We start from the raw sequence: 72,089 nt of genomic DNA, 5'->3' as shown, positions 1-72,089 counted from the left end.
ACTAAGTCGCTCAACCTTTATTTGCTTGTTTCCCTTCCTGCCTCCTTGCCTCGAACAGACTATGCCAAACTCCCCTGCCTGCCGCGCGGGAAAAGACCCGCCCTCGCCTTTTTTAGTCCGGGTTTGTATCGATGGATCGCGCGAAGCAGCAAAAACCCAAGCCGTGTCTTGTACTCCTCCGTCGACGCTCGCTTTCATGAATTCTGTACTTCCTGTCGCCGACATGTGGGACATATAGCAACCGGGTCGACGTGTCAAGCACCAAATAACAGTGCAGAACAGCAGGGGGACGCACCCCAGTCGTACCGCCCCAGTAGTAGTAGTAATGAGCAATGAGACGTCAAATCACAATGCCGCACCTTCCCAGACGGACGAAGCAACCATTATTTCACACTTCGGTTCGCCATCATCTCAAACCACGTAGTATTGCTTCTGCCTCAAGAGGGACACGCGCATCGCCTTGGTACATCATGACACGTGGGACCGCATGACAGGCCATGCTCCCCCGCCGATCGCTCGGTAAAATCACCTCATTTTTACTACTATACTTCCTCCGTATCGGTTTACATGGCATGCACGTCGTTCTAGGTTGAGAATTTAACTGGCTATATATGTGATGAACAGTATATGTTTAGAAACTACATCCGCTTAATAATCCAATGATATACTTTTTGTGACATAGTAACTCAGATTTAGTTAGTCAAATGGATGACCTAGAACTACGTGCACGCCCTATAAACCGAGACGTCTAAAAAAACGAGACGGAGAGGGTAGTTCAGTACGTATCTTTTTAGATCAATATAGTCGGGATTCACCAAGGAGCAAAACCAAGTGGTAGGCTGCACCTGTCGTGTTGGCGTAGCGACTCAAGCAGGGTCAGTCCGCACACGAAATGGCGACACACTTAACAGGACCCCTTTGGCCGACATGTGGCTCATCCACCGTCTTGTTCCACGTGCGATGCACCAAATTACAGTTCGGAGCAGCGGTTGGAATTGGAGGCACCCCGGTCGTAGCGCCGCAGTAGTAGAAAATGAGCGATGAGGGGTCAAATCACAAAGCCCCACCTTTCCCGCATTAAGCTGGACGGACGAAGCAACCATCATTTCACTCTAGGGCGCAAGAGCATAAAGAAAAGAGAAAACCAATGATGCGTGCGGCAGCTACCTAGGGCACCCTAGGGTAGGGGTCTCCACTACAGATCATTTTTTTGAAAGCGCCTCCACTACAAATCGGCTTCTCCCTCGTCCTCTTGAAGAAAACCGATGATGCGTGCGGCGGTAGGGTTTGTAGGAGTACTACTAGGGCGTGCGGGGCCACGTCGTAGTAAACGGGAGAGGGATTGAGTTCGAGTCGACGCCTTAAATATGTGTGGGCCGCTTGGTTTTAGGGGAACGAGGCAGCATTTTGGGTTCGGGGACCAGTGGAGATATAGTACGTACAAAAAATTGTGGACGTAGGTTCGACCGAAAGGCAATGATGCATGGGCCCTGCATTTTGATATACCCGGGGCCGCGTGAAATTTGCTACTCTACTCAAAACTAGTAAGGTACACATGCATTGAACGCATGAGATTTCGAAACCAAATTATGAATAAATACACACTATAGCATGTAAAGCTTTGAGTCATATATGCATGATGTAGATGTTCGTTTAGTTCTTATAGTTCATCTCATTCAAAATCAATTAGTTTTATAAAAATGTTAAGATTCATGGGGTTGTGCATTGTAAAGCATAAAGTAAAAAACAAATAATGGCAATTCATTTAGAAAAAAATCAATTATGATACGGAAGATTCTAGAACAAAGGAGAAGTGCTTGTGTTTTGAGGTTTGTGCATTATGCTTAAGTTCAACCATGGAGTCTTCTAAATTGTACATGTGGCAGATCTGGTGGAATGTTGATGATATCCAACGGCCAGTAGTGCTCGGATTTGCCATCTCTGCACTGTCGGATTAGCTTCATCCAGCGACCATCTTTCAAGTTATTCGCACACTATATAGTTCTTGTGCCATAGTTGCATGTCTTGGAAAAAAGCTACTAGTGGGTTGTACTAGCTATTTAGGAATAGAAGATGTATACATGGAAGTTGTAGGGAAAGAGATGACATGGAGTATCTCAATTCCTATGAGTAGGGATTGGAAAAGAGATGTCATTTGGTTGACATCATAGGAACTTTTCTATTGAATCTAGAGATGACATGTATCTCAATTCCTATGAGGAGGGATTAGAAAAGAGATGTAATTTGGTTCATATCATAGGAACTTTTCTATTGAATATACGCTAATGTTTATTTTCCTTTGAAATTATGGGAGTATAGGAATCCATTCATATGAACCAAGTGGCTCTAAAGCTATAGAAATGATATCATGTTTATTTCCTTTGAAATGTGGAGTATATGAATCTATTCCTATGAACCAATTGGCTCTAAAGGAAAAAATCCTATAAAAATCATATCATATAGAGTTCCTATGATATTCCTCCACACCAAAGGATGGTTGAAATTGCTGCAGGTGATACGATGGTCTTTCTTTGTAGACTCCTCCCCCATCTTTATAGTTACCTCTCGAAGATGAATGAAATGATATATACAGGGTATTCTACATGTGCAATTTGGTACACGAAAACTCGGTAAAAGTTTGCGAGGTTCGAATTTTCAATAAAGCTATATGCACTGCATTTTGGAACGGAGGGAGCATACGGCAGTTGCTAACACTCACGTGGAAGATTTGTGTGTAGGAGGAGTGGCTGTTCTGTTAAATGACATGGCAAAACTGACACTGTCGGATGCCGATCTAACGGTTCTTACGGCGTTCGTCAGGAAAAGGCTTGTGGCGAACGTTTGTCGGATAATGATTTACGGACACATGCATTGCATTGATACGTGCCCCCCTCTCTCTCACGCACACGCACCCTCCCGAGTCCTCTCGCACCCACCGTCTATCTGCAGGTAGACGTCACACACATATGTGCTCTTCACACCCTACCCTCAGAACTTCTAAAAAACAAAAGACGTCGCGCACATTTTATTTTAGCTCACACGTCACACACTTATACTATTACTCTTGTGGCGAACGTTCTTTGGGCATAGTATATTGTACTCTCACGAAGAGAAGCGGTGCACGCACGCACTAGTTCTCTCACACCCACTCGCGGGTACACGTAGGAGCGCATTTTTTTGAAGCTGGTACAACAAAATCACTCCACTATATATATAAGCAGGAGCCTTAGCGCTTGCTTTACTAGGGTTCCTCTCGTTCACTCTCTCATGCTCTCCAGATCTAAGCAAGACATAGGTGGCCACACTCTCTCTCAGCTCACGGCTGGTCACAAATCCGGCCGGACAACCTCGACCGGGGCAGGGGTGTAGGTGCATCGTTCACGCTGTCGTCGGCGGCGAGGGAGGAGACCAACGGCTGCCCGCGCGTCCCGATCGGCGGCCGTGCCGTTCTCTCCGAGAGAGCGCCGGCTCCGGAGGGCCTCCGACCCCTTCTTCCTCCCTGCGGTATTGTGGCCAAGATGCGGCCTCCCGACGCCGTCTTTGCCACATGCCGACGACCCTCAGGTATATATTCCTTCGAAACCTGCCTTGCTCTACTGCCCCAGCTCCCCACTTGGCTTCGTGTGGATCTTTTTCTACTTCCGTCCGCTGTTCCAAAGCCACCTAGACTTTTACTATTATTAGAGGTAAAGCTAGTTCATACAGTCGACTCTAAGAGTTGGTTCAAACAGGGAAGAAAGTGGGAAAGCTGTAGCATGAATCTAGGACTTGGTTCTAAGAGGAAACGGGGGAAAGTAGTAGATACTGGCTACCCAACCGGTCTCTTGGTTGAAAAGACGAAGAAAGCATGGTGGATGGCGAAGGGTGGGGGGAAGTGGACCTATCTCTTGGTTGAAAAAGGAAAGAAAGTGACGGGTGTTGGGGGACAACGCAAATGAGAATGAGCAGGTCTAGATTTCCTGTGCTCACATAGGAAAATGTCGCCGAGGAGATAAAAAATGGGACAAATGCAGACATGCTGCCTGAGTGTTTGCCGCTCTCGGCAACCACATCTGCCTCACCACTTTATGCCTCTGCTGTCCCTACGCCCATATCGCTACCGTTAATGTAAAATCACATGAAGCATTAAGCAATGCCACCTAATGTCACTATAAGTAATGGTCTAGTGCCGTCGATAAATTGAAGCAATGCCACCACCATTTTATGAAGTGCTTCCGTCTTGCTTTATTTCCCATGAATTGTGTTTTTGCAGTTACACTTAAATCTCACACCGCTAACATTGCTTCATCCCAGTGGAACTGCACAAATTTGATTGCACATTTACTGACCATGTGCTACTCTCATGACAGTAATACTAATGCTATTGTTCTGCATGTTAATCTAGTGGCAGTGTTGATGTGATGTGATGCTACTTACTTAAGGACACTTTCATACTGTCAATCTAGTGCCAATTATAACACAATAGATGCTGCTGTTAATCATACGCCACTGCAAATATCTGTCACTGTTTAAATAACCGTATTTCGTATTTGCGCAAACAGGGATGTCTGTCTCCATATCGTTTCGGGATGTCTGTCTCCGTATCGTTTCTATCCGCGCAATCAAAAGCACACACCTCAGTTTTAGTAGAACTGCGCAAAATGAGATGGCTATCCCTCGTTGCCGTCGTCTAACCACCCGTCTTCCAGGTATTCCTACATTGGTAGTTACTAGGTAGAATGACCAACGCAATATAAAAGAAGTTGATTCGTACGTTTTACTTCCTGATTGCAGTGTAGGGACGAGCGAAAACAACTGCATCCTAGTCCGGAATGCACTTTCTACCAGTTCATCCATGGACCGAGGACTAGCTGGCACGGCTGCACGGCGGTTTTTTGGACAGGTGCGCGGACAAGAGGCATTGTGGTCTGCTTATTTCTGCAAATAGCGGTGCTTAAATTTAGTGGAATGCACAAGAATTTCAGCTGGTCAGTACACTACATGGTTCAGTTCAGCATTCCAGCTGAGAACACAATTATAATTGGTTATTCTGGAATGAGAGAACCTAACCCTGGATGGTGGCAACAAGAAAAAACCAGAGTGAACTCCAGGAAATTTAAGCCTGCCGGGAGGCCCTTTGCTCAGAGAAGCCTTGCTTGTTTTTTCCTGATTTGTAAACCTTCTCACAACTTTGTCTTTTGCTGTGAACTAGTATATGTTTGTTATGTTCTATGAATCATTGAGATGTATAAAATTGCTTAACTTATGCTTTTCAAGTTTTTTATGAAGCCGAGTTTAATGTGAGTGTTCCACATGAACGCTGGACTAGCGTGTGAACGTTTGGAATTTACATTGTGGCCTCAGTTAACTGCATGAACCACTGTAACAAGATACATAGTTGCTTATATGTCAGACAGCAGATTGTTGATTGTTAGCTGGTCGATAGCCTAGTGTTGAAGCGAGCTGAGCCAATGTGCCGTGTTTTGCACAACTGCTTACAAGTGGGGTAGCACCAACAGTGTTTACAAGTACTTATGTATACGTCGGCGCACAGTTCTCAAACGAGTACTCTATTTCATCAAAACACACACTGCTCGTATGATAAAACTAGTGAGGACGCATCTGTTTCGGCAACAATTACGATGATTCACGGGCACACAAAAGTAGCAGCAGTTCCCATAGACGGATTCAAACAGAGTACTAGCCCCAGAGGGCTCGATAACAGGCAAGGTTCGGATAATTAGACAGAATCCAAACTACTATTAAACACTAGCTGGGGCAAGTATTTCATGCCTCGATCTAATTTGGGCTGGACACAAGACGGACCTTGCCATGAACATCATCGAGGACGTCCGGCAGCAGCTCAATCCTGTGAACCTTCATGAAGACAACCTTGTGGCCTTGCCACTCATAAACTTGTTTGTGGAGGCATGCCACGTCATCTTCCTGCGTAAGCTTGACAAGAACAGTATGCCTCACAAACGAAGGAGTAGCTTTGAACTTCTTGTGCTTCAGTACACCCTGGACAACACGCCTGACAACAGTGAGGCTGGAATACAACTCTTCATTGGTATAAGCGCAAATGGCTTCCAGGATCCAACAGCCTAAAAACTCTGTTTTCCCAGTGCGTATATTCAGGTCATCCGCCTCATAGCGAGTGACATGTACAACCACACAATCCTTGTCTGCATCAGGGCTCTAATTGAAACAGAAACAAATTCTGAATTACTTTCCAGTATAAGAAACACAAGTTATTTAAACCACTATGTATAGCATGGCATCGAAGCTAATAAAATTTTGCATTATTCATCACCACATACTTAGATGAAAAACCACAATCGAGATCGGCAAAGAAGAAAATCACCTTGGGCAGCTCAGCGGGGGGGGGGGGACACATCCTCGAAGGGGGAAAACTGCTCCTGCAGTGCCACGGGGGCTGTAACCTCAAACGGGGCGTTGACCATCTCAGTAGTGGCCGTGAGCGTATCTGGGGTCGGCTCGGTGGCTGCCTCCATCTTCTTGGAGCTCTCTGTCTCGTGGGGATCAGCCTCCCGCGTCTGCTCCAATATCGGCAGATCTTTGCCTGGTTCTCCTTGGTCCATCATGAAACTGACGAATACTAGGAGACCACTGAAAGGAAAACACAATCGCAATGACAATGAAACAAAAAAGAGAGTGAGGATCGGTTACTGCTTTGCAAAAGTTCTTTTTTTTCTCTGAACGAAAATATACCAACATCACGGATCCGCTTACCTTCCCTTCGTTGGGAGAGAAGAACAGTGGCAGATGCGAGTGTTGCCTTTCTTGAAGACGGTGAGGGAGAAGGGGATTCAGCGAAGAGTGAAATGATGGTTGCTTCGTCCGTCAAACTTAGACTGCGGGGAGGTGGGGTTTTGTGATACGACGGCTCGTTATTGCCGCGCTACGACCGGGGTGACTCTCCGCCTGCATACTGCCTTCTAATTTGGTGGATGGCATTTGGGCCCGCGCGCTGCATGGCCCGCATGTCGGTGAACAAAAGTATAACGGCATTCAGTAGAGGGAGACGTTTCGATGACCTAGGAGGAGCCAGAAGCGGTATTGTATCCACTGTACTAGTAGTAATTGTTTTTCTGGGTAGCTGTAGAGTGTCTCCACTGTACTAGTAGTAATTGTTTCTCTGGGCCCAAGACAAAACAGCCCATCCACCCTAGTAAATAGTAAAATCAATTCAAAAGTCCATATATTTACTGAATGAGAGGCGCTACCCACACCCAGCACACCGCCCCCCAAAAAACCTGGGTGTTCTTCTTCCTCCTCACTCCCACCCACCTCACGTCAGCTCGCTCCACTCGTACCCCCAAATTCCTCACCTCACTCCTACAGAAAACCCCAGCTCCCCTTCTTCCTCACTACTACAGAAAAACCCCAGCTCCCCTTCTTCTTCACTCGCACTACAACTAGGCTCGTCATTCGTTACTCTGCTCAAATCCGTGAGCGCGACGCGACGCCCTCGAGGAAAATGGAGTCGGCTGACCCCAGCGCCAAGAAGATGAGGCTCCCGCCAGCGGCGACGCCTGTTGTAGATCCCGCACCCGGCAGCGCGGGGAGAAGCGGCGACCCCGCCCCCACCGGATCCCAGGAACCCGTAGAATCTCGGGTGGACCGCATCAGCGATCTCCCGGACGCCGTCCTTGGGGAGATCATCTCGCTTCTCCCCACCAAGGATTGCTGCCGCACCCAAGTCCTCTCAATTCGGTGGCGCCCTCTATGGCGCGCCGTGCCCCTTAATCTCGACTGTCGTCAGCTATCTCTCTTCAATGATTTTGAAATCCCCAGAGCCATCATCTCCTCCCACCAGGGCTCCGTTCAAAGCCTCTGCATCCCGTCATGCTACCTGAGCAAGCATACCATGCCCTGCACGGTGGACGCCTGGCTGAAATCCCCTGAATTCACAGAACTACAGCTGCTTGAGTTCTACTATTCCCCTGGAAATCACCTACCAGATACCGAACGCCATCTACCTGTGCCCTCAGCACCGATGTCCATCTCGCGGTTTTCCTCCTCTCTCCACACCGCCACCTTTGCGCTGTGCGACCTACCAGACAATCTGGTACTAAACCTTCGACTCCCATTTCTCAAGAAACTTTCACTTGTGCGGGTTCGTATATCGGAGGCCTCATTGCACAGCATCATCCACTCCAGTTGCCCTGCCCTGGAGTGCTTGGTGCTTGTTTTCACAGTTAGAATCGGTTGTCTCCAAATAAAGTCGCCTAACCTTGTAAGAATTGGAATTTGTTTTGACGGAAGGCAGCTCATCATCCAAGATGCCCCTTCACTTCAAAGGTTGATCCTTGATTCTAGTTATTCACCGTTGCAAATAACCGTCCTCTCTGCGCCTAAACTGGAGACCTTGGGTGTAATACATGATCTCTGTGCTCATTTCAATATGGTGTTTGGCTCCACAGTTCTTCAGGTACTTTACATTATCATCTACACTTGTAACCATAAGCTGCATTTTAAATTTCTGCGCATAAGTTATATGTCATCTTGGAGTACACATTTTGTACTAATATTATGTTCTATGCTCAATGAAGAGTTTCTCCATGGATGGCCTATCAATGGTGCTGGATTCTGTCAAGATCTTATATATCCAAATGAATAGTTTTGATCTGAACAAGATTATTGGCTTGCTGCAATGCTTTCCATGTCTGGAGAAGTTGTATATAAAGGTGATAATTTCACGCACATTGGAAGCCCGCATATAGTGTACTAGAATTAACCGTTCAGCTGTTGCTCTTTCGACACTCTTTTTTAGACCTTAACTGTTTTCAATCTTCATGTCTATTTAGGCAACAGGACGGGGTAAGAAAGTTATAACCAATCGGTGGATTCGTAAGCATCGGGATTTTCTCACTTCTCATGAGATTCGATTGAAGACAATAACGCTAGAACGATATGTAGCCAACCGTGCAAACACTAGATTTGTCACATTCTTCCTGCTGAATGCGAGGTTACTATTGTCCATCAGGCTTAAGTTTATCAGCAGCATGGTTTTGACGGATGGGTATGTGGAAGAGCAAAAAAAGGAGTTTCAGGTGGGCAAAAGAGCTTCTGAACGTGTCGGGCTTCTATTTACAACATATTGTGGTCATAATCCAGTAAATTTTACGACCCAGGATGTTCATTCTATGGACCTGACCGATCCATTTGACTGTGACTGCCAAAAACAGTGCTGGAGTTAGATGTTGTTGCCCTTTTCAACCTGGGTTTTTTTGTAAACCTGATGAACAATTAACCCTCGTGCTTTTGTACAGTTTGTAAGCTGGAGTTAGATGTTCTTGCCCTTTTCAACTCGGCTGTGACTGTCATATTTTCTTTGAAGCAAGGCAAATGGCTTGCCAGTCGTTTAATTTAGAGTGAAATATTGTAACAACTAACAAATCCCAACCAAGGGAAATAACATCACTCTCGCCGGCTGCTTGAGCTCACTGTGCATTACAGAAGCCAAGTGATTAGCCCCCACCAGCACCCACAAACTTATTTCCAACTAGCACATCAAATGGGCTGTAAATTTTCATAGGAAGGGCTGCATGACCGTGACAGATTTGGATTCTGACATTTGGGACCCGCGAGGAAATAGCCTATCCAAGGTGGTGTCGACTTACTAGCCAGTCAACAAACGATTCTGCCTACCAGCCGTTGGATTGACATCCAACATCTGTCGTGTATCTTCTATCTCTTGTCTTCTTCTTCCTCCAGCCACCCAAACCAAACCACCCCGTCGGCTCCGCCTGCTCCCGCCTCCCATGGCTGGCTGCGCCTCCGCCGCCCTACCGTACGTACCCTCCAACGTTGGCCAGTCCCTCCCTCTATTCCCCCACACGTCCTGTTATTCTCCGGCGACGTCAGCCCCAACACGCACCCGCACCCGAACCAGTCAACCCTCGTACTCCCCTCCGCCTGCGACTGGACCGGCGCATCTTCCACGGCTCCTGTTCGTTCCGTCCGAGGCCTCGCCGTCGTCCTCCGCCTTGCGGCCTTGGTTCGCTCGCCGTGCGCGGTGCGCCGCCCTCTTGCGTTGTCAACGTCGTCAACAACCGAGAGGAACAAGGAGATGACTGTACGTGGAGAGGATGACAGTAGGGACCCACCAGCGTCATGGCAGTACGCAAGCAAGTGCCTCTATATTACAAGCCCAAAAATATGGTTCCTCCTAATGGTTGGACATCTGGGGCTCACGCCATTGTCAACGTAGTCAATAAACGAGAGAATTACACTACGAGCGGCTGACACCAGGGACCCAGCAGGTCGCGCAGTTTTTTTTGAGGAACAAGCAGTTGTTATTTATACTAGTTTTAGCGACGGATCAGGGTAACAACGGGGCTGTGCGGGGGCTGTGGCCCGTCTAGCCAGGGTTTTATTTATGTTTACCACATCATGAGCCCAGTTGTGTTTTTTTCTTGCTGAAAATGGCTAGCCCAGTTCTATTTTTTTAAAGAAATACCCAAACGAGGCCTACTTGCTTTATCAGCCCTGCTGGGCTGCAAATCTTTCAAGACGAGGAGAGTTTCATTCGGTTTGCCCAGAAATGGGCTGTACATTTTTAAAACACATCAAACCGGGAATTAGTTTCAATTTTTTTCATTACAAGATTTTAAATTCCATTGATTTTTATGCGTGGACAATTATTTGGATTTTATATTTATATAAATTATTTTTCAAAATAGTTTGAATGTGAATCGATATTTCGGGATTAAAAACAGTTGACCGCACCGAAATATGCAAAAAATTCGTATACTTTTTAACCGTGGCCACAATATGGGGTGTAATGCTAACAAAAAGAAGATGGGCTCCAAAAAAATTCTTAAGAATTAGCAAATGGGTTGTACATTATTAGAAATAATGCACACGAGAGCAGTGACTGTTGGATGTCCATCCAACGGCTGTCGTGCTTCTTCAATCTCTGCTTTTCCTGCTCCAGCCGCTCAAACAAGCGCCGGCGGGACTGCCTGCTCCCTCCTCCCGCGGCCGGCTATGCTGCCGCGCAGGCCTCACCGCCCCACCGTACTCCCATCGCTGGCCTAGCCATCCCTCTACTCACCCACACCTGCTGTTATTCTCCGGGGACGGCAGACGAACCAGTAAACCCTCGTACTCCTCCGCGTGGGAAACAACTGCCGAGTCTTCCCTGGCTCCGTGTCGTTCCCTTCCTAGGCCTCGCCGTCGTCCACCACCCTGGTGCTCTCGGCGTGGCCTGGTCAACATGGTCAATGAACGACATCCATCGGATGTGGACTGTACGTGGAGAGGCTGACAGCTGGGTCCACGGCCGCACGCAAGGAAATGCCTCCTTATTACGCGCAAAATAATGATTCCTCCACCTGACAGCTAGGACCCACGGGAAGGGCTTCTGTATTTCGCGAAAAAAACGTTCCCCCCCGCTGACAGGTCGGACCCACCAGCTATATCTTCGCACGCAAGGAAGTGCCTCCTTATGACGCACAAAAAATGAATACCCCCTGCTAGCTGGGACCCACCATAGTGGGTGGCTGACTTGTGGGCCTACTAAGTTGACGGGGACAGAGGGCTTTGTCAACTTAGTCAATATGAACGATTCTAGCTCCAGTGACCGTACGATGTCCATCCAACGGCCATAGTGCTTCTTCAACCTCTGGTCTTCTTGCTCCAGCCGCCCAAAGCAGCGCCGGTCGTGCCGCCTGCTCCTGCCTCCCGTGGCCGGCTGTGCTGCCGCGGAGGCCTCACCGCCCCCATACTACTCCCACCGCTGGCCAGGCCATCCCTCCACTCACCCACACCCCCTGTTATTCTGCGGCGACGGCAGCCTCACACCGCAGCCGAACCAGTGAACCCTCGTACTCCTCTCCGCGTGGGCATCCACTGCCGCGTCTTCCCCGGCTCCGCGTCGTCCCCTTCCTAGGCCTCGCCGTCGTCCACCGCCTTGGTGCTCTCGGCGCGGCGTGGTCAATGTGGTCAACGACCGACTTCCATCGGAAGAGTACTGTACGTGGAGAGGCTGACAGCTGGGTCCACGGCCACAGCCCAGTTTTTTTGTGATTTGCCAAGTAAGTCGCTTTGTCAGGCCTGTTGGGCTGCAAATCTTTCAAGACGAGGAGAGCTTCATTCGGCTGGCCGAGAAAATGGCCTATCAGTAATGAGAAATGGGTTGTACATTTTTAAAACACATCAAACCGGCAATTAGTTTCAAATTTCTTTTTTTCATTTCGAGATTTTAAATTGCATTGATTTTTATGCGTGGACAATTTGTTGGATTTTATATTGATATACATTTATTTTTAAAATCAGTTTGAATGTGACTCGAAATTTCGGGATTAAAAACAGTTCGGACCGCACCGAAATATGCAAAATTTCGTATAATTTTTTAACCGTGGCCACAATATGGGCTGTAATGCTAACAAAAAGAATATGGGCTCCAAAAAAACCTTAAGAATTAGCAAATGGGCTGTAAATTATTAGAAATAATGGCAGATGGGTTGTATGATGTTTTCCACAGATTTGAGGCTTTCCTAAAAAAAGGTTGACGCACAAGCAGTGACTGTTGGATGTCCATCCAACGGCCGTCGTGCTTCTTCAATCTCTGCTCTTCCTGCTCCAGCCGCTCAAACAAGCGCCGGCGGGACTGCCTGCTCCCTCCTCCCCGCGGCCGGCTGTGCTGCCGCGCAGGCCTCACCGCCCCACCGTACTCCCATCGCTGGCCTAGCCATCCCTCTACTCACCCACACCTGCTGTTATTCTCCGGCGACGGCAGACGAACCAGTAAACCCTCGTACAGTCGTACTCCCCTCCGCGTGGGAAACAACTGCCGAGTCTTCCCTGCCTCCGTGTCGTTCCCTTCCTAGGCCTCGCCGTCGTCCACCGCCCTGGTGCTCTCGGCGCGGCCTGGTCAACGTGGTCAACGACCGACATGCATCTGAAGTGGACTGTACGTGGAGAGGCTGACAGCTGGGTCCACGGCCGCACGCAAGGAAATGCCTCCTTATTACGCGCAAAATAATGATTCCTCCACCTGACATCTGGGACCCACCGAAAGGGCCTCTGTATTTCGCGAAAATAACGTTACCGCCACTAATAGCTCGGACCCACCAGCTATATCTTCGCACGCAAGGAAGTGTCACCTTATTACGCACAAAAAATGAATACTCCCCCTGTTAGCTGGGACCCAGTATAGTGGCAGGCTGACTTGTGGGCCTACTAAGTTGACGGGGACGGAGGGCTTTGTCAACTTAGTCAATATGCACGATTCTAGCTCCAGTGACCGTACGATGTCCATCCAACGGCCGTAGTGCTTCTTCAACCTCTGGTCTTCTTGCTCCAGCCGACCAAACCAGCGCCGGTCGTGCCTCGTGCTCCTGCCTCCCGTGGCCGGCTGTGCTGCCGCGGAGGCCTCACCGCCCCTACTACTCCCACCGCTGGCCAGGCCATCCCTCCACTCACCCACACCCCCTGTTATTCTGCGGCGACGGCAGCCTCACACCGCAGCCGAACCAGTGAACCCTCGTACTCCTCTCCGCGCGGGCTTCCACTGCCGCGTCTTCCCCGGCTCCGCGTCGTCCCCTTCCTAGGCCTCGCCGTCGTCCACCGCCCTGGTGCTCTCGGCGCGGCGTGGTCAACGTGGTCAAGGAACGGCTTCCATCGGACGTGGACTGTACGTGGAGAGGCTGACAGCTGGGTCCACGGCCGCAGCAAGGAAGTGCCTCCTTATTACGCGCAAAATAATTATTCCTCCACCTGACAGCGGGGACCCACCGGACGGGCCACCGTATTTCGTGAAAAAATGTTTCCCCCTGACTGCTGGGACCCACCAGCTACATCTTCGCACGCAAGGAAGTGCGTCCGGGCAAAAAAAACGATTCGCCCCCTGACTGCTGTGACCCACCAGCTACATCTTCGCAGGCAAGGAAGTGCCTGACAGTCGGGACCCACCTGGTCGAAGCGTACGTAGCGTTGTCATTCTGGTCGCGAACGTGTACGTACATACTGGTCGATGTAGAGGCGCGCACGTGTCGTAGTAGAGGCGCGCACGTAGCATGTACACGTACGTACAGCGGCCAGTGTGCAAGAAAGAAAATACGGCCACGTACGTACATACGGGCAGGGTCTCGAACGCCTACTCGCGCATACGTACGGCCAGGGCTCGTGTACATGGCTGGGTCGGAACGGAGAAACTGCGTCGTCGTCGTGTTCATGGGGAGGCAACGAATGCGTCGTGTTCATCGGAGGCAACGGAACGCGTGGGAGCCAACCGGCTTGGACGGAACAGCCGATGGAAACGAGGCCTGGCGTACCGCAGAACGGAGGAAACGGCCTTGTGTTCGACCGGCCACGTTCGAAACGGGATCCTGTTCATCGGGAGGGGTCTGGCGTACCGCAAAACGGAGGAAACGGACCTCCTACGGTCGAAACGGGGGTCCTGTTGATCGGGAGGGGTGTGGCGTACCGCAAAACGGAGGAAACGGACTTGTGTTGGAGCGCTACGGTCGAAACGGGGGTCCTGTTCATCGGGAGGGGTGTGGCGTACCGCAAAACGGGACTCCACGGGATACTGTTCATCTCCACCGTCGACCCCCTCCAGCCTCCACGGGCTACTGTTCATCCACCGTCGACCTCCTCCAGCCTCCACATGTGACTGTTCATCCACGGGCTCCTGTTCATCCAGCCTCCACCGCGCGCTACTCCACCGGCTACTGTTCAACCACCCCTCTCCACGGGCTCCTGTTCAACCACCCCTCCACGGGCTACTGTTCATCCAGCCCTCCACCGTCTACTGTTCATCCTGCCCTCCACGGGGTGGTCCTGTTCATCCAGCCCTCCACGGGGTCCTGTTCATCCAGCCCCAACCGGCTCGATCGATCGGGGTCCTGTTCATCCACAGGCAACACCACGGGGTCCTGTTCATCCACCCCCACCGGGAACTGTTCATCCAAACCCCCCAGCAATGCTCATTGTTCATCCAGAGGCAACACCACATGGTCCTGTTCATCCACCCCCACCGGGAACTGTTCATCCAAACCCCCTCAGCAACGCTCACTATTCATCCAGAGGCAGCATCGATCGGCTTCAGTTAGCAGCAGTAGCGAAGGAATCGCTCGATCGGGTTCAGTTAACAGCCATCGATCGATCGCTCGGGTTCAGTAACGCGTAGCCTGCAGTGCAATCGCTCGGGTTCAGTTAGAGCCCAACGCCTCGCTCGGGTTCAGTTAGAGCCCAATGCCTCGCACCCACTCGCGTGCGTGTACGAGGGAACACCCCGATATTTTCCTCGCCCTCGCTTCTACCATGGTTTTTTCCGTCATGGACGGCCCAAAGAATGTCATGCAGCTGCGTCTCCGGCCCGCCCAGGACGAAAAGCCCATTTTATATCATGATATTTTGTCATAGAAGTAGGACCCCACCACATCTATGATGATACCGGGTTTTGTCACAATTATCGTCATAGAAGTGTCATAAGTATGACAGAAATTTTTTTGTTCGGCCCAAAATGTCACGGGTGTGTCTTTTTTTTGTAGTGTGATAAAAACTATATTGACGATAGTGAGAGAACCCAAAAGTCCTATCTTGATGTAGTGTTCGAGTTACTGGCCACTACTGCTGGCACAAGCTCTTCGAACTCGCTGGCTGAATCTGTTCGTCTTCTTGAGTCTCAACTTCAAGTTGAAAGACATCGATCAGATGTGCTGGACAGGAAGCTGAAGGACTGAGGAAGTCCCTGCATAATTCAGTTGCATACTTTCTGGTGCAACAGCAAGCGCTGGAGGATTTAAGCGCCAAACAAGAGAAAGTTAATAAGCTTGCTAAGCATCTTGCCAGCATTATGGGTACCCAGGATATTGTTTCTTGAGCTCTTCTGAAGTGGTTTCAGTTCTGGACTTGTTTTGCTGCGGCGTTTATTTACACGGGTCGCCAACTTTGACAACTAGTGTATATGATATGCTGCTTTGTTCCCTATATTTGCACTGGTGACAAACTTTGATGCCCAGTGGATGTAATATGTGTAATCGCCGTGATAGCCTAGCGTAAGTTGCTTGCTTATTTATTTCCTTGTTGTCTTGTTTATTTGTTTGCTTGTAGTCAGTGCAGTTCTTTTTCCGCAGTTTGCTAGTGGCCGCAATAACCTATTTTTTAAAACTAGGCCACAATAACCATGGGCTACATATTTACTGCAGTTACCATGGGCCTCCTACGGGCCGTAGAAACAATGGGCCTTCTAAGGGCCATAGAAACAATGGGCCTTCTACGGGCCGTAGCATCAATGGGCCTTCTACGAGCCGTATGATCGATCAGCCAAACATGGGCCAATAACAGACCGCATTATGGGTGGTAAACGGGCTAGATTTGGAATCGTCCGTTCATGGGACGACCATAACAGGCCGTCGTTAATCGGCCATATTTGATGACGCTATGAACCGGCCCAACGGATTAACGGGCCGCAAACGGGCCGATTGTAACCACGGGCTGAATTTGGCCCACAAGCAGAAAAGGCCAGTAACAGCCGTAAGTAACCGAATGCTGGAAATGAGCCCAAGAATAAAAGGGCCCTGAGAAGGCCGAAAGATAACACGGATTGGAAACGGCCCAATGGAATAATGGGTCGTTAATGGGTATAAAGCGGTACGTTGTTCATTGCGGGCCAGATTCACCACGGGTCGTTTATGGGCCAAGAGTTACAAATGGCCTCGTATGGGCCGAAAGACATCATGGGCCATACATGGGCCGGAAGTTACAACAGGCTGGAATCATATTGAACAGCCCAGATGAAGCTACTAGGCTTAATTCTGATAGGCCGTAACGGGCCGTGAGTTAGCGGGTCGTAAATGGGCTATATACGAACAGGCCGTTAACAGGCTTTCCGTGGGCCAGCCCGTTACCTTTCGACCAAGTCAAACGGGCTGGCCTTTTCACCGGAATGGGCCTCTATTGAGCCATGCCACATGTCGACGTATCATAGGCGCCTCCTGTCCAATGAATGGATGACATCTGTCCCAATGGTGAGCCAACACGTGTTTCCTCCGGCCAATGAGAATTTTACACGTGGAAAATCCTCATTGGTCCCGGCTGTTAACGGGTTATCGTATCCAAAACCGGACCCGATAGCTTAACAGTGTCCCATTATGGTGGATGCCACGTGTCGATTACCCTTGACAAAAGCACTTCCATGACGCGCCATTTATTGTCATGGAAGTGGACACTTCCGTGATGATAATTTTGGTAATGTCATGGAACACTTCTACGACAGCACAGGTATGACTGTCTTGATTCTGTCATAAAATTTTCATGGATGTACATGCATGACAGAAAACGTGACCTACTATGACAAACACGTATCATCACGGAAGTGTATTTTTTTGTAGTGAAAGGTATACCTTCAAGCACTCACCTCCCCGGCAACGGCGCCAGAAAAGAGCTTGATGTCTACTATGCAACTTTATTCTTGTAGAGTTGTGTTGGGCCTCCAAGCGCAGAGTTTTGTAGGACAGTAGCAATTTTCCCTCCAGTGGATGACCTAAGGTTTATCAATCCGTGGGAGGCGTAGGATGAAGATGGTCTCTCTCAAACAACCCTGCAGGCAAATAATAAAAAAGTCTCTTGTGTACCCAACACACCAAATACAATGGTAAATTGTATAGGTGCACTAGTTCAGCAAAGAGATGGTGATACAAGTGTAGTATGATAGTAGATATTGATTTTTGTAATAGTAACAATAAAAAACAGCAAGGTGGCGAGTAACAAAGGTGAGCACAAATGGTATTGCAATGCTTGAAAATGAGGCCTAGGGTTCATACTTTTGCTAGTGCCATCCCTCAACAATGCTAATATAATTGGATCATATAACCATCCCTCAACGTGCGACGAAGAATCACTCCAAAGTTCTTATCTAGCGGAGAACATAAGAAGAAATTGTTTGTAGGGTACGAAACCACCTCAAAGTTATCCTTTCCGATCGATCTATATAGCTATTCCTATAAGTGTCACAAATAGCCCAAGAGTCCGTACTAAAATAACACTATATGATACACATCAACCAACTCCAATGTCACCTAGATACTACAATGTCACCACGAGTATCCGTGAGTTGATTATAAGATATGCATCAAACAATTTCAGATTCATAATAATCACCAAAGAACTTCAAAGAGTGCCCCAAGATTCTACCGGAGAAATAAGGACGAAAACATGCATCAACCCCTATGCATAGATTACCCCAACGTCACCTCGGGAATCCACGAGTTGAGTGCTAAGACATACATAAGTGCTCTCAAATCCAACAAAGTATTAAATCGGATAATAACGAACTCTCAAAGGGAAAACTCAATTCATCACAACAAGATAGAGAGGGTAAAACACCATATGATCCAACTATATTAACAAAGCTCGCGACACATCAAGATCGTGCCAAATCAAGAACACGAGAGAGAGAGAGAGATCAAACACATAACTACTAGTACAAACCCTCAGCCCCGAGGGTGGACTACTCCCTCCTCATCATGGTGGCCGCCGGGATGATGAAGATGGTCTCTGGTGATGATTTCCCCCTCCGGCAGGGTGCCGGAACAGGGTCTAGATTGTTTTTTCATGGCTACAAAGGCTTGCGGCAGCGGAACTTCTGATCTAGGGTTATTTCTGGGGGTTTCTGTATTTATAGGATTTTTTGGCGTCGGTCTCACGTCCAGATGGGCCACGAGGTGCCCACTACCCACCAGCCCACGAACAAGGCCCCTGGCGCGCCCTTGTGGGTAGTGGCCACCTCCTTCACCTTCTGGTCCTCCCACGAATTTTCTAGTGTCTTTTTTGTTCCAAAAAAAATCGTCAAAAAGTTTCATTGCATTTGGAGAACTTTTATTTCTGCACAAAAAACACCACCACGGTAGTTCTGCTGAAAACAACGTCAATACGGGTTAGTTCCATTCAAATCATACCAAAACCATATAGAATTGTTGTAAACATGGCATGAATACTTCATAAATTATAGATACGTTGGAGACGTATCAGGGGGTGTCCTTAGTAGCGTGGTCAGAAATTAGTGAGGGCGTGTACGACAACTTTATATACACTTGGAAAAGTGGCACGACAATGTTTTGTAAATAGTTTCAGCCGTCTTGTGGTAGCGCGGCCTATGTCCTATGGGAGGGTCATCAAAAGTGGTGTTCGACGCACGGGGCACTTAGAGTGCGGCCGCTTCCGGTGTCCCATGACTCTCGACTAGTCTGAGTCTTACAAGGTCCCTCGGCTTCAAGCTCTCGACCTTCATTTGCCCTCCTGAAGGGGCTTGGGAGGGGAGAGTGACCCTTCACTTGAGTGTATTCAAGTGAGAGTGAGTGTGTTACATGCATGCATGGGTGTCTTTATATAGCCTAGGGGCCCTTAACAAATGACGCTGCCCTTGAAGTAAGGAGGTGGGAGGGTAGAAATACGTAATTTTCTGTCATTTAGCCCATGTGCTCCTTATTGGGCTATGAGGTGGGTTGTGGCCCATTAGGGCTCTTGCTTGGGCTTAGGCCTCTTTACTCTTCTTGCCTTCTCCGTTGACTTGTTCTTTTATCAGGTCTTCCTTCTTTGACTTGTTAACCATGAGGCCTCGCTTGGACTTTCGTTGACTAGGGTGGCTTGGACTATCATTAATTGCCTTGAATTGTGTTGACCGCCTGTGTGGCACTCCACATGTGATAAGGGGTGGCACCAGAAGTAGGATTAAAATCCACTACTACAATGTGTACAATGCAAATAAATGAAATATCTTCCATATACCTTGCTTTTGCTTCTGGGTTGTATTTGACTGACCAACTTAACCGAACTAAACTAACATCATGTTGTAGCATGTCATTTCATGGGTTAACATTGAACTTTCAGATGATTCGTTTAGAGCTTCTATTTGATCATCCGTTTAGCTTTCAAGCTACATTAGTTAAAGACTGTTTCATATAGTTTGCTTAATTTCTTTGTTGTAGTGGCTTTGGGTCAAGGGTGCAACAGGTCATATAGGGGGAAGAACAAAAGCCAAAATAAGGCTAGAAGAGGAGGGGGTGGGACTCCAAATTGTGACAACCTTGTTGTAGATACCAAATGATGCGGGGCAAGCCATGCAGGGTAGCCCGATCTTCAAAATTGGCGGCGGATTCACGGGTGAACACGAAAAATAAGAGGGAGCCAAGGGGCATCACAATAGGAATAACACACAAGACTAAGATTCACCACCAATCACTCACTCATGACCCAAACTCAATACATGAGGTGCATGCAGCTTAGATACAACAAGCAAATAAAGCTAAAATGCAACACAAGGTAGTTTATCCCCAAATCCCAAAGAGAGACGAAGGTCTTGAGAGATAGTTCTCCCCAATCCGAAGAGAAAAGGCTTGATTATTCTCCAAGATGGAGGCCTTGATCCACTCAGGGTGGGTAGGTGAGCAAAGCCATCTTAAGTTCGTAGTCTATACTTTGTTACCTAAATTTGAGAAGGGTGCAATGAAGGAAATATGCCCTAGAGGCAATAATAAAGTTGTTATTTATATTTCCTTATATCATGATAACTATCTATTATTCATGCTAGAATTGTATTAACCGGAAACTTGATACATGTGTGGATACATAGACAAAACACAGTGTCCCTAGTAAGCCTCTACTAGACTAGCTCGTTAATCAAAGATGGTTAAGTTTCCAAACCATAGACATGTGTTGTCATTTGATGAACGAGATCACATCATTAGGAGAATGATGTGATGGACAAGACCCATCCATTAGCTTAGCATAATGATCGTTAAGTTTTATTACTATTGCTTTCTTCATGACTTATACATATTCCTTTGACTATGAGATTATGCAACTCCCGAATAACGGAGGAATACCTTGTGTGCTATCAAACGTCACAACATAAATGGGTGATTATAAAGATGCTCTACAGGTATCTCCGAAGGTATTTTGTTGGGTTGGCATAGATCGAGATTAGGATTTGTTAATCCGAGTATCGGAGAGGTATCTCTGGGCCCTCTCGGTAATGCACATCATAATAAGCCTTGCAAGCAATGTGACTAATGAGTTAGTTGCGGGATGATGCATTGCGAAAAGAGTAAAGAGACTTGCCGGTAACGAGATTGAACTATGTATGTGGATACCGACGATCGAATCTCGGGCAAGTAACATACCGATGACAAAGGGAATAACGTATGTTGTCATAACGGTTCAATCGATAAAGATCTTCGTAGAATATGTGGGAGCCAATATGAGCATCCAGGCTCCGCTATTGGTTATTGACCGAAGAGGTGTCTCGGTCATGTCTACATAGTTCTCGAACCCGTAGGGTCCGCACGCTTAACGTTCGATGACGATTGTATTATGAGTTATGTGTTTTGGTGACTGAAGTTTGTTCGGAGTCCTGGATGAGATCACGGACATGACGAGGAGTCTCGAAATGGTCGAGAGGTAAATATTGATATATTGGAAGGTAGTATTCGGACACCGAAAGGGTTCCGGAGTGTATCAGGTACATACCGGAGTACCGGAGGGGTTACCGGAACCCCCCGGGGAAAGATATGGGCCATAGGAGGGAGGCTAACCAGCCCACAAGGGGCTGGCATGCCCCCCACAAAGGAGGAGGCCGAATTGGATTAGGGAAGGGGGCGGCGCCCCCCTTTCCTTCTCCTACTCCCTCTCCTTTCCCCCTTTCCCCCTCCGGAAGAAGGATAAAAGGGGGGCGAATTCTACTAGGACTGGAGTCCTAGTAGGACTCCCCTTTCCCTGGCGCGCCCCTTGGTGGCTGGCCTCCTCCTCCCCTCCTTTATATACGGGGGCAGGGGGCACCCCAAAGCACATCAATTGTTCTCTTAGCCGTGTGCGGTGCCCCCATCCACAGTTTACTCCACCGGTCATAGCGTCGTAGTGCTTAGGCGAAGCCCTACGCGGATCACATCACCATCACCGTCACCACGGTGTCGTGCTGACGGAACTCTCCCTCGACTCTCGGCTGGATCAAGAGCTCGAGGGACGTCATCGAGCTGAACGTGTGCTAAACTCGGAGGTGCCATACATTCGGTACTAGATCGGTTGGATCGTGAAGACGTTCGACTACATCAACCGCGTTAGTCTAACACTTCCGCTCTCGGTCTACGAGGGTACGTGGACACACTCTGCCCCTCTCGTTGCTATGTATCTCATAGATAGATCTTGCGTGAGCGTAGGATTTTTTTTGAAATTGCATGCTACGTTCCCCAACAGTGGCATCTGAGCCAGGTCTATGCGTAGATGATATGCACGAGTAGAACACAATGAGTTGTGGGCGATAATAGTCATACTGCTTACCACCAACGTCTTATTTTGATTCAGCGGTATTGTTGGATGAAGCGGCCCGGACCAACATTACATGACCACGTTCATGAGACCGATTCTACCGACGTGCTTTTGCACACAGGTGGCTGGAGGGTGTCTGTTTCTCCAACTTTAGTTGAATCGAATTTGACTACGGCTGGTCCTTGTGAAGGTTAAAAACAGCACACTTGACAAAAAATCGTTGTGGTTTTGATACGTAGGTAAGAACGGTTCCTTCTAGAAGCCCGTAGCAGCCACGTAAAACTTGCAACAATAAAGTAGAGGACGTCTAACTTGTTTTTGCAGGGCATGTTGTGATATGATATGGTCAAGACATGATGTGATATAAGTTATTGTATGAGATGATCATGTTTTGTAAAAGTTATCGGCAACTGGCAGGAGCCTTATGGTTGTCGCTTTATTGTATGAAATGCAATCGCCATGTAATTGCTTTACTTCATCACTATGCGGTAGCGATAGTTGTAGAAGCAATAGTTGGCGAGACGACAACGACGCTACGATGGAGATCAAGGTGTCAAGCCGGTGACGGTGGAGATCATGACGGTGCTTTGGAGATGGAGATCAAAGGCACAAGATGATGATGGCCATATCATGTCACATATTTTAATTGCATGTGATGTTTATCTTTTATGCATCTTATTTTGCTTAGTACGGCGGTAGCATTATAAGATGATCCCTCACTAAATTTCAAGGTATAAGTGTTCTCCCTGAGTATGCACCGTTGCTACAGTTCGTCGTGCCGAGACACCACATGATGATCGGGTGTGATAAGCTCTATGTTCACATACAACAGGTGCAAGCCAGTTTTGCACGTGCAGAATACTCGGGTTAAACTTGACGAGCCTAGCATATGCAGATATGGCCTCGGAACATTGAGACCGAAAGGTCGAACGTGAATCATATAGTAGATATGATCAACATAGAGATGTTCACCATTGAAAACTACCCCATCTCATGTGATGATCGGACATGGTTTAGTTGATATGCATCACGTGATCATTTAGATGACTAGAGGGATGTCTATCTAAGTGGGAGTTCTTAAGTAATATGATTAATTGAACTTAAATTTATCATGAACTTAGCCCCGATAGTTTTTGCATATCTATGTTGTTGTAGATCAATAGCTTGCGATGTAGCTCCCCGTTTATTTTTTATATGTTCCTAGAGAAAAATAAGTTGAAAGATGATAGTAGCAATGATGCGGACTGGGTCCATGATCTGATCATGATCCTCATTGCTGCATAGAAGAATTATGTCCTTGATGCACCGCTAGGTGACGGACCTATTGCAAGAGCGGATGCAGACGTTATGAACGTTTGGCAAGCTTGGTATGATGACTACGTGATAGTTTAGTGCGCCATGCTTTACGGCTTAGAACCGGGGCTTCAAAAATGTTTTGAACGCCATGGAGCATATGAGATGTTCCAAGAGTTGAAATTGGTATTTCAGACTCATGCCCGTGTCAAGAGGTATGAAACCTCTGACAAGTACTTTGCCTACAAGATGGAGGAGAATAGCTCAACCAGTGAGCATGTGCTTAGAATGTCTGAGTACTACAATCGCTCGAATCAAGTGGGAGTTAATCTTCCAGATACGATAGTGATTGACAAAGTTCTCTAGTCACTATCACCAAGTTACTGGAACAGTGATGAACTATAATATGCAAGGGATGACGAAAACGATTCCCGAGCTCTTCGCGATGCTAAAACCGACGAAGGTAGAAATCAAGAAAGAGCATCAAGTGTTGATGGTTAACATGACCACTAGTTTCAAGTAAAACGACAAGGGAAAGAAAGGGAACTTCAAGAAGAATGGCAAGCAAGTTGCCACTCCCATGAAGAAGCCCAAAGCTAGACCTAAGCCTGAAACTGAGTGTTTCTACCGCAAAGGGAATGGTCACTGGAAGCGGAACTACCCCAAATACTTAGCGGATAAGAAGGATGGCAAAGTGAACAAAGGTATATTTGATATACAGATTATTGATGTGTACCTTACTAGTGTTCATAGTAGCCCCTGGGTATTTGATACCGGTTTAGATGCTAAGATTAGTAACTCGAAACAGGAGTTGCAGAATGAACAGAGACTAGTTAAGGGTGAGGTGACGATGTGTGTTGGAAGTGATTCCAAGGTTGATATGATCACCATCACACACTCCCTCTGCCTCCGGGATTAGTGTTGAACCTAAAATAAATGTTATTTGGTGTTTGCGTTGAGCATGAATATGATTAGATCATGATTATTGCAATACGGTTATTCATTTAAGTTAGAGAATAATTGTTGTTCTGTTTACATGAATAAAACCTTCTGTGGTCATACACCCAAGGTGAATGGTTTATTGAATCTCGATCGTAGTGATACACATATTCATAATATTGATGCCAAAAGATGCAAAGTTAATAATGATAGTGCAACATACTTGTGGCACTGCCATTTAGGTCATATTGGTGTAAAACGCATGAAGAAACTCCATGCAGATGGATTTTTGAAATCACTTGATTATGAATCATTTGATACTTGCGAACCATGCCTCATGGGCAAGATGACTAAGACTCCGTTCTCCGGAACAATGGAGCGAGCCACTGACTTATTGGAAATAATACATACTGATGTATGTGGTCCGATGAGTGTTAAGGCTCGCGGCAGGTATCATTATTTGCTGACCTTCACAAATGATTTGAGCAGATATGGGTATATCTACTTGATGAAACACAAGTCTGAAACATTTGAAAAGTTTAAAGAATTTCAGAGTGAAGTGGAGAATCATCGTAACAAGAAAATAATGTTTCTACGATCTGATCGCGGAGGCGAATATTTGAGTTACGAGTTTGGCCTTCATTTAAAACAATATGGAATTGTTTCACAACTCATGCCACCTGGAACACCACAGCGTAATGGTGTGTCCGAACGTCGTAACCGTACTTTATTAGATATGGTGCAATCTATGATGTCTCTTACCGATTTACCACCATCGTTTTGGGGTTATGCATTAGAGACAGCTGCATTCACTTTAAATAGGGCACCATCTAAATATGTTGAGACGACACCGTATGAACTGTGGTTTGGCAAGAAACCTAAGCTGTCGTTTCTTAAAGTTTGGGGTTGCGATGCTTATGTGAAAAAGCTTCAGCCTGATAAGCTCGAACCCAAATCGGAGAAATGCGTCTTCATAGGATACCCAAAGGAAACTGTTGGGCACACCTTCTATCACAGATCCGAAGGTAAGATATTCGTTGCTAAGAATGGATCCTTTCTAGAGAAGGAGTTTCTCTCGAAAGAAGTGAGTGGGAGGAAAGTAGAACTTGATGAGGTAATTGTACCTTCTCTCGAATTGGAAAGTAGCTCATCACAGAAAACCGTTCCCGTGATGCCTGCACCAACTAGCGAGGAAGCTAATGATAATGATCATGAAACTTCGGATCAAGTTACTACCGAACCTCGTAGGTCAACCAGAGCACGTTCCGCACCAGAGTGGTACGGTAATCCTATTCTGGAAGTCATGTTACTAGACCATGACGAACCTACGAACTATGAGGAAGCGATGATGAACCCAGATTCTGATAAATGGCTTGAGGCCATGAAATCTGAGATAGGATGCATGTATGGGAACAAAGTATGGACTTTGATTGACTTGCCTGATGATCGGCGAGCCATTGAGAATAAATGGATCTTCAAGAGGAAGACGGACGCTGATAGTAGTGTTACTATCTATAAAGCTCGAATTGTCGCAAAAGGTTTTTTCGACAAGTTCAAGGTGTTGACTACGATGAGATTTTCTCACTCGTATCGATGCTTAAAGTCTGTCCGAATCATGTTAGCAATTGCCGCATTTATGAAATCTGGCAAATGGATGTCAAAACTAGATTCCTTAATGGTTTTATTAAAGTAGATTTGTATATGATGCAACCAGAAGGTGTTATCGATCCTAAAGGTGCTAACAAAGTGTGCAAACTCCAGCGATCCATTTATGGACTGGTGCAAGCATCTCAGAGTTGGAATATACGCTTTGATGAGTTGATCAAAGCATATAGTTTTATACAAACTTGTGGTGAAGCCTGTATTTATAAGAAAGTGAGTGGGAGCACTACAACCTTTCTGATAAGTATATGTGAATGACATATTGTTGATCGGAAATGATGTAGAATTTTCTGGAAAGCATAAAGGAGTGTTTGAAAGGAGTTTTTCAAAGAAAGACCTCGGTGAAGCTACTTACATATTGGGCATCAAGATCTATAAAGATAGATTAACACGCTTGATAAGACTTTCGATGAGTACATACCTTGATAAGATTTTGAAGGAGTTCAAATGGATCAGTCAAAGAAGGAGTTCTTGCCTGAGTTGTAAGGTATGAAGTTGAGTAAGACTCAAAACCCGACCACAGCAGAAGATAGATAGAGAATAAAAGTCATTCCCTATGCCTCAGCCATAGGTTCTATAAAGTATGCCATGTTGTATACCAGATCTATTGTGTACCTTGCCATGAGTTTGGCAAAGAGGTAAAATAGTGATCCAGGAGTAGATCACTAGACATCGGTCAAAGTTATCCTTAGAGGACTAAGGAAATATTTCTCGGTTATGGAGGTGATAAAGAGTTCATCGTAAAGAGTTACGTCGATGCAAGCTTTAACACCGATCTGGATGACTCCGAGTCTCAATCTGGATACATATTGAAAGTGGGAGCAATTAGCTAGAGTAGCTCCATCCAGAGCACTATAGACATAGAAATTTGCAAAAATACATACGGATATGTGGCAGACCCGTTGACTAAACTTCTCTCACAAGCAAAACATGATCACACCTTAGTACCCTTTGGATGTTAATCACATAGCGATGTGAACTAGATTATTGACTCTACTAAACCTTTTGGGTGCTGGTCACATGACGATGTGAACTATTGGTGTTAAATCACATGACGATGTGAACTAGATTATTGACTCTAGTGCAAGTGGGAGACTGAAGGAAACATGCCCTAGAGGCAATAATAAAGTTGTTATTTATATTTCCTTATATCATGATAAATATCCATTATTCGTGCTAGAATTGTATTAACCGGAAACTTGATACATGTGTGGATACATAGACAAAACACAGTGTCACTAGTAAGCCTCTACTAGACTAGCTCGTTAATCAAAGATGGTTAAGTTTCCTAACCATAGACATGTGTTGTCATTTGATGAATGGGATCACATCATTAGGAGAATGATGTGATGGACAAGACCCATCAGTTAGCTTAGCATAATGATCGTTAAGTTTTATTGCTATTGCTTTCTTCATGACTTATACATATTCCTTTGACTATGAGATTATGCAACTCCCGAATACCGGAGGAAGACCTTGTGTGCTATCAAACGTTACAACGTAAATGGGTGATTATAAGGATGCTCTACAGGTATCTCCGAAGGTGTTTTGTTGGGTCGGCATAGATCGAGATTAGGATTTGTCACTCCGAGTATCGGAGAGGTATCTCTGGGCCCTCTCGGTAATGCACATCATAATAAGCCTTGCAAGCAATGTGACTAATGAGTTAGTTGCGGGATGATGCATTGCGGAATGAGTGAACAGACTTGCCGGTAACGAGATTGAACTAGGTATGTGGATACCGACGATCGAATCTCGGGCAAGTAACATACCGATGACAAAGGGAATAACGTATGTTGTCATAACGGTTCGACCGATAAAGATCTTTGTAGAATATGTGGGAGCCAATATGAGCATCCAGGTTCCGCTATTGGTTATTGACCGAAGAGGTGTCTCAGTCATGTCTACATAGTTCTCGAACCCATAGGGTCCGCACGCTTAACATTCGATGACGATTTGTATTATGAGTTATGTGTTTTGGTGATCGAAGTTTGTTCGGAGTCCTGGATGAGATCACGGACATGACGAGGAGTCTCGAAATGGTCGAGGGGTAAATATTGATATATCGGAAGGTGGTATTCGGACACCAGAAGGGTTCCGGAGTGTATCGGGTACATACTGGAGTACCGTAGGGGTTACCGGAACCCCTCAGGGAAAGATATGGGCCATATGAGGGATGCTAACCAGCCCACAAGGAGCTGGCATGCCCCCCACAAAGGAGGAGGCCGAACTGGATTAGGGAAGGGGGCGGCGCCCCCTTTCCTTTTCCTACTCCCTCTCCTTTCCCCCTTTCCCCCTCCGGAAGAAGGAAAAAGGGGGGGCGAATCCTACTAGGACTGGAGTCCTAGTAGGACTCCCCTCTCCCTGGCGCGCCCCTTGGTGGTCGGCCTCCTCCTCCCCTCCTTTATATACGGGGGCAGGGCCACCCCAAAGCACATCAATTGTTCTCTGAGCCGTGTGCGGTGCCCCCTCCACAGTTTACTCCTCTGGTCATAGCGTGGTAGTGCTTAGGCGAAGCCCTACGCGGATCACATCACCATCATCGTCACCACGCCGTCGTGCTGACGGAGCTCTCCCTCGACCCTCTGTTGGATCAAGAGCTCGAGGGACGTCATCGAGCTGAACGTGTGCTGAACTCGGAGGTGCCGTACATTCGGTACTAGATCGGTTGGATCGTGAAGACTTTCGACTACATCAACCGCGTTAATCTAACACTTTCGCTTTCGGTCTACGAGGGTACGTGGACACACTCTCCCCATCTCGTTGCTATGTATCTCCTAGATAGATCTTGCGTGAGCGTAGGAATTTTTTTGAAATTGCATGCTACGTTCCCCAACATGCAATATATATTCTAGGGGCAAAGGGGTATAGAGGGGAGGAAAGCTAAACAGATTGTGCCCGAACTCGTGCTCGTTGGCATGCCTCGGAGGATTCAAGCACTCGGAGACTCTAAGGTGACTCCGAGCGAAGACAAAGAGATGCGGAGTTTGGCTCAGAGGGCCCTTGGAGGCTAAGAACGGGCGCCAAACCTATCTAGTGCCTCTGCAGGTTGCCTTGGAGGTGACTTAGAGGCTCCGAGGGGCACCAGAAGCACCATCGTACCGCAAGGCTCCAAGCTTCGTCGTCTCCTTTGGCTTGCCTTGCCCGTGTCACTCCGACTTCACTTCTCGTCCCTTCTTTGAGTCCTTCACGATCCTTGGATTCCTTGCCTTCATACCTAAGCATACACAATGTTTCCACTTGAGGCAGTAGCCATGCTTCCTTAAAGTGCATAGGAAGCTCAAAAGACAAGCGAAGTCACCTTGGTTTGGATTGCCTACGCACATGCTCGTGTCATCGGTCCACTTAGATTTGACAGTGAGTTCCTGGTGACGTCCATGATATACTCCACATGAGCTGTCTAGTGCCACGAAAATATAAACCCTTTGGTTGTCAGTTTGTGATAGAACTCGAGCCATGGATATGATTTGTGGCTAGTCAAACGAGGGCATGTTCCATGATTATGCGCTTGTCCACAAGCTCATGCCCTTTAGGCTTGCATTTATAGTTGTCGCAACGTCCCGCACGTGCCCAATGCCCAAAATTCTAGGATTGAAAGATTTCCGAGTTTACTCCATAAGCCTATGTCGGTGCTAATGACAATATAGATGACTTGCATATATGCAATGATATTTCTCACATTAAGCCAGTTTGCACGGGTGAAAGCATCACACAATTTTGCTTGTAGTTTCTAGCAAATGCCCTCGTGAATCAAATAGCAACTGTCAACTAATTTGGTAAAAAGTGAACACATGGTTAACTATTAATGACACATGCATGCAAGGTCGAGGTTGCTATTGCTATAATCATACTCTGAAAAAGTGGGAAGACCACCACAAGGATGGACCAACCAAATTGTTGACGTATCATTTGCACCTGCAATGGCGGCGAGCAATGCTTCATGATCATGACACTTAGAGTTCGTGAACGTGTACATGTCGGGAGGGCTTAAACCATTCTCTCCAATAGACTACACTGCTAGTGATGGTGAAGATGGACTTGGCGATGATGGTGTCAATGCATGCCAAGAAGACTAAATAACCAATCACCTTGCATGAGTTTGATTGAAGATGTAAAGTCACTTGTTATAGGCAAGGAAATAAGGATTTTTTTCCATAGAATTAGTTTGTCCCAAATATAGTAAGCAATGACCTCACATAATATGTTCAAGCCCACACTTAGACGATGTTCAGTACCAAGTTGCAGTGTTTTGACAAGTGCAGTTTGGCCGAAGATGTAAAGTCATAATGTTTACCTGTGCAAGGAGATAAAGAAATCCTTCTTACTCCTTTCCAAAATATAGTAAGCCATGAATTCATGGAACATGCTTCGAGTCAACGCAATCGGAGCACTGACTTAGACGTGTTTCGATGAGGTGGACCTAGTAAACACGTGAAAATGCGAAAGAACAGGGAAGTTACATGATGAAAGCCCTCGTTTCATCATAATACAAAAATCATCTTAAAACGCGTCAACGAAACCTTCCTTCCTTCGGCATTGGGGCGTCTGCCCATGCTCATGCGCAGAACGTAAAAAACCCAAGCACTGGAACAGATCGCCACCGCCGAAGGAACGAACACGCGCGCCGTACCACCCCCATTCCCATTCCCCAGAGAGAGAGAGAGAGAGAGAGCAGGAAAAGGTGGGCGGGGCAAGCAGGCAGGCAGGCGCGTGCTGTCGTCCCTCCCAGGCTCCCACCGCATCATCACCAACCCCCCTCCCCTCCCCTCTGCAGCTCTCTACTCCACCTCCCCTCAAAAAATCCAACTCCTCCCCGCAAACCCCACAGCCCAGATCTGCCCGGCCTAGGGCACCGGCGCGGCCCCAAAACCCCCGTCCCCCCCACCCGGGCGCGGCGCGGCGCGATGCGGGTGCCGTGCTGCTCGCTCTGCCACGTCCGCTACGACGAGGACGAGCGCGCGCCGCTGCTCCTCCACTGCGGCCACGGCTTCTGCCGCGCCTGCCTCGCGCGCATGCTCGCCGCCGCGCCGGGCGCCGTCCTCCCCTGCCCGCGCTGCCGCCACCCCACCGCCGTCGGCAACTCCGTCTCCGCGCTCCGCAAGAACTTCCCCATCCTCTCCCTCCTCTCCGACTCCCCCTCCTCCCCCTCCTTCCTGCACTCCGACTCCGGCTCCTCCGACGAAGACGACGAGGACGACTTCTTCGCCCGCCCCAAGCGCGCCCCTGCCGCCGCCCCCGCGCCCGCCGCCGGGCCGCCACCCTGCACCTCCGTCGACCTCGCTTCGCACCCGGACCTCAAGCTAGCCCGCCGCATCGGGAGCGGCCCGCCTGGCCCCGCCGGCCAGGAGGTGTGTGCCGGCACGCTGTCCCGTGCTGGCCGCCCCGGTGGTGCCAAGAGATGTAAGCACCCGGTGGCGGTCAAGAGGGTGCCCCTGTCAGCGGCGGACGAGCTTGAGGGCGTTCATCAGGAGGAAGTAGAGCGGTTGAGACGAGCCTCCACTTGGTGCCGGAATGTCTGCACCTTCCATGGCGCCGTCAAGGTCGACGGCCACCTCTGCTTCGTCATGGATCGGTACCCAGGGTCTGTGCAGGAAGAGATGCGGCAGAATGGTGGACGCCTCACGCTTGAGCAGATCCTCAGGTGTGGCATTGCATCTAATCATGGAAACTAACTAGTTGTTCACTAGCTATTGCTGTTGCTTGTCGAGCTTATTCATCACTGAGCGCAATAAATTACCTTCAACCATAGATGAGTTGCAACTTAACGTGTGTTGGTTTATCTGTTATCCGCACGTGCTCATTTGCATGTTTTTTGCGCCAAGCAGTCTAGCTAAGAATGAACTTTAACGGTCGTATATTGTCGTATGCTAGTTTGAGCCGCGACGTGGAAAGCGTTTATTTGATCAGTGGTGCTACTCAATTCATTATCAGCGAGTTCCTCGGTATGAATACGTGTCGAGCTATGTCTGGTTAATGCTGCCAGCTTCTTTGTCCCCTTTAGACTGTATATGTTGTCGTGTTGTAGGCGTAGCAGGCTCGGAGCTCTCATGAACTTAAAAGTTAATTTAGTTAATGCCTGTAAGACCAAGGTGCTCTCTGCTTCCATTAAAATCCAATTGGTGGATTTTTCTAGCCAAGATGCTCACAGAACTGCATGGCTTTGGCGATGTGTTTGATGGTCAATTCCCATCAAGCTGCTGAGCCGTGAAGCTGCAGTTATCTGTATTATCCATGAGCCGAGTGACCAGCATGCTTGGGTATGCTAAGAGCATGGACTTTTCCAGCGTGCATGCTCATAAGTAAATTCCTAGATAGTGCATGTTGGTGACTACGCCCTGCTGATTTTTTTTTCATATCATATCTTGCACATCAGACGTTTTTCCATAAAACTGGCACAGTCTTTAAAATGGAAGGGCATGGAGCAAAATTCTCACCTGTGGTTGTTTTCTACTGTAATAATACACCCTCCGATCCATATTAGTTGTTGCTGAAATGGATGTATCTCGACGTATTTCAGTGCTAGATACATCCGTTTCAGCGACAACTAATTTGCATCGGAGGGAGTATTATTAATATCAGCACTGACCACTGTTTTTGAGTCAAAACGACTAGTCGCGACTAGTTGATGAGTCATAAAAAAAGTCGACTCTGCAGATTCGAATGACTAGTCGCGACTAGTCGCAACTGCAGGGTTGACTATTCAAGAGTCGCTACCCCAGAACGACTTGTCGACTCGAAAACCTTGGCACTGACTGCGGTTTCCAAGCATCTGTTATATATCTCTGTGCAATTGGCTAACGGAAGACATTTTATATTTTGGCTGATATTTGAATTTTATTGCATGCTAATTAAGGCCATTTCGGACAATAGGTTCAAGTAGCTTGCTTTGTTTGATGCATTTGCATTTACCAGCTGTCCATTCTCCAATGATTTTCTATGCAGTTGACTATTTATCTATCTGTGGTTAGATTATCCTAATGCGAACTGCATAGTTAATCGCTTTAATGCTAAGCGCATGGAAACGCTCATACCATAAGGAAAAGTTACTTCTCGTAAAGGATAATAATTATTTGGCTCTTTTTTAGTGTGCTCGGTTTGTTACTAAAATCTGTGGAGTTTCTGAAGACTTCTTTTCTGGGCCTGGCTTTGTAGGTACGGAGCAGATATTGCTCGTGGGGTAGCAGAGCTACATGCAGCGGGTATTGTTTGTATGAGTATAAAGCCGTCCAATATTCTTTTAGATGCAAACGGCCACGCAGTCGTCTCCGACTACGGTCTTTCGGCAATTTTGAAGAACCTCACTAGTCGGAAAGTGCCTGATGACTCCAACATGTCTGGCATGGATGCTACGGTGCTTAGTCCCAATTATACAGCCCCAGAGGCATGGGGACCATTGAAGAAGTCACTGAATCTGTTTTGGGATAGTGCAAATGGAATATCACCAGAGTCAGATGCATGGAGTTTTGGATGTACACTTGTGGAAATGTGCACTGGAGCTGTTCCGTAAGTAGTCTGATTATTACTTTTGTGTTTCTTAATGCTTTGCGAATGGTGTGGTTAGATGCTAATTGAAATGCAGATGGACTGGGCTAAGTGCAGAGGACATTTATAAGTCTGTTGTAAAAGAAAAGAAGCCACCTCCACAGTATTCAAGAGTAGTAGGTGTAGGACTTCCTGGAGAGTTGTGGAAGATGATTGGTGATTGTTTGCAATTCCGTGCCTCGAGAAGACCATCTTTTCAGGACATGCTAAAAACTTTTCTTCGCCATCTACTAGAGATACCAAGGAGCCCTCCTGCAAGTCCCGAGAAGTAATTTCTTTATCTAAGTTTGTACTTCTTTGTAGCATTATAATTGGAAACCACTAACGTGTTCTGTTTCCTATTGTTGTGGACATTGACATGATCTCTAATACACACACATTTTCTAAGTACTCCCTCCGTCCGGAATTAACTGTTGCTGAAATGAGTGTATCTACACACTGAAACACGTCTAGATACACTCATTTCAGCGACAGTTAATTCTGGACGGAGGTTGTATAAGCTAGCACAAGTGGTGAACAATGTAGTACCTTTGATAATGATGTCATATATACTAGTAGCAACCCATGTAATCAATACAAATGCTTTTATATATAGTAATGCGAGTTTTGAAATCTTGACTGCAAGCGTTCTAGAAGGGCATATAGTGCAACTTACCAACATAAGGTAGACATATTGGACGAGGATGAAAGAAGTGTTTGCTTTGGCTGCTGTCTCTCCAGTGTGTTTGTGCATCTATAGGGAGATCTGCTTATGTTAGTTCCAGGCTAATGTTTATTCCCAATTAAATATAGAAGAAGTAAAGGTTTATGGAAACTTAACTGAAAGTGTGTTAGGAAACGTCGGAAGATGAATATTATCTTCAGTGGAATATGTTATATTTTCCCAAGTAATTTTCTTGGGAGTTCTTAGCTTTCTGATATAATTGATTCTAATGCATTACTTGCTTAAGCAGTGACTTCACAAATGTAAGCTTGCCGAACGGTGTGGAACCATCACGAACCTCCATGCTGGACCTCGTTCATGATAATCCGAATGCTTTACATCATCTTGTGTGCGAAGGCAATGCTACTGGTGTTAGGTTAGCTCTTGGCAACTTCTTATGGCTACTTATAGAGCTATAGCTGCACTGTATTAACACTCGATTTTTTTTCGCGTCTGGCAGGGATCTACTTGCAGAGGCCGCCTCAATGGAAAATTCTAGTTTAATTCATTCCCTCTTAGAAGCACAAAATACAGATGGATACACTGCGTTGCATTTAGCATGCCGTAGAGGCTCGGCAGAGCTTGTGGAAGCTATTGTAGCTTACCAACAGAATGTAGACATATTAGACAAGGATGAAAGCCCTCCAATTGTATTTGCTTTGGCTGCTGGCTCTCCAGAATGTGTTCGTGCACTTATAAGGAGATCTGCTAATGTTAATTCTATGCTAAGAGAAGGCCTTGGTCCTTCTCTTGCACATATCTGTGCTCATCATGGTCAACCAGAGTGCATGCAAGTACGTCATCATGTTCATCTATGTTTTGAGATAAGCTGGTTCCTATTTTTAGAATCTTTCTATGTGTTATGCAGGAATTGCTCATGGCTGGAGCTGATCCCAATGCAGTAGATGGAGAAGGTGAATCTATTCTGCATATTGCTGTGGCCAAGAGATATACCGACTGTGCTATTGTCATACTGGAAAATGGAGGTTGCAGTTCTATGAGCATACCAAATTCCCAGAATAAGACGTAAGGATATATATACACTAAGTGGAAATAGTGAGCTGGGAACTTAGGTTTTGGATGCATCTGTCAATGTTTTCTGTTAATTCATTTGAGCCGCTGCAGCTTGAGATCTTCCATTTGGTGCTTTATCTGTCTAATTTTTTCTATACTGTGACATCATTCTCTTATGTTTAATAGGCCATTGCATTTATGTATCGAGACATGGAACGCCAGTTTGGTGAAAAGATGGGTCGAAGTTGCATCGAAAGAGCAGATAGTTGAAGCAGTTGATGTACCTAGCCCTGTTGGAACAGCTTTGTGCATGGCAGCTGCTCTTAAAAAGGAGCACGAGAAAGGTAATTGCTCAATTACTCATATCACCCTCAAAAGATACCGCAACAGCGAATCTTGTTATGTCAGCTCCTTAAGGATAATGACACAATAGACAGAAGCCTGCCTTTATCCATTACATACCATGTTTGTCCTGATAGTATATGTGGTTTGTATTTGCTAGAGGGCCGAGAGCTGGTAAGAATATTGCTGGCTGTCGGTGCTGATCCTACAGCACAAGATGACCCACATTGCCGAACTGCATTGCATACTGCAGCAATGATCAACGATGCAGAATTGGTAAAGGTAAAGGTTATTTGTTGGTTAATTTTTTTTACACTCTTTTGCTGTTCTGTTTTCTGTATCGAAATAAGACTTGTTTTGTCTTTGTATCTTATGGCAGATTATTCTTGATGCTGGAGTCGATGTAAATATAAGAAATGCTCAGAACACAACACCACTTCATGTTGCATTGAACAGAGGGGCAAACTCATGTGTTGGCTTGCTTTTAGCTGCTGGGGCAGATTGTAATCTACAGGTATTGTGGCTTAGTCTTTTTTTCAGTCATTTCAAAAGACAATTAGATAAGTCTAGAAGCCAAGTTAAAAAAATCTCTCCCGCGCAAGTGGCCAAGTGGACATTAGGAGTTATGTGGTAATGCTACTAAATGGGAGCTGTTCCCAACATGCGATTTACTTCTGTATTCTTTCAATTTATCATTTATGTGATTTGCATCATGAGTTCACCTTATAACATTTCGAATTATAGATAGTAACAAGCTGTTCAGCCAAATGTATGTGTTTGTCTGTGACTTGAGAGCAGCCAGGAGGACCTTGCTAACGTATTTTTTTTAATAATTTACTCTAGAAAGGATTACTTAACAGTAGAAAAGAAGGAAAAGAAAGAAATACTGTCTCTAATTACTGGGATATAGCAGCCTGTATAAGGGAAGCTCTAACTTGAAGTAGTTCTGCAGCCACCAGCAACCACTTTCTCCTCATGAACCTACCAAGAAACACTCTGCTATATATTTGAAACCAAATGTGTGAGCATCCCAATTTTACTTCTCAGGCATTTGCACACCGAAGATATCAAGTTTCACTGAGTTAGACATCTCTATCAAGTACCAGGGTCACTGTTGAATCCTTGGACATTAGTTCTTTTGTTATCTAATATCTCCGTCCCAAAATAAGTGTCTTAACCTTAGTATAACTTTGTACTAAAGTTAGTATAAAGTTGCGACACTTATTTTGAGACGGAGGGAGTAGTTGCAAGTCAAACATGCAAACACATCTCTCTTTTTTTTAAATAATTTGTGGGCATCATGGGCTTTCTGTTTACATGCCAACTTACCGATCCACAAGATTCAGTTAGACCTGATTTACTTATACTGAGTGCTGTTGATTATCGATGTTTTTAAGCTCTCTTGTCGTATAGATTTTCTTTTAGGATTGGGTTTTCTGCTAGAACATTTCTATGTTAGGATTGGGCCGTACTAAAGTTCAGAAATGCATGCTGATAATCATGATCTAAATACCATGAATAATTTACATGAGCTGAGTTTACTGTCTCACTGATGTATAAATTAGTCCTCTGAATTTGGAATGTACTCCCTTGTCTCCTATGGTCTTCCTTTACCTTCCTTTGGTTCTCCTGATCCCTCTCATGGTTTGTAGGTATTGTATGCAGAACTGGAGTTCTGACATAATCTTGTCGTTACTGCTTATATTTTCTTCGAAACCTGATTTTGTTACCATTGTGTCAACAGCAAGTGTTCATGTCTATTTATAACGCTGTGCTATTTGGTTATATCAGGATGACGACGGTGATAATTCCTTTCACATAGCTGCTGATGCATCCAAAATGATTCGGGAAAACCTGACTTGGGTTGTTCAAATGCTGGAGCATCCATCACCTGCTGTTGATGTGAGAAACCACAGGCAAGTTACTATTGAACGCTTTATTATCCCTATTTCTTGCGGCCGCTTGTGGTGAGGAAGAGTGTAAATGTTTTGCTCTTTTTTTGAGGAATCCTTCTGTCAGGAACTCAGGATACGCCGAACTCTTGTTGTATCGTGAGAAAACACTAACGAACATGACATGAAACTGACATTTGGTTGCTTAAGTAACTACTCCCTCCATCCCATAATATAAGAGCGTTTTTGACACTACACTAGTGTTAAAAACGCTCTTATATTATGGGACAGAGGGAGTATCTCCATTTATTCGAAGTCCTTTGTGGCAAGGCTGTTTGAAGTTATCTTCTTGTACTTGCTTTTATGTTTGGTTGTGTGATTAAAATGGTACCATGGGTTAGTTTGTTTTGTGCAAACTTTTCACATCATATGGTTTCAAGTTTGAATATTATTCCTATTAATTACAGAGGGTGGACACTGCGAGATTTTCTTGAGAGGCTCCCACGAGAATGGATTTCTGAAGAACTGATGGAAAAACTTGAAGATAAAGGTGTTCATCTTTCCCCAACCATGTAAGGAACTCATGTCTTATTGCTTTTATATATCTTTTTGCATTATGTTGTACTTCCTCTGTAAACTAATATAAGAGCGTTTACATCACTACTTTAGTATTCTAAACGCTCTTATATTAATTTACGGAGGGAGTAGGTTTTTAGCTGTTTCCTTGATGATCCTTATTAGGTCTGATGTTAATTTTTATTACTTCCAAATTTAATACCTTGAGCCAAATTGCTGTGTTCTTTTACCTGGTCCTTGTGAATGCACATTATTGCAAGATCATCTTTAATGCGTTTACTTAATTCTATAACCAGATATGAGGTTGCGGATTGGGTTAAATTTAGAAGAACAGTTACCTCTCCGGATTTTGGCTGGCAAGGTGCTGGACCCAAAAGCATTGGCTTTGTCCAGTCTATTGTTGACAATGACCACCTTATTGTGTCATTTTGCTCTGGAGAAGCTCGTGTTTTGACCAGTGAAGTTATCAAGGTCATTCCATTGAATAGGGGCCAGCATGTGCAGCTCAAAGCTGATATTTTAGAGCCAAGGTAAATGAACTTCGATGCTCCCTACTTCCAGTACTACACCTTACGTGGCTTTTGTCTACCAGTGAACTGGAGAAAGCAATGCTTAGTGTGTTTATGGGATAATAGTTATTTTGTTGCAGTGGTTTTGTGCTTCACTTTCCTGTTTGAAAGCATGGTGAACATTTTTGTGGTTTATCTGGGCAATAAGATAATTAAAATGGACAGACACCATATGAAATATCAAACATGTTAAAGTTTGACCAAGTTCACAGAAAAACTATCAAATCTACAATATTAAACAAATAAAATGTGAATATAATATATTTCATGATGGATCTAACGATACCCGATTTGGTATTGTAGATGTTGATTTTTTAATATGAACTTGATCAAACATACAAAATCTTGACTTCTGACAATATGTACACGTCTTAAATTTTGGACCAGAGTATGATTGAGTTTCTGCACCGTCTATTTGTAGGCACCTGCTAGTGAATGATTTTTTTTACAAATCCCGATTTCAGAAATTTCAAAAGTATCACCCTGTCGTTCCCGTATCGAACGAAGAGTGACTCTTCGTCTGTGTATGGGCCAAAGAGGCCCTTTTCGTCTATGTGTGGGCCAAATAGGCAATCTTTGTTTGAACCCTGAATGAAAATATTACAGCTACAGTGAGGTACGGCAAACTCGCGTCCCTGCCACTCCGGAGCTCCCTTGGCCAAACCCTCATGCTGTCAGGACCGTATTGATGACGAGAATCCATTCAGACGAAGAATGGCTCGAATTGTGCATCGTGAAAAATAGATTTCACCTTAAAATCTTCATCGGCTGTCGCAAGCCTACATCATGCTCAGTGAGAAATTTTCCAATTACTCTCATCCATCTACTCATCTAGATGCTGCCAACCTCGTAGAAATCGTGCATCATCCTATTGTTGTCATTGGTCGCGCACACCATGACCCGTGCCACCCGCGAACGTGAACTGGATGTTGCCAACTCTGGCAATTCAACAATATGACGAGGGGCAATGTTCAGGAGGTTGGCGGCATCTAGATGAGTAGTTGTGTGTGATTAAGTGGAAAATTTCTCACCGAGCACGATGTAGGCTTGCGATGGTCGGTGTAGATTGAAAGGTGAATTTCAGCCTCCACGATGCACAGTTAAAATGGCTCTTCGTCTGAATGGATTCTCCTAGTCTATGCGGTCCTGGTGGCGTGAGGGTTTGACCAGGAGAAGCTCTGATGTGCAGGGGATGTACAAGCGTGTGGCTGCATGGGTAGAAAGAACTCTTTGTTCGAGATTCTAACAAAGAGTACCTCTTCAGTTCAAGTGCAAACGAATAGTCACTCTTCGGCCTATACTTGACAAAAAGGGCCCCTCTTTGGCCAGGCCGCGGACGAAGAGTCACTCTTCGTTGGACACAGGAATGATGGTGTGATACTTCAATTTTTTTTAAAACCGGGACTATAGTTTCGAGATTTCATTTTTTTTAAATCTAGTAAATGACCCAACTGATACTAACTGCAGATAAATTTCGTGGTACTCCATACATTCCATCGTCTGTGCTAGGTTATGGGTGCTAATCATGCTGTATATTTGTAGGTTTAGGATCCATTAAACCAAAAACTTGGTGGAGACCTTCCCAGTCTGCTATATGTTCTGAATATGTTTTGTTATTTAATTTAAACTGATGTACCAGGATTGTCTCTAATCACATGTGGTCAAAATATCATAGCCTGCAAATGGTATCTATTTGCAAGACAGAGTTCTGTGCTTCTGCCTATTGCCAAAAGTAAAGCTTGAAGTCTAATGTTGGAATATGTGATTGCCATTTGAGTTTCTCGCAAAAAATTGATGGATTGTCATTTGCATGTCAGTATCTTAATCTTTCAATATAAATTAGTTCTTACTGCATATCTATTAAGTATCCAACCTAATTATCTGTGAAGAAAAAGAAAAACACAATGTACTTCGTTAACCTTTCTGTGTGTGGAAATGAATGGTCTTCTAATAATCCTTTTATCTCTCCAGATTTGGATGGCGTGGTCAGTCACGAGATAGCATTGGCACAGTTCTCTGTGTCGATGATGATGGAATCTTGAGAGTTGGTTTTCCAGGAGCTTCCAGGGGATGGAGGGCTGATCCTGCTGAAATCGAAAGGGTTGAAGAATATAAGGTTGGCAACTGGGTCCGGATTCGTCCCTCACTAACGGTTGCCGTACATGGCATGGAATCTATTACTCCTGGAAGCGTCGGTGTTGTATACTCGATCAGACCAGACAGCAGCCTCCTACTGGGCCTCTGCTATCTGTCCAATCCATGGCTCTGTGAGCCAGAGGAGGTCGAACATGTAGACCCCTTCAAGGTATTTGTTTTGTACTTATACCACTTGTTCTCGTGAGGTCAGCAACTCCATACTCAGATGTCTTTATCATGAAGCGGAGTTTGTTTGGTGTTGCATGAGTATTTGTCTGCACTTTTTATTGGACTAACTAAACAACAACCTCTTGTTAAAGCCACGGCAGAAATCTTTTACTGTAATAATTGGTTAGTCAATTTTGTAAAGGTTTATCTTAACTGACTAGATCTAACTGCGCTATGAGATATTTTCTGTCCTGTTTCGATTTTGCTTTGTGTGATATTCTTTTATTTGCGTACTTTCCAGATTGGACACCAAGTGTGCGTAAAGAGATCTATTGCAGAGCCCAGATACGGCTGGGGTGGTGAAACTCATCACAGCGTGGGAAAAATAATCGACATCGAGAGTGATGGTCTGCTCATAATTGATATCCCTAATCGATCTGCATCTTGGCAGGCGGATCCATCAGACATGGAGAAGATCGATGACTTTAAGGTATGAAGTTTCCTAATTTCCCCTGAATTAGGTACTTCTGTTTTTTTTTGCTGTTTAGCGTTAGAGCTATTCTTTGTCCTGATATTTGTAGAGCAAATCCTAGATCCTCATCTTCTGTTTGTGCTTGCAGGTTGGTGATTGGGTTAGAGTCAAAGCAACAGTCCCATCCCCAAAATATGGCTGGGAGGATGTGACTCGTAGCAGTATCGGTGTAGTTCATAGTCTGGAAGAAGATGGTGACATGGGTGTTGCTTTCTGCTTCAGAAGCAAGCTTTTTCTTTGTTCGGTAGCAGACATAGAGAAGGCGCAGCCATTTGAAGTGGGCGAAAAGGTTCATGTGTTACCTTCCATATCTGAGCCACGCCTTGGATGGTCAAATGAAACTGCAGCAACCATTGGGGCCATCTCGAGGATAGACATGGATGGCACTTTAAATGTCAAGGTTTCCGGTAGAAATAGCCTGTGGAAGGTCGCTCCAGGTGATGCTGAGAGGCTCTCAGCTTTTGAGGTTGGAGACTGGGTGCGCTTGAAGCCAAGTATTGGGAGCAGACCTACTTATGATTGGAACAGTGTTGGAAAAATAAGCATAGCAGTGGTCCATAGCATTCAGGACTCTGGTTACTTGGAGTTGGCAGGTTGTTTCAGGAAAGGGAAATGGTTAACTCATAACACAGACATCGAGAAAGTACAGTCCTTTAGGATTGGCCTTCATGTTCGGTTCCGTGCTGGAATTTCAGAGCCGAGATGGGGTTGGAGAGATGCAAAGCCTGATTCGAGAGGCATAATTGCTGGTGTACATGCTGATGGAGAAGTAAGGGTGGCCATCTTTGGTGTGCCTGGGTTGTGGAGAGGTGATCCTGCAGATCTTGAGATTGAGCAAGTCTTTGAGGTTGGAGACTGGGTAAGGCTGAAGAACGATGCGGATGACTGGAAGTCACTCAAACCAGGTAGCATCGGGGTGGTGCATGGGATTGGATATGAAGATGATGCTTGGGATGGAACAATTCATGTGGCATTTTGCGGTGAGCAGGAAAGGTGGATAGGGTTTTCTAGCCAGCTTGAAGGAGTCAGCAGGTTTGTCGTTGGGCAGCGTGTGCGGATCAGAGGTTGTATCCGTCAGCCAAGATTTGGTTGGTCCAATCATAATCATTCAAGTATAGGGACCATCTCATCTATTGATGCTGATGGGAAGCTAAGGATTCACACACCAGCTGGTGCGAGGGCTTGGTTGATAGACCCAGCCGAGGTGGAGAAAGTGGTGGAAGAGGAGGAAGTCTGCATTGGAGACTGGGTAAAGGTTAAGGACTCGGTTGTAACCCCCACATATCAATGGGGTGATGTGAACCACAACAGCATAGGGGTGGCCCACAGGGCTGGGGATGGGGAGCTCTGGGTTTCTTTCTGTTTCTGCGAGAGACTATGGTTATGCAAAGGTTGGGAGGTGGAGAAGGTTAGGCCCTTCCGGCAAGGCGACAGAGTACGGATCCGACCTGGTCTTGTTGCCCCGAGGTGGGGATGGGGTATGGAGACATATGCAAGCAAAGGTGAGGTTATAGGTGTGGATGCAAATGGGAAGCTGAGGATCAAGTTTCGGTGGAGGGACCGACTTTGGGTCGGGGACCCTGCTGATGTCATTCTCGATGATACCCCATCACCGACGGAAGCTTCTAATGGCGGCTTTTGTTCATAGCCTTGGGCATTCTTTTAACCCCATACATGATTTCTTGCTCCCCTCCATTGTGCATCATTTCATATTCAATGCAGTGGAGTTGCAAGTTGCACATAGGTATCATCATCGGATAGGCATGGCGTGTTGATAGGCAGGAGGGGAAAGAAGAAAAAGAGGGTGAAAACCAAACCTTGAAATAGACATGATAACCAGCACCTAGGGTTCTTGCATGCATGTATAATTATGCGCCTGACTCGTTTTTTTTTTCTCTTTCGGTGTATCATATAGCAGTGTACAGGTTTGGACCTGAACATTAATTTAATTGATAGTGCCCCTGTCTGTATCCTTGACTTGTTTTGGCGGCTGTGCAGTGCTGGTAGAATTTTAGAATCTGTGGCTCAATGTGGAGTCTTTCAAGTGATCCTGCTGTGATGCAGATCAATGCTGCTTGTGCCTTCTTCCCAAAGCTGCTGCATATGTTTGCGAGCTGTTCAGATTTTAGCGAGTCTAGCGAACATTTCTATTGCCAAAATGAAGAATCTTTTCTTTATTGATTTGGTGTTTCTGTTCTCAGGAACATACGAGCGTGCCACTAGTTTCTGTTTCGTTCTCTTTGTTAACGCTCAATGCAAGCTTGTTAACGCTCAAAAAAGCTGCAGGATCTTCCCAGTGCTCTGAGACGCTACTAGTTCCCCAGTCGCAGAGAAAGCTCGCATATGTGCGCGACACTGTCCGGTGTCAGGGCAGTTGAACTCGACCAACAGCTTCTGTGCACAGCCATGAGCGTTGCCGTGGTTAAGGTCAGTGCGGTCAATCACGTTTAGCTACACATAGTGCAGTGTGTGTGCGGCTCATAATTCCCTACGTGCGTTGAAGATGGGGAGACGATTCAGCTACAAGGCACCTTTTGACCTGAAAAGAGGAGCTGCTGTTGTTTAAGTTGCCTACTTGCAGAAGGCAAAAGTTACAAGTTTGCGATATTTAATCGTGTGTGCACAACACTTTTATTCTTTTGTACAACACATACTGGTTCTGCTTATGCACTACAAAAAGGCCATTCTGCCCTACAACAACAACAAAGCCTTTAGTCTCAAATAAATTGAGGTAGTCTAGAGGTGAAACCCATAAGATCTCACGACCAACTCATGGTTCGGACACATGGATAGCAAGCTTCCACGCACCCCTGTCCATAGCTAGTTCTTTAGTGATACTTCAATCCTTCATATCTTTTTTTACGGACTCTTCCCATGTCAAATTCGGTCTACCTTGACCTCTCTTAACATTCTCCGCACGCTTTAGCCGTCCGCTATGCACTGGAGTTTCTGGAGGCCTGCACTGAATATGCCCAAACCATCTCAGACGATGTTGAACAAGCTTCTCTTTAATTGGTGCTACCCCAACTCTATCTGGTATATCATCATTCCGGACTTGATCCTTCCTCGTGTGGCCACACATCCATCTCAACATACGTGTCTCCGTCACATCTTAACTGTTGAACATGTCGCCTTTTAGCCGGCCAACAGTCAGCACCATACAACATTGCGGGTCGAACCGCCATCCTGTAGAACTTGCCTTTTAACTTTTGTGGCACTCTCTTGTCATAGAGGATGCCAGAAGTTTAACGCCACTTCATTCATCTGGATTTGATTTGGTGGTTCACATCTTCATGATTCCAAATATCGAAAGGTGTCCTTCTAAGACACCACATGCCCATCAAGGCGAAAAAGAAACATAGTTCTTATCATAAAAAAGAGAGAAGAATATTTGTCTTGAAAAGTGACTAGTGCCACATAGACTATCCCAACAACATCAGAGTCACTACTCACTACTGTCTTAAATCGACGCCAGAATGATTCGTGCAACAACATCTTCTCCAGTTTATTCACGAAGCTCTCAAAGAGCACATCAGTGTGTCGACAGTAAGTGACATGTATTATGCGATCTAATCATCTAGTACTACCTGTTTAGCATAGGAGGGGCAGGAGCACCCACCGGATTAGATCATCTACATGTAACCACCGAAGTTCTATCATAGTTACTACCAAATCCCTACCGGTGCTCATCGCAACGGAGGAACAAAAGAAAAGTGCTCACTTACCGATAAAAGGGGTGGATGGATAACGCCGATCACAAGCCAGATTGGGCTGGGAGTTGGTGCCAAGATGTGTTGTTGGTAAGCGTTTTCTAACGGCCGATGGGTGCTGTCAGCGTCATCGCAAATCTTGACTCACCAAACGTGCTCAAAGTAGAGCCCATGCCTGGCCTACTAATTATGCATGACGATGCACTTAAGCACTTTGTAGGGCGTCTTTTTCCGAGTCCGCTAGGGTTTGGATGGCCTCCTGTCAAAGTGACACCAGCACTGTGCCATGCATGGGCATGGGCGGTAGTTCGCGCGTGTCACATACCGACGATCTGAGACAAACATAGTGAATCAGCTGGAAAAGAAAGCCTGATTACTTTCCAAGGACAGAGTTTGTTAGTGCAACCACAAGCATGATTAGAGGTGTCTAACAACCCGGGCCATCCCCTTCCTTAGGACACGATTGTTAGTTAGTGATAATTTCGAGCTTTCTTTTCATTCCAGCTTTCATTAGTTCCTTTGTTTACCCTCCTTTTGAGCCTTCTTTCATCTTTTCTTCACCATTTCCTTTCCTCTCCTGTGCCACTCGGACGATCAGCGCACATGAACAGGTGAGTGAGTGATGGGGAGTATCTTATGAAATTGTAAACAAGAAAGGAAGGATGGAGAGTACCTTATACATCAAGCAAACACAGTGGAGCAAACAGCGAGTGTGATTCCATGTTTCTCTGTCTGTCCATGGAACGATCAGGATAAGACCGACAGGCACCGCCTCTTGCTCGTTACCTCCTGATTGTGCGATCATGCGCCATGTTCTCGTTGCAACAGCAGGAGTACATTACAAGAGAAAAAAAAAGAAATAAAGAGTGTTTCTGCTTAGCAAAGAGGAGGTAAGAGGGAGTTGAGAGAATTTTTTGGTTCATACCATAGTACTACATCTCTCCTTAGACCAACTCCACTGAAACAGTGCCTGCTGGAATAAACAACAATTGAACGATGGACTAAATGTGAACGATAATTCTAACTACTTCGCACAAGAAAGTACCCAAAGTCTTCATTTCTTCTCCACACCATGGTGTTATCAACATCAGTATCGGTCGGAGGTGTTTGGTGAGCTAACACAAGTCAAGCCAAAGACATACTCCAGATTATAATCGGTGGATCAAGAAATGTATGGCAAAAAGGGAGCAACATATTCAGGTTTAATTAGGAGCAATAATTGGACACGGGAAGCTTCTATATACCAACTACGAGAAAGAATAGATTCGAAACTGTTGATATGGCATCTCATCCTTTTTAGGCCAACGAATAAGGATTTTATTTTGTTCTTGTAAAATGCTTTTGCAGTGGACATCGTACACATGCAATTTCTCAAGGACATGAAAAAGAGAGGAAGTACATGTACGTGTTAGGCGTGGACAAATCGTTGAGTTATACAACAAAATAGGGTTTACTATTCAAATAGATGTTTTTACACGGATTTTTCAACAGCGGGTTTTGCTAGGTACTCCCCAAAGGAGAAGAATGCCCTTGCCACACTTGTGTGAAATCTTGCAGGTAGAAGAAATGTTTTACAAGTGACACATTAGATACCTTTAATCTGTGCAATTAAGATCATGCACTAAGGGAGACAATATGTCTTCCGAGGTCTTTGTCAATAGTTCATGACCATGAGATTAGCGAAATTACTCTCTCTTCCTGCTAAACATTCCTTTCACTTGATGTCTTGTTTGGTTAAAGTGTCGACTTTATCATTATGCCTCTTCTTTTCTTCTCTATAGGGGACCCTCTAGTGGTTAGGCACATTCTACATCTGTATGGTGTATGGCTATATGCAACCTAAAAACAACTAAATATGAACACACCACCTGCAATATCAAGGTACATCTATATAGACAAGATTACATTGGTTAAGAGAAAGGAAAATGATCCATTTACACCATTTATTTTGATGGATCTAGATCATACATTACAAAGGTGAAGACAATCTACACCACACTTTTTTTTCCGAAGATGATTCAGATTTCACCAGAAGTATGAATCATCTTAAATATAATAGAAATTACATCGAGGCCCCTGGACTACCAAATGACCATTGTCGCTACCAGAACGAGTCGCTGAAGCGCCGCAGTCACTGCTCCCATACCGGAGCCGGCCTAACCTTGCCTTTGATAGCCAAGAAGTGTTCATGCACGTGCCTCTAAATCTCTAGTTGTACTTTTGGTGTGTCTGCCCCTGCTTGGGCTCTACTACGGTATTGTAGGTTATATGTATTTTGGTGTTATAAGGTTTTCACCCCATGGTGGATGCCTCGGTACCGAGTACTCACAGCTGGTTTCCTTATAATGCCCCAGTTTTTCTCTCTCAGTTGGCTGTTGTAAGATAGAATGTTCTTTCCGTTGAGAAATTAATGGAAAGGGTGGACCGCACTTTGCCGGACCTAGTTGGAAAACAAATATAAGAAAATATCACATAAGACAACATACTTCAATAGTTGGTATTTTCTTTAAGGAACACAAATTAGTCGATGCGGCTTCGTACTTACTAGAGGGTGGGGCGCGCTTTGTCGGACCGTTCCTCGGTCATGAGTTGAGACCCTTTTCTAGGTTATTATGGTTAGAGGTGAGCAATTCTACATCGAAATTGAAGAACCAAACTGAATTGAGTTGACCGATAATCTTGGTTTATTTGGTTAATGATGCTCGGTTCGGTGTTTCAATCGCAAGTTGTTTCTGTTCGGGTGTATCGTTGGTTTCATCTTACATAAATCGGATTGACCATCAGATCAATACCCGAAATGGACCTCCCTTTTCTCCAAGTTCCTTACTTTGCTGACACTTGTAGGCATGGCCCTAGGCCCATGTACGATGCACATCTTCTACACAACCCAATTCACTCACGCCTCTGCCTCTAGAATCACTCGCCTTGCATTAATTTTTGCCCCCCCCCCAAAAGGATTCCAGTCTTTCAACCTAGTTGTCTCTCAACCTTAAGGTTAGAAACACCGCCAAGAGCCTAGCTACAAAGGTTTTCCAACATGTGCTCATGTCGGCTTGGATCTCCGATGCCAAGTGTTCTAGCTCCCCGGACGCTAGCCCGACGTCGATCTCTCGGTTCGTTGTATTTGTTTAGTCATTCAGATATTGAATGATGTTTTTAACAATGCATCACACACCTATGTGGTTCTATCTTTCAACAACATAGAACAAATTATTAGAGATGTTGAAGGGGGTTGGTTGCCCCATTTTATGCATGCTAATGGGGCAAGTATGTTTCTCTTTGTGGTGCCAAAAAAAATTTGATTGAAAATCTAGAAAACATCAAGTATTCATCCATGTTTTCCACCGCGAATCCATCGCTCGAGGAGCCCAACGGGGAAGACGGAAAAAAGCAGTGACCCAACCGTTGATCAGCACAGAACTAGCAAGCTGGAGCCACCCCCTCACGAATGCAGGAAGCAAAAAAACTAGTTCGCGCCCTCCCACGTCAGTGAAATAACCCACACACGGTAGGTCCTGCGCGTCGAGGGACGACCAAACACCCACGCCCCAGGACGCTCGCTTCGGTTGGTTGGCCAGTCGCCCTAAGAATTTGATATGACATCGTACCCCAAGGAAGGGGTCGGACCTCAGCCTATCCGGAGAAGCAAAGCAGAAAACCCGTTTGCCCCGTCCCCTGTGGCGAAATAACCGACACGTGCGGGAGGTCATATTCAACATGGAACGCGTTTAAGGACAACCAAACGCGCATGCCCCAGGACACTCACTTTGGTTGGGTTGCTATTCGGCCTATCAGGAGAAGCGAGGAAGAAAAAAAGGAAAAAAATGTTTTTAATTTTGGAAAATGTAAATTTTTTAAACAAAGTAGAGGGAATATTTAAAATGTTTTGAAAAAAGTAAAAAGTCGTAAAATTTTGGAAAAATAAAAAAAATTACCTATTCGAAAAAAAATCTTCATGAATTTAGAAAATATCTATGAATTTTAAAAAATGTTCCCCAAAATTCAAAAAATCTTCATGAATTTAGAAAATGTCCTCAGATTTCTAAAAAATTTCCCTGAATTTCAGAAATGTTCGCCGATTATAAAACATCCTTTTGAATTTAAATATTGCTGTATCGATTAGCGTAGAAGCGCCACGTTCACATGCTAATAGGCTCAACAATAGCGCACAACCGATTTACTCCCTGATATGTGGGGCCACAAATGCAAAAACCTATCTCGATGCACCAGAGGGCTCCATTCTAGGGAGCTCGTTGCGCTTGGGCGGCCGACGTATGTGTGAATCCGCTGGTCCAACCTCTGGAAATATCACGTAGTCAGCCATGTGAGAGAGATTGACTCTTAAGTCTCAACTAACGTTCATAAGCTTAGCTAGCTACTAACAGTGATGCCAATGACACAAGACAAGCTCTGGAAATGGCACGCACTCTCGGTGGCCGAATTGGTCTTGGACGAGGTTGACACCTCACCGCATCGCGAGCTGCAACGCCATGTCATTAACTTTGTAAATATTACGTTTGTAATAATCTGTTTGTATGCATCATCAATATTGCATGTATCAAAAAGGAAAAACATGCGTAGCAGTTTCCCACATCATATCCCATTTCTGGTGCAATGCATAATTAACGCATTAAGATAATGATTTTCTTTTGCACGGAAAAAGGAGTTTTATTTCATACTGAGAGAGTTAAAGTCGAGAGGCACAAGATCCTCGATACATGGTGGCCCAAGGTGCATCGACACAACCGTGGTACACTCAATACGACTATAATTTGTCAAACAGTCACCAACTCTATTCTCATCCCTAGTCAGTTTCTGGGGAATAAACTCATTGTCACTCATCAACTCCTTAATTTCAGCTACGAGATGACCATAGGCAGAACGAACTGGTCCGTCCTCTGTTAGACAAGATAAGGCCTCACTTGAGTCAGATTGGAAAATGATTGGAAGTCTTGAATATTGTATACCAAACACCACCCCTTGCATAATTTCATGTATCTCCGCTTCCAGTGCATCGCTGCAATTGAAAATAAACCGATATGCTGCAAAATAACTAAACCATCATAACGTCGAAGAATCATCCCTGCCGCTGCCGCGCTAGATTCCACAGAAAAAGATCCACCCACTGACAAAGCAATGTAATCAGTAGTCGGGGGTGGCCAAGACCTAGGAACAGGAGTAATCCTCGCTTCTAGCACGGCCCAGTCAGCAATTGACATTTTACAATTGATAATTTTTTCAGTACTATACTTGCATGCATCTCCAATAGGCTTAATATAACTGTCCAAATAATCTACCATAGTGGCCACCGGGAACCTCTTTATCATGAGTTAAATCACTCCGTAATTGTCAAATACGCCAAATAAGCATAATTGTCCTGGATTAGGGGGTCCTTGGGTGTCCGGGCTATTTGATATGGGCCGGACTGATGGGCCGTGAAGATACAAGGCGGAAGACCTTCCTCCGTGTCCGGGTAGGACTCTCCTATGCGTGGATGGCAAGATTGGTGTACGGATATGTAATTTCCTTCCGCCACAAACCGACTCTGTACAACCCTAGACCCCTCCGATGTGTATATAAACCGGAGGGTTTAGCCTGTAGAGGCTACCAGAATTCTCATAGGCTAGACATCTAGGGTTTAGTCATTACGATCTCGAGGTAGATCAACTCTTGTAACCCCTCTACTCATCAAGAACAATCAAGTAGGACGTAGGGTTTTACCTCCATTAAGAGGGCCCAAACCTGGGTAAACACCGTGTCCCCCTTGTCCCTTGTTACCCTCGATCCTCAGATGCAAAGTTCGGCCCCCTACCCGAGATCGGCCGGTTTTGACACCGACATTGGTGCTTTCATTGAGAGTTCCATTGTGTTGTCGATAGAAGGATCGATGGCTCGCCTCGTCATCAATGACAATATCACTTTTGGAGGGCCCCTAACTCCACGATAGGTCCTCCAGCTCGGCGGCTTTTCCATGGGAGCTCGCTCAGCCACAAGGCCAACGGCGGCCCCCGCAACCGTCAAACATCATCTCCGCATCGGCCTCGAACACTCCGAAAAGATGGATCCGGCAGATATCTTGTCCTTGAACGAGCTGCTAGATCGCGTAGCCGCCCTAAGGCTTGCAAAAGACTACGATCGGATCGGGCTTAAGCCCGATCAGAGGGAAATCAAGTCCCCATCGATCACCCATCTGGTAGCAGTTGTTGAGGAACGGGCCAAGAGCGCTTCTTCCCCTAAGAACCAGCTATGTTCGGATTTCCGAGCCCTTTGAGCCGGACACCCATCCTCGGGAAGAGACTTCATGTCCTCTGAACTCAGGATTAGGCGTTGAGCCCGGAAGTCACCTGGACCTTCCTGGTTCTGAACTGGTGACCTTGGAGATTCTTCAAGCTCCGGATTCAATCCCGGGTCAGGATTAGGGTTTTAGCCGGCCCACCCACCACAATCAATATTCCCCAAGCAATTCAGGCCCTCCAGACATATGTGACCTAATGTATGTACGACAACAACCACTGGAAACGGTCCATCACTTTTGAGCCAGATTCCTCCTTGTTAAAAACAAGATTAAAGATTGCTGCGACGACGACGCGGTTTCCGTTTTTTGTCGGAACTGTACCGATGAAGGAATTCTCAATGCCCTCAACCGCCGCCGCATACAGCACTTTACAGAATTGACACACATAGTATAGAAGTACTGCGTGATGCAAAGCGCATGGAAGGCCCAGACAGCCCGGTGGGATCCTCCTGCCTTTAAGCAGCCCACCGTACGGGCAAAACGGATGCACCCTTACAAGGTATCCGATTACAAGCCCAATGACAAGAAAAACAAACCCTTCATGGGACATAGAACCGTCCTTGACGAACTACTCGACAAGCCCTGTCAGATACATGCGACGCCGAGCACCGAACCAACGCACAACCTTCGAGCATGTTGGGTACTCCGGCAAGTGGCTAAAAGCGGTGAGACTATCCTCACTAGTACTACTCCAGAGAAGCATTCTTTGGAGGATGATGATCTTAACATCTTTATGGTCTTCGAGACCTTCTCTTCAAATAATCGGCGCAAAAGGGCGCTCCGTGACCTCATTGAAGTCAACCAAGTAACCGCAATGAACCCCTGGAATGACACGACCATAACTTTCACGACCGATGATGGACCAAGGGCTCGATCAGTCCGAGCACCAGCCGCCTTGGTCTTAAACCCAATTGTGGATGGCTTTCGACTCACCAAAGTACTCATGGATGGCAGTAGCGGACTTAACCTCATTTATGAAGACACGCTCGACAAAATGCAAATGGACAAGAAACGCATTGAGCAAAGTGAAGGAAATATGCCCTAGAGGCAATAATAAAGTATTATATATTTCCTTATATCATGATAAATGTTTATTATTCATGCTAGAATTGTATTAACCGGAAACATATTACATGTGTGAATACATAGACAAACAGAGTGTCACTAGTATGCCTCTACTTGACTAGCTCGTTAATCAAAGATGGTTATGTTTCCTAGCCATAGACATGAGTTGTCATTTGATTAACGGGATCACCTCATTAGGAGAATGACGTGATTGACTTGACCCATTCCGTTAGCTTAGCACCCGATCGTTTAGTATGTTGCTATTGCTTTCTTCATGACTTATACATGTTCCTATGACTATGAGATTATGCAACTCCCGTTTACCGGAGGAACACTTTGTGTGCTACCAAACGTCACAACGTAAATGGGTGATTATAAAGGTGCTCTACAGGTGTCTCCAAAGGTACTTGTTGGTTGGCGTATTTCGAGATTAGGATTTGTCACTCCGATTGTCGGAGAGGTATCTCTGGGCCCACTCGGTAATGCACATCACTATAAGACTTGCAAGCATTGTGACTAATGAGTTAGTTGCGGGATGATGTATTACGGAACGAGTAAAGAGACTTGTCGATAACGAGATTGAACTAGGTATCGAGATACCGACGATCGAATCTCGGGCAAGTAACATACCGATGACAAAGGGAACAACGTATGTTGTTATGCGGTCTGACCGATAAAGATCTTCGTAGAATATGTAGGAACCAATATGAGCATCCAGATTCCGCTATTGGTTATTGACCGGAGAGGTGTCTCGGTCATGTCTACATAGTTCTCGAACCCGTAGGGTCCGCACGCTTAACGTTACGATGACAGTTTTATTATGAGTTTATGTATGTTGATGTACCGAAGGAGTTCGGAGTCCCAGATGAGATCGGGGACATGACGAGGAGTCTCGAAATGGTCGAGACGTAAAGATCGATATATTGAACGACTATATTCGGACTTCGGAAAGGTTCCGAGTGATTCCGGTATTTTTCGGACTACCGGAGAGTTACGGGAATTCGTATTGGGGCTTAATGGGCCATATGGGAAAGGAGAGAAAGGCCCCAAAGGGAGGCCGCACCCCTCCCCATGGGCTAGTCCGAATTGGACTAGGGAGGGGGGGCGCCCCCTTCCTTCTTTCTCCTTCCCCCTTCGCTTCTCCTACTCCCACAAGGAAAGGAGGAGTCCTACTTCCGGTGGGAGTAGGACTCCCCCCTTGGGCGCGCCACCTCCCCTTGGCCGGCCCTCTCCTCCTTGCTCCTTTATATACGGGGGCAGGGGGGCACCCCAAAGACACAACTTGATATACGATATTTTAGCCGTGTGCGGTGCCCCCTCCACCATATTACACCTCGATAATACCGTTGCGGAGCTTAGGCGAAGCCCTGCGTCAGTGGAACATCATCATCGTCACCACACCGTCGTGCTGACGAAACTCTCCCTCAACACTCGGCTGGATCGGAGTTCGAGGGACGTCATCGAGCTGAACGTGTGCTGAACTCGGAGGTGCCGTGCGTTCGGTACTTGATCGGTCGGATCGTGAAGACGTACGACTACATCAACCGCGTTGTGTTAACGCTTCCGCTTTCGGTCTACGAGGGTACGTGGACAACACTCTCCCCTCTCGTTGCTATGCATCACCATGATCTTGCGTGTGCGTAGGATTTTTTTTTGAAATTACTACGTTCCCCAACAGTGGCATCCGAGCCTGGTTTTATGCGTTGATGCTATGCACGAGTAGAACACAAGTGAGTTGTGGGCGATATAAGTCATACTGCTTACCAGCATGTCATACTTTGGTTCAGCGGTATTGTGAGATGAAGCGGCCCGGACCGACATTACGCGTACACTTACGCGAGACTGGTTTCACCGTTCGGAGCACTCGTTGCTTAAAGGTGACTGGCGGGTGTCTGTCTCTCTCACTTTAGTTGAACCGAGTGTGGCTACGCCCGGTCCTTGCGAAGGTTAAAACAGCACCAACTTGACAAACTATCGTTGTGGTTTTGATGCGTAGGTAAGAACAGTTCTTGCTAAGCCTGTAGCAGCCACGTAAAACTTGCAACAACAAAATAGAGGACGTCTAACTTGTTTTTGCAGGGCATGTTGTGATGTGATATGGTCAAGACATGATGTGATATAATTTGTTGTATGAGATGATCATGTTTTGTAACCGAGTTATCGGCAACTGGCAGGAGCCATATGGTTGTCGCTTTATTGTATGAAATGCAATCGCCATGTAATAGTTTTACTTTATCACTAAGTGGTAGCGATAGTCGTAAAAGCAATTAGTTGGCGAGACGACAACGATACTACGATGGAGATCAAGGTGTCGCGCCGGTGACGATGGTGATCATGACGGTGCTTCGGAGATGGAGATCACAAGCACGGTGCTTCAGAGATGGAGATCACAAGCACAAGATAATGATGGCCATATCATATCACTTATATTGATTGCATGTGATGTTAATCCTTTATGCATCTTATCTTGCTTTGATTGACGGTAGCATTATAAGATGATCTCTCACTAAAATTTCAAGATAAAGTGTTCTCCCTGAGTATGCACCGTTGCGAAAGTTCTTCGTGCTGAGACACCACGTGTTAATCGGGTGTGATAGGCTCTACGTTCAAATACAACGGGTGCAAAACAGTTGCACACGCGGAATACTCAGGTTAAACTTGACGAGCCTAGCATATACAGATATGGCCTCGGAACACAGAGACCGAAAGGTCGAGCGTGAATCATATAGTAGATATGATCAACATAGTGATGTTCACCATTGAAACTACTCCATCTCATGTGTTAATCGGACATGGTTTAGTTGATTTGGATCACGTAATCACTTAGATGATTAGAGGGATGTCTATCTAAGTGGGAGTTCTTAATTAATATGATTAATTGAACTTAAATTTATCATGAACTTAGTCCTGATAGTATTTTGCAAATTATGTTGTAGATCAATAGCTCGCGTTGTTGCTTCCCTGTGTTTAATTTTGATATGTTCCTAGAGAAAAATTATGTTGAAAGATGTTAGTAGCAAAGATGCGGATTGGATCCGTGATCTGAGGATTATCCTCATTGCTGCACAGAAAAATTATGTCCTTGATGCACGCTAGGTGACAGACCTATTACAGGAGCAGATGCAGACGTTATGAACGTTTGGCTAGCTCAATATGATGACTACTTGATAGTTTAGTGCACCATGCTTAACGGCTTAGAATCGGGACTTCAAAGACGTTTTGAACGTCATGGACCATATGAGATGTTCCAGGAGTTGAAGTTAATATTTCAAGCAAATACCCGAGTTGAGAGATATGAAGTCTCCAACAAGATCTATAGCTAAAAGATGGAGGAGAATCGCTCAACTAGTGAGCATGTGCTCAGATTGTCTGGGTACTACAATCGCTTGAATCAAGTGGGAGTTAATCTTCCAGTTAAAATAGTGATTGACAAAATTCTCTAGTCACCATCACCAAGTTAGTAGAACTTCGTGATGAACTATAGTATGTAAGGGATGACGAAAGTAATTCCCGAGCTCTTCGTGATGCCGAAATCGACGAAGGTAGAAATCAAGAAAGAGCATCAAGTGTTGATGGTTAACAAGACCACTAGCTTCAAGAAAAGGGCAAAGGGATAGAAGGGGAACTTCAAAAGAACGGCAAGCAAGTTGCTACTCAAGTGAAGAAGCCCAAGTCTGTACCTAAGCCTGAGACTAAGTGCTTCTACTGCAAAGGGACTGGTCACTGGAAGCGGTACTGCCCCAAGTATTTGGTGGATAAGAAGGATGGCAAAGTGAACAAAGGTATATTGGATATACATGTTATTGATGTGTACTTACTAGTGTTTATAGCAACCCCTCGGTATTTGATACTGGTTCAGTTGCTAAGAGTAGTAACTCGAAACGGGAGTTGCAGAATAAACAGAGACTAGTAAAAAGGCGAGGTGACGATGTGTGTTGGAAGTAGTTCCAAGATTGATATGATCATCATCGCACACTCCCTGTACTTTCGGGATTAGTGTTGAAACTAAATAAGTGTTATTTGGTGTTTGCGTTGAGCATGAATATGATTTGATCATGTTTATTGCAATACGGTTATTCATTTAAGTTAGAGAACAATTGTTGTTCTGTTTACATGAATAAAAACCTTCTATGGTCATACACACCAACGAAAATGGTTTGTTGGATCTCGATCGTAGTGATACACATATTCATAATATTAAAGCCAAAAGATGCAAAGTTAATAATGATAGTGCAACTTATTTGTGGCACTGCCGTTTAGGTCATATTGGTGTAAAGCGCATGAAGAAACTCCATACTGATGGGATTTTGGAATCACTTGATTATGAATCACTTGATGCTTGCGAACCGTGCCTCATGGGCAAGATGACTAAAACGCCGATCTTCGGAACTATGGAGAGAGCAACAGATTTGTTGGAAGTCATACATACAGATGTATGTGGTTCAATGAATATTGAGGCTCGTGTCGGATATCGTTATTTTCTCACCTTCACAGATGATTTGAGCAGATATGGGTATATCTACTTAATGAAACATAAGTCTGAAACATTTGAAAAGTTCATATAATTTCAGAGTGAAGTGGAAAATCATCGTAACAAGAAAAATAAAGTTTCTACGATCTGATCGTAGAGAAGAGTATTTGAGTTACGAGTTTGGCCTTCAGTTAAAACAATGTGAAATAGTTTCACTACTCACGCCACCTGGAACACCACAGTGTAATGGTGTGTCCGAACATCGTAACCGTACTTTATTAGATATGGTGCGATATATGATGTCTCTTACCGATCTACCACTATCGTTTTTGGGGTTATGCATTAGAGACAGCTGCATTCACGTTAAATAGGGTACCATCTAAATCCGTTGAGACGACATCTTATGAACTGTGGTTTGGCAAGAAACCAAAGTTTTCGTTTCTTAAAGTTTGGGGTTGCAATACTTATGTGAAAAGGTTTCATCCTGATAAGCTCAAACCCAAATCGGAGAAATGTGTCTTCATAGGATACCCAAAGGAGACAGTTGGGTACACCTTCTATCACAGATCCGAAGGCAAGACATTCGTTGCTAAGAATGGATCCTTTCTAGAGAAGGAGTTTCTCTCGAAAGAAGTGAGTGGGAGGAAAGTAGAACTTGATGAGGTAACTGTACCTGCTTCCTTATTGGAAAGTAGATCATCATAGAAACCAGTTTCTGCGACACCTACACCAATTAGTGAGGAAGTTAATGATAATGATCATGAAACTTCAGATCAAGTTATTACTGAACCTCGTAGGTCAACCAGATTAAGATCCGCACCAGAGTGGTACGGTAATCCTGTTCTGGAGGTTATGTTACTAGACCATGACGAACCTACGAACTATGAGGAAGCGATGATGAGCCCAGATTCCGCAAAATGGCTTGAGGCCATGAAATCTGAGATGAGATCCATATATGAGAACAAAGTATGGACTTTGATTGACTTGCCCAATGATCGGCGAGCCATTGAGATTAAATGGATCTTCAAGAGGAAGACAGACAATGATAGTAGTGTTACTATCTACAAAGCTAGAATTGTCGCAAAAAGGTTTTCGACAAGTTCAAGGTGTTGACTACGATGAGAGTTTCTCACTCGTATCTATGCTTAAATATGTCTGAATCATGTTAGCAATTGCCGCATTTTATGAAATATGGCAAATGGATAGACAAAACTGCATTCCTTAATGGATTTATTAAAGAAGAGTTGTATATGATGCAACCAGAAGGTTTTGTCAATCCTAAAGGTGCTAACAAAATATGCAAGCTCCAGCGATCCATCTATGGACTGGTGCAAGCATCTCGGAGTAGGAATATACGCTTTGATAAGTTGATCAAAGGATATAGTTTTATACAGACATGCGGTGAAGCCTGTATTTACGAGAAAGTGAGTGGGAGCACTATAACATTTCTGATAAGTATATGTGAATGACATATTGTTGATCGGAAATAATGTAGAATTATTCTGCAAAGCATAAAGGAGTGTTTGAAAGGAGTTTTTCAAAGAAAGACCTCGGTGAAGCTGCTTACATATTGAGCATCAAGATCTATAGAGATAGATGAAGACGCTTGATAAGTTTTTCAATGAGTACATACCTTAACAAGATTTTGAAGTAGTTCAAAATAGAACAGTCAAAGAAAGAGTTCTTGCCTATGTTACAAGGTGTGAAATTGAGTAAGACTCAAAGCCCGACCACGACAGAAGATAGAAAGAGAATGAAAGTCATTCCCTATGCCTTGGCCATAGGTTCTATAAAGTATGCCATGCTGTGTACCAGATCTATTGTATACCCTACACTGATTTTGGCAAGGGAGTACAATAGTGATCTAGGAGTAGATCACTGGACAGCGATCAAAATTATCCTTAGTGGAATAAGGATATGTTTCTCGATTATGGAAGTGACAAAAGGTTCGTCGTAAAGGGTTACGTCGATGCAAGTTTTGACACTAATCTAGATGACTCTAAGTCTCGGTCTAGATACATATTGAAAGTGGGAGCAATTAGCTAAAAGTAGCTCCGTGCAGAGCATTGTAAACATAGAAATTTGCAAAATACTTACGGATCTGAATGTGACAGACCCGTTGACTAAAATTATCTCACAATCAAAACATGATCACACCTTAGTACTCTTTGGGTGTTAATCACATAGCGATGTGAACTAGATTATTGACTCTAGTAAACCCTTTGAGTGTTGGTCACATAGAGATGTGAACTATGGGTGTTAATCACATGGTGATGTGAATTATTGATGTTAAATCACATGGCGATGTGAACTAGATTATTGACCCTAGTGCAAGTGGGAGACTGAAGGAAATATGCCCTAGAGGCAATAATAAAGTATTATATATTTCCTTATATCATGATAAATGTTTATTATTCATGCTAGAATTGTATTAACCGGAAACATAATACATGTGTGAATACATAGACAAACAGAGTGTCACTAGTATGCCTCTACTTGACTAGCTCGTTAATCAAAGATGGTTATGTTTCCTAGCCATAGACATGAGTTGTCATTTGATTAACGGGATCACCTCATTAGGAGAATGACGTGATTGACTTGACCCATTCCGTTAGCTTAGCACCCGGTCGTTTAGTATGTTGCTATTGCTTTCTTCATGACTTATACATGTTCCTATGACTATGAGATTATGCAACTCCCGTTTACCGGAGGAACACTTTGTGTGCTACCAAACGTCACAACGTAAATGGGTGATTATAAAGGTGCTCTACAGGTGTCTCCAAAGGTACTTGTTGGTTGGCGTATTTCGAGATTAGGATTTGTCACTCCGATTGTCGGAGAGGTATCTCTGGGCCCACTCGGTAATGCACATCACTATAAGACTTGCAAGCATTGTGACTAATGAGTTAGTTGCGGGATGATGTATTACGGAACGAGTAAAGAGACTTGTCGATAACGAGATTGAACTAGGTATCGAGATACCGACGATCGAATCTCGGGCAAGTAACATACCGATGACAAAGGGAACAACGTATGTTGTTATGCGGTCTGACCGATAAAGATCTTCGTAGAATATGTAGGAACCAATATGAGCATCCAGATTCCGCTATTGGTTATTGACCGGAGAGGTGTCTCGGTCATGTCTACATAGTTCTCGAACCCGTAGGGTCCGCACGCTTAACGTTACGATGACAGTTTTATTATGAGTTTATGTATGTTGATGTACCGAAGGAGTTCGGAGTCCCAGATGAGATCGGGGACATGACGAGGAGTCTCGAAATGGTCGAGACGTAAAGATCGATATATTGAACGACTATATTCGGACTTCGGAAAGGTTCCGAGTGATTCCGGTATTTTTCGGACTACCGGAGAGTTACGGGAATTCGTATTGGGGCTTAATGGGCCATACGGGAAAGGAGAGAAAGGCCCCAAAGGGAGGCCGCACCCCTCCCCATGGGCTAGTCCGAATTGGACTAGGGAGGGGGGGCGCCCCCTTCCTTCTTTCTCCTTCCCCCTTCCCTTCTCCTACTCCCACAAGGAAAGGAGGAGTCCTACTCCCGGTGGGAGTAGGACTCCCCCCTTGGGCGCGCCACCTCCCCTTGGCCGGCCCTCTCCTCCTTGCTCCTTTATATACGGGGGCAGGGGGGCACCCCAAAGACACAACTTGATATACGATATTTTAGCCGTGTGCGGTGCCCCCCTCCACCATATTACACCTCGATAATACCGTTGCGGAGCTTAGGCGAAGCCCTGCGTCGGTGGAACATCATCATTGTCACCACGCCGTCGTGCTGACGAAACTCTCCCTCAACACTCGGCTGGATCGGAGTTCGAGGGACATCATCGAGCTGAACGTGTGCTGAACTCGGAGGTGCCGTGCGTTCGGTACTTGATCGGTCGGATCGTGAAGACGTACGACTACATCAACCGCGTTGTGATAACGCTTCCGCTGTCGGTCTACGAGGGTACGTGGACAACACTCTCCCCTCTCGTTGCTATGCATCACCATGATCTTGCGTGTGCGTAGGATTTTTTTTTGAAATTACTACGTTCCCCAACACAAAGCAGTACCACCTTTCGAGGCATCATCCCCAGTCGAGAAGCACGATGCTCGGAGAAAATTAAACTTGACGTAGTATTCGGCACGCCCGAGAATTACAGGTCCGAAGAGTTGCTCTTCCACGTGGCCCATTTCAATAGCGGATATCACGCCCTTTTGGGGCGGGACGCCTTCGCACGCTTCCAAGCCATACCCCATTACAGGTACATGAAGCTTAAAATGCCAGGGCCCAACGGAGTGATCACTATCACCAGTGATCTGGATATAGCACTCCATGCCGAAAACAAAACCGCATCCTTGGCCCTTGAGGCACTATCTGAGGTCCTCGCTGCCGAAGAGCTAACCACCCTGCATTCCACAATGGACAAAGACGATGTGATCCTCAACAAGAGGCACAAATTCACCTCTTTCAAACCAGCAGATGAAATAGTCAAATTTCAAGTGCACCCGACGGATCCTAACAAAACACCATCCATTTGAGCACAACTGGATCCGACGGTCGACGCCGCCCTACGAGCGTTCCTGCGCGAAAATCGGGATATCTTTGCTTGGCACCCTTCGGACATGCCCGAGATCCCACGCGGACTGGCCGAACACAGCCTCAATATAATAAAAGGGTTCAAACCAGTCAAGCAAACGCTGCGGCAATTTTCCGAACCCGAACGACAAGCTATGGGGGAGGAGCTAGCCAAACTGCTCGAACCGGGTTCATCAGAGAAATCAGGCACCCGGACTGGCTAGCCAACTTGGTCATGGTGTCGAAGAAGGATAAGTCCTGGCGCCTTTGCGTCGATTTCAAAGACCTCAATAAGGCTTGCCCTAAGGACCCCTTCCCACTGCCCCGCATTGACCAAATTATTGACGCAACCGCGGGACACGACTCACTGTGTTTCCTCGACGCCTACTCCGGATACCATCAGATTAAGATGAAGGGATCCGACCAGGCCGCAACGGCATTTATTACCCCGTATGGGCCTTTTTGCTTCAACACTATGCCCTTTGGGCTCAAAAACGCTGGTGCCACTTACCAGCGCATGATTCAAACATGTTTGAAAAAACAAATCGGCAAGACAGTGGAGGCATATGTGGACGACGTGGTCATTAAGACTAAACACGTCGAATCATTGGTGGATGATCTACGCCTCACATTCGACAACCTCCGGACATATGACATACGGCTTAATCCGGAAAAACGTGTTTTCGGCGTTCCAGCCGGGAAACTGCTCGGGTTCATTGTTTCCAATAGAGGAATCGAAGCAAACCCAGCCAAAATCCAAGCCCTGTCACAATTGGCAATGCCAACAGACTTAAAGCAGGTCCAAAAACTAGCTGGGTGCGTGGCAGCCTTAAGCCGCTTCATCTCCAGATTGGGAGAAAGGCGTTACCACTCTATCGACTACTCCGACGCACCGATCACTTCGAATGGACGGATGCGGCTGAAGGAAATATGCCCTAGAGGCAATAATAAAATTGTTATTTATATTTCCTTATATCATGATAAATGTTTATTATTCATGCTAGAATTGTATTAACCGGAAACTTGATACATGTGTGAATACATAGACAAAACAAAGTGTCCCTAGTATGCCCCTACTTGATTAGGTCGTTAATCAAAGATGGTAAGTTTCCTGACCATAGACATGTGTTGTCATTTGATGAACATGATCACATCATTAGGAGAATGATGTGATGGACAAGGCACATCCGTTAGCTTGACATATTGATCGTTAAGTTTTATTGCTATTGCTTTCTTCATGACTTATACATATTCCTTTGACTATGAGATTATGCAACTCCCGAATACCGGAGGAATACCTTGTGTGCTATCAAACGTCACAACGTAACTGGGTGATTATAAAGATACTCTACAGGTATCTCCGAAGGTGTTTGTTGGGTTGGCATAAATCGAGATTAGGATTTGCCACTCCGAGTATCGGAGAGGTATCTCTGGGCCCTCTCGGTAATGCACATCATGATAAGCCTTGCAAGCAATGTGACTAATGAGTTAGTTGCGGGATGATTCATTACGGAATGAGTAAATAGACTTGCCGGTAACGAGATTGAACTAGGTATGAGGATACCGACGATCGAATCTCGGGCAAGTAACATACCGATGACAAAGGGAATAATGTATGTTGTCATTGCGGTTTGACCGATAAAGATCTTCGTAGAATATGTAGCAACCAATATGAGCAACCAGGTTCCACTGTTGGTTATTGATTGGAGATGTGTCTCGGTCATGTCTACGTAGTTCTCGAACCCGTAGGGTCCACACGCTTAACGTTCGATGACGATTTGTATTATGAGTTATGTGTTTTGGTGACCGAAGATTGTTCAGAGTCCCGGATGATATCACGGACGTGACGAGGCGTCTCGAAATGGTTGAGAGGTAAAGATTGATATGTTGTACGATAGTATTCGGACACCGGAATGGTTTCGGAGTGTTTCAGATATTTATCGGAGTACCGAGGGGTTACCCGAACCCCCGGGGAAAGTAATGGGCCTTATGGGCCATAGGGGAGAGAGAGGGAAGCCCACAAGGAGTTGGCTCCCCCCATGGGGAGTCCGAGTTGGACAAGGGGAGGGGGCGTGACCCCCCTTTCCTTCTCCCTCTCCTTTCCCCTTTCACCCTCCGAAAGAAGGAGGGGGGGGGCGAATTGGACTTGGAGTCCTAGTAGGACTCCTCCCCCTTGGGGCGCACCTAGGACGGCCTCCTCCCTCTCCCTCCTTTATATACGGGGGCAGGGGCACCCCAAAGCAGATCAATTGTTTCTTAGCCATGTGCGGTGCCCCCTCCATTGTTTACTCCTCCGGTCATATTGTCGTAGTGCTTAGGCGAAGCCCTGCGCGGATCACATCACCATCACCGTCACCATGACATCGTGCTGACAAAACTCTCCCTCGACACTTTGCTGGATCAAGAGTTCGAGGGACGTCATTGAGCTGAACGTGTGCCGAACTCAGAGGTGCCATACGTTCGGTACTTGATCGGTTGGATCGCGAAGACGTTCGACTACATCAACCGCATTATACTAACGCTTCCGCTCTCAGTCTACGAGGGTACCTGGACACACTCTACCCCTCTCGTTGCTATGCATCTCCTAGATAGATCTTGCATGATCGTAGGATTTTTTTTGAAATTGCATGCTACATTCCCCAACAGCGGCTACAGCCGGATTGGAAGAAATAAAAACATTGTTAGCAGGTAACCCAATCCTAGCCGCCCCAGGGGTTGGCGACCCTATGTTGCTCTACATATCCGCGACTCACCAAGTTGTGAGTGCTGTGCTCATCGTCGAGCGAGAGGAATAGGGGCATAAATTCCCCATCCAGAAACTAGTATACTATGTATCGGCGGTCCTTACACCATGCAAATCGGTCTTTATGGCATCCCGAAAGCTGCGGCATTATTTTCAAGAGTGCTCAATCATGGTGGCATCCGAAGTGCCACTCAATGAAATCATAAATAATTGGGATGCCACCGGCCGCATAGCCAAATGGGCCATCGAGCTCTTACCATTTGAAATAACATACAATCCGCACCGAGCTATTAAATCTCAGGTGCTGGCCGACTTTGTCGCCGAGTGGACAGAAGCCGAGCTCCGTAAAGAGTACAGTACATACTCCAACTGGATCATGTACTTTGATGACTCTAAAATGTCAGCCGGACTGGGGGCTGGTGTCATCTTGACATCCCCTACTGGGGACATAGTCTGTTACGTGTTGCAAATCATGTATACGTACTCCAACAATGCAACCGAATATGAGGCACTTCTACGTGGTCTCCGAATGGCTATCTCAATGGGCATACAACGCCTAGAGGTGCGTGGGGATTCAAACCTTGCAATATCCCAAATAAATGGAGAATTCGACGCAAAAGACCCAAAAATGGTGGCATACCGAAACGCCGTAGTCAACATATCGGCTCGGTTCGAGGGGCTCGAGTTCCATCATGTTGCTCGAGACAGTAATCAGGCAGTGGACATCCTCGCTCGAATGGGCGCTAAACGTGATCCCGTCCCGCCTAACACCTTTGTGGAAAGGCTCTTTAAGCCATCCGTGGTATGGAGGACAAGAGCGGAAATACTAGTCCGGAACTGATCATACCCCCAGAAACCGAACACAATTCAGATATCATCGTGGGCTCGGGCACCGAAATAACACCCTCCGCCCATGTAATCATGGCCGTTATTGCTCCATGGGCCGAGACCTTCCTAGCCTACCTTAATAGGCAAGAGCTTCTTGATGATCAGAACGAGGCCCGTCGCATAGTTCGACGCTCTAAAGCCTACAAAATTCATGAAGGTGAACTATACAAGAAAAGTACCACTGGAGTCCTTCAAAGGTGCATCTCCGAAGAGGAGGGATGGCAACTCTTGGCTGAAATACATGCTGGTCTAGGTGGCCATCACGCTGCAGCTTGGGCCCTCATAAGCAAGGCCTTCTATACAGGTTTCTTTTGGCCAACGGCCCGAGCAGACGCACAGGCCCTTGTGCAACGTTGTGTGGGATGTCAGCTTTTCACCAATCAAAGTCATATGCCGCCCACTGCCTTAAGAACAATCCCCATCACTTGGCCTTTTGCGGTCTGGGGGCTAGGTATGGTCGGACCCCTTAAAGGGGGAAGCCACAAGAAGAAATATTTACTGGTTATGGTGGATAAATTCACTAAGTGGATAGAGGCCAAACCAGTAAAAACGGCTGAAGCAGGGCCAGTGATTGACTTTATATCCGACGCGGTACACCGTTATGGTGTCCCGCACAGCATCATCACTGATAACGGCACCAATTTCACAGCCAACGAGGTGAAAAATTGGTGCGCTAACATGGGCATTAAGCTCGATTACGCATCCGTATACCACCCTCAAACAAATGGTCAGGTCGAACGGGCTAATGGCCTGATAATGAGCGGCATCAAACCCAGACTGGTGCGATCCCCATGGGAGTCAGATAAGCACTGGGTTGAGGAACTCGATTCCATGCTCTGGGGACTACAGAGTACGCTGATGTCTACTACGCAACTTTATTCTTGTAGACACGTGTTGGGCCTCCAAGCGCAGGGTTTTGTAGGACAGTAGCAATTTTTCCTCAAGTGGATGACCTAAGTTTTATCAATCCGTGAGAGGTTTAGGATGAAGATGGTCTCCCTTGAACGACCCTGCAACCAAATACAAGAAATCTCTTGTGTCCCCAACGCACCCAATACAATGGCAATTTGTATAGGTGCACTAGTTCGGCGAAGAGATGGTGATAAAAGTGTAATACCGATGGTAGAAATATATTTTTATAATGTGAATAAATAAAAACAGCAAGGTAGCAATGTAACACCCCGCATGTAACTTGCCATATTTGTAACTCCGACTCTTGCCATTTCCGGCTATGTGATATGTTTTTCCCTCCGTTGTTGGGTTTTGTCTTTCGTTTTGTATTTTCTCATGTCATGCATTTTCATATCATGTCATCATGTGCATTGCATTCGCATACGTGTTCGTCTCATGCATCCGAGCATTTTCCCCGTTGTCCGTTTTCCAATCCGGCGCTCCTATCTCCTTCGGTGCACCCCTCCTAGTTTTCTTTCGTGTGCGTGTGTCAAACTTTCTCGGAATGGACCGAGGCTTGTCAAGTGGTCTTAATATACCACCCGGAGACTACCGGTCAAGTTTCGTTCCATTCGGAGGTCGTTTGGTACTCCAACGGTTAACCGGGCATCCGCAAAGTCCATTTGAGTGTCCAGCAAAACCCCCCTCCAAAACCAGCCCAAAACCCACCAAACTCTCTTCCATGCTCTAGGTCGTTCGATCACGATCGTGTGGGCGAAAACCGCACCTCATTTGGAGTCTCCTAGCTCCCTCTACCTATTTATATATGGGTATCCCGAAAAACGAAATCTCAGACGAACCCTAGCTCCTCCCTCCGCGTCGTCCGTCCGCCGGCGCGCCCCGACCAATCAGAGCGCGACACGTGTCCCGCCGGCCTCTCCACCGCGCCGCCGGCCCGCAGGCCCATCGCCGGCCCTCCGGCCCGTCTCCTCCCGCCGCCGCCGCCTCGGGCCCCGTGCCCCGCGTCCGCCGCCCGGGTTCCCGCGCCGCCGCGCCTCCTCCGCCGGCCGGCCGCCGCCGCCGCCACCGGGCCCTGCCGCCGCGTCCCCGCCGGCGCGCGCCGCCCCCGCCGGCGACCCCCGCCTCCGGCGCCGCCTCCCTCCCCGTCGGCCTCTTCTCCCCTCGCCGCGCCGGGCTCCGCCGGTCCTGCCTCGCCGCCGACGAGCTCGGGCTCGAGGAGCTCGGGCGACCTCCGATCCGATCCAGTACGGTACCCATTGACTTTTTCTCGCCCCAAAATTCTTCCAAGTCTTAATTTTTCTCAGTATCTTGCTCTGTTCCCGATGCGATAACTTTGTGCATGTACCTCCGATTCGCGCGTATAATATGTCAAATTGTTCGTCTCGTGATGCTTTTCATTTTGCTCAATTGCACCATGTTCATTAGAGGTCATCTTGATGCCCAAATCTTCGTTGGAAGAGGGCTAGTTGCTGTTAATCTCTGGTTCTTATCAGAACTTGGAGATTTGTCATTTTTGTATCATTTATTCTGTGCATCTTTTGAGCATGAGCTCTACATGTGTTTTGAAGTATGCCATGCCATCTTTCCAGTGGTGTAGTCCATGTATTTTTGTGATCTCTGAGGTGACTAGCACAAGCATGCAAAGTAGGCCCCGTAATATTTCTGATTTCAGGGACTTTTCTCCAAGTCTTTGCCTGCTGTAATTTTGTTGCCATGTAAACTTGATGCTACAGAGAGATCCATGCATATTTTGGAGATGTTCGGTAAGGATGTTTTGTAGATATAGTTGTAATTGATCCATTCCTGCAATTGTGTGCAATTATGGAGTGCCATAGCATGACTCAATCTTGCTCTACTTTTGCTATAAATATTTCTGGCAGATTCTTAACATGAGATGCATTTTTGCCAAGCTTATTGTAGTTGATCCATACATGCTATGTAATTGTTCTTGCTATGGTTAGCTTCATAAACATACCAGCTTGCTGTAGGTATGCTTGGTTTGTCATGAATTGCTCTGTAGTGAGTTCATCAAGCTCACAAAGAGGCCTACATATTAATATTTCTGCCATGCTCTGTTTTCTGCCAAGTCTAAAACCTGATAACGAAACTTGCTATGTTTACACGCTTGCCATCATATCTTCTGGTCCTTTTTGGCTTATGGTCACTAAGAGGCTTTTGTCATGTGCATTTAGTAGAACACTACCATGCCTTGTTTTTCTATGTTAAGTTCCTGTAGCATGTCGATTTCGTGCTCTGAACATGGCTACCTGATGCTGATTTCTGCCATGACCAGTTTTTCACCAAGTCTGTGAACCTGTAATCTTTTGCACTTTTGCCATGCTTGTTTGAGCTTGATATGTTGTAAACTAGCCGTAGCTCAGTGTTCATCGTTTGTCAAGAATCTCCTTTAGATTACTGCCATGTGCTTTGTTGCTATGTTGGGGTGCTGTAGCATTGTTGCTTGTTGCATTTTAAGTGCTATCTTGCTGTTTATCGCAGATTAGTGTCATTCTTGTTTTGCTTGCCATTTGCAAACCGTGCATCCGATTCCGGTGATCTTTATATCGATTTCGACCGAAATCATCTCATCTTTCCAGTGGCATGCTTGGTTTGCCAAGTTACTGCCATATTCATCATTTTCCTTCCGGAGCACGCATATGCATCGCATATCATATCTTGCATATCATACATGTTTTGCATCATGTTGCTTGCGCATTTCTCGTTGTTGATTGTGGTTCCGTTTGTTTGTGTTCTTGTCTTGGGTAGAGCCGGGAGACGAGTTCGTGAACGAGGAACCTGTCGAGTACGCTTACGAGGATCAAGCTTTTGACAACTCTGAGAATCTTGCAGGCAAGATGACCACCCCTCGAAATCACTTCTATCTTTGCTATGCTAGTTGTTCGCTCTATTGCCATGCTCGCTACCTATCACTTTCTATATCATGTCTCCTATTTTAGCCATGTCATCCTCTAACCATCCTCTCCTAGCAAACCGTTGTTTGGCTATGTTACCGCTTTTGCTCAGCCCCTCTTATAGCGTTGCTAGTTGCAGGTGAAGTTGAAGTTTGTTCCATGTCGGAACATGGTTATGTTGGGATATCACAATATCTCTTATTTAATTAATGCATCTATATATTTTGGTAAAGGGTGGAAGGCTCGGCCTTATGCCTGGTGTTTTGTTCCACTCTTGCCGCCCTAGTTACTGTTATACCGGGATTATGTTCCTTGAGTTTGCGTTCCTTACGCGGTCGGGTGATTTATGGGACCCCCTTGACAGTTCGCCTTGAATAAAACTCCTCCAGCAAGGCTCAACCTTGGTTTTACCATTTGCGACCTATACCTTTTTCCCCTGGGTTTTCGCGAGCCCGAGGGTCATCTTATTTTACCCCCCGGGCCAGTGCTCCTTCGAGTGTTGGTCTGAACTGAGCAGACTGCGGGGCCCCCTCCTGGAAACTCGAGGTCTGGTTTTACTCGTAGGATGTCTCATCCGGTGTGCCCTGAGAACGAGATATGTGCAGCTCCTATCGGGATTTGTCGGCACATTCGGGTGGCTTTGCTGGTCTGGTTTTACCATTGTCGAGATGTCTTGTAAACCGGGATTCCGAGACTGATCGGGTCTTTCCGGGAGAAGGTTTATCCTTCGTTGACCGTGAGAGCTTATGATGGGCTAAGTTGGGACACCCCTGCAGGGTATTATCTTTCGAAAGCCGTGCCCGCGGTTATGAGGCAGATGGGAATTTGTTAATGACCGGTTGTAGATAACTTGTCACTTGACCCAATTAAAATACACCAAGTGCGTGTGTAACCGTGATGGTCTCTTCTCGGCGGAGTCCGGGAAGTGAACACGGTCAGTGTTATGTATGACGTAAGTAGGTGTTCAGGACCTCTTCTTGGTCATTGCTAGATGACGTCCGTTCTGTTGCTTCTCTTCTCGCTCTCATTTGCGCAAGTTAGCCACCATATATGTTTTTGCCGCTGCAGCTCCACCTCTTGCACCTCTTTGCCCTTTAATCTTAAATAGTCTTGATCTCGCGGGTGTGAGATTGCTGAGTCCCCGTGACTCACAGATTCTACCAAAACAGTTGCAGGTGCCGACGATGCCAGTGCAGACGATGGCGTCGATCTCAAGTGGGAGTTCGACGAGGAACGTGGTCGTTACTATGTGTCTTTTCCTGATGATCAGTAGTGGAGCCCAGTTGGGACGATCGGGGATCTAGCATTTGGGGTTGTCTTATTTTCATCTGGATTTTGACCGTAGTCGGTCTATATGATTGTATTTTGGATGATGTATGAATGATATTTATGTATTGTGTGAAGTGGCGATTGTAAGCCAACTCTTTATCCCATTCTTGTTCATTACATGGGATTGTGTGAAGATGACCCTTCTTGCGACAAAACCACTATGCGGTTATGCCTCTAAGTTGTGCCTCGACACGTGGGAGATATAGCCGCATCGTGGGCGTTACAAGCAAATAGTAAACAGGCACAAAAACAATATTGCAATGCTTAAAAATGAGGCATAGGGTCCGTACTTTCGCTAGTGCAACCTCTCAACAATGCTAACATAGTTGGATCATATGATTATCCCTCAAAGTGCAATAAAGAATCACTCCCGAGTTCCTATTAGCGGAGAACAAAAGATAGGAATTGTTTGTAGGGCACGAAACCACCTCAAAGCTATTCTTTCCGTTCGATCTATTCAAGAGTTCGTACTAAAATAACACAAAGCTATTTTTTCCGCTCCATCTATCCTAGAGTTCGTACTAGAATAACACCAAAGCAAATTCATATTCATAATACTCAATCCACACAAAGAACTATAAAGAGACCCCAAAGATTCCGTTGGAGAAAAGATAATAAAAACGTGCATCAACCCCTATGCGTAGATTAGCCCAATATCACCGCGGGAATCCGCGAGTTGAATGCCAAGACACATATCAAGTGAATCAATATGATACCTCATTGTCACCTCAAGTATTCATACCGCAACACATATATCATGTGTTCTATTCTCTGAATATTCAATCCGACAAGAAAAAACTTCAATGGGTAAAGACTCAATTCATCACAACAAGAGTATAGAGGGGAGAAACATCATATGATCTGACTATATTAACAAAGCCCATGATATAGATCATGAGGGAGAGAGATCAAACACATAGCTACTGGTAAAACCCTCAACCTCGAGGGTGGACTACTCCCTCCTCATTGTGGTGGCCGCCGGGATGATGAAGATGGCCACTGGAGATGATTCCCCCCCCTCCGGCAGGGTGCCGGAACGGGTCTAGATTGGTTTTCGGTGGCTACAGGGCCTTGCGGCAGCGGAATTTATGATCTAGGTTAACCTCGAAGGGTTTCGGAATATTTGGGAATTTATAGTGCAAAGAGGGGGTGCGGGAGGCCAACGAGGTGCGCACAACCCACCTGGGCGCGCCAGGGGGGGCCTGGCGCGCCCTGGTGGGTTGTGCTCCCCTCGGGGCACCCCCCAGGTGCAGCTCTGGCCCATTGGGTTCCTTCTGGTCCATAAAAAATCTCCGTGGAGTTTCGTTGCGTTTGGACTCCGTTTGGTATTGATTTCCTGTGATGTAAAAAACAAGCAAAAAACAGCAACTGGCACTGGGCACTCGGTCAATAGGTTAGTCCGAAGAAATGATATAAAGTTGCTATAAAATGGTTGTAATGTTGCGGAACGTAGTAATTTCAAAAAAATTCCTACGCACACGCATCATGGTGATGCATAGCAACGAGAGGGGAGAGTGTTGTCCACGTACCCTCGTAGATCG

The 72,089-nt window shown here is 45.8% G+C and overlaps 1 protein-coding gene across 1 annotated transcript; it reads left to right on the top strand.

The window, feature by feature from the left end:
- Positions 1–30,939: 30,939 nt before the first annotated feature.
- On the top strand, positions 30,940–43,616 carry LOC123181890 (E3 ubiquitin-protein ligase KEG). The gene is made up of 15 exons (XM_044594297.1): positions 30,940–31,813; positions 33,325–33,675; positions 33,752–33,982; positions 34,668–34,793; positions 34,878–35,211; positions 35,286–35,443; positions 35,618–35,775; positions 35,934–36,055; positions 36,153–36,287; positions 37,565–37,689; positions 38,133–38,237; positions 38,538–38,771; positions 40,782–41,115; positions 41,416–41,604; positions 41,735–43,616. Exons 1-15 carry the CDS (start codon positions 31,077–31,079, stop codon positions 43,292–43,294), a joined length of 4,899 nt encoding a protein of 1,632 aa, XP_044450232.1. The 5' UTR covers positions 30,940–31,076; the 3' UTR covers positions 43,295–43,616.
- Positions 43,617–72,089: the final 28,473 nt, after the last annotated feature.

The sequence above is a fragment of the Triticum aestivum genome, chromosome 1D, assembly GCF_018294505.1.
Source record: "Triticum aestivum cultivar Chinese Spring chromosome 1D, IWGSC CS RefSeq v2.1, whole genome shotgun sequence".
NCBI lineage: Eukaryota > Viridiplantae > Streptophyta > Magnoliopsida > Poales > Poaceae > Triticum > Triticum aestivum.
This window is presented reverse-complemented; position numbering and strand designations above follow the sequence as displayed.

What these genes read in the sequence shown, in the direction of transcription:
- LOC123181890 (XM_044594297.1), top strand. Translation starts at nt 31,077, where the DNA reads ATGCGGGTGCCGTGCTGCTCGCTCTGCCACGTCCGCTACGACGAGGAC. An exon ending in GTTGATGTGAGAAACCACAG is followed by an intron (nt 37,690 to 38,132) that starts GCAAGTTACTAT and finishes TATTAATTACAG; the next exon opens with AGGGTGGACACTGCGAGATT. An exon ending in AGAAGATCGATGACTTTAAG is followed by an intron (nt 41,605 to 41,734) that starts GTATGAAGTTTC and finishes TTGTGCTTGCAG; the next exon opens with GTTGGTGATTGGGTTAGAGT.